General features: G+C 40.1%; 2 protein-coding genes and 1 long non-coding RNA gene across 3 annotated transcripts in view; 2 read left to right on the forward strand and 1 right to left on the reverse strand.

Moving 5' to 3' along the window:
* The first annotated feature begins 6,676 nt into the window (after positions 1–6,676).
* On the forward strand, positions 6,677–38,669 carry DCT (dopachrome tautomerase). The gene is made up of 8 exons (XM_027116002.1): positions 6,677–7,435; positions 15,556–15,855; positions 18,467–18,567; positions 18,701–18,867; positions 20,992–21,171; positions 22,753–22,888; positions 34,650–34,851; positions 38,169–38,669. The coding sequence occupies exons 1-8, from the start codon at positions 7,141–7,143 to the stop codon at positions 38,339–38,341; spliced, it is 1,554 nt and encodes a 517-aa protein (XP_026971803.1). The 5' UTR covers positions 6,677–7,140; the 3' UTR covers positions 38,342–38,669.
* Positions 38,670–51,225: 12,556 nt separating this feature from the next.
* LOC113625442 (uncharacterized) lies at positions 51,226–71,690 on the forward strand. The gene is made up of 3 exons (XR_003434678.1): positions 51,226–51,401; positions 70,584–70,837; positions 71,577–71,690. It is a non-coding gene; the product is annotated as an uncharacterized LOC113625442 (long non-coding RNA).
* The window catches only part of GPC6 (glypican 6), a 1,084,450-nt gene continuing 1,074,951 nt past the window's right edge, over positions 62,591–72,089 (reverse strand). The window contains exons 8-9 of the mRNA XM_027116003.1: positions 71,599–71,774; positions 62,591–67,480 (exon numbers count right to left, since the gene is read on the reverse strand). Of these exons, the coding sequence (XP_026971804.1) occupies positions 67,278–67,480; positions 71,599–71,774 (379 nt within the window). The 3' untranslated portion in view covers positions 62,591–67,277. The remainder of the gene's footprint in view (positions 67,481–71,598; positions 71,775–72,089) is intronic.

Here is a 72,089-nt window from a genome sequence, read left to right on the forward strand (position 1 = left end):
ACTTCTCATCAGCTGAATAATTTATGAGGTAGGATGGCTCAAAGAGATCATGTATAGGACTAACTGTAGAATAATAAGAGTGGTACTGCCTGACAAATGCTAACCTTTAAAGAAGTAAGCTGCCAACACCCAGTTCGGAATTTCCGATGAGATTAAGCAGAATTCTTCTCGTCACTAGAAAGCAGCTAAGGCTTAAAATGGTGTCTCCCCAACATCTCTTCAGTGTCTCTCTCCCACCCACGTGACCCACACCAACCCTCCTTCAAAAGCCAAAATGTGAATGGTTGAGGGTGACCTGGTTGTGAAAAGATATTGAGTTTATGAGTTTTGATGTCCAGTTTCACCATTTACCATCTGCTATGAGTTGAACTGTGCTCCCACTATGTTTCCCCACCAAATTTATATGTTGAAGTCCTAACCCCAGTACCTCAGAATGTGACCCTATTTGGAAATAAGATTGTTGCAGATCTAATCAAATGTAAGATGAGGTCATGCTGGATTAGGGGGGACCTCTGGACTTGTGTGGACTTAGGGTGGACTTGTGTCCTTATAAAATGGGAAATTTGGACACAGAGGCACACACACGGGGAGAACACCATGTGAAAACTGGAGTTAGGCTGCCACAAGCCAAGGAACTACCAGAAGCTGGGATACAGTCTGAAAAACATCCTTGCCTCTTGCTTTCAGAGGGAGCATGGCCCTGCTGACACCCTGATCTCGGACTTCAAGTCTCCAGAACTGTGAGATAATACATTTTTACCATTCAGTTTGTGGTACTTTGTGTTTAAAGTAACCAAACAAGGAGGCCATTGGTCTGAGGTGGCTCTAATGTTTTGGTCGTCAGTGCAAGCAAATCAGAACGTAAGCCAGAGTGAATTCCTGTAAAAGCCTCAAGGTTAAGAACAACCCAATCACAAACAGCCAACTAGGCTTTCCCCCAAAATGCAACCACTTAAGCTATAGCCAATCAAATAATGTCCTTGCTTTGCTGCTGCACCTTCTCTGTAAAAACCTTTGCCCTAGCTCCTGCTGGTGAAGCACTCCTAACAACTTCCGGTTTGGGGCTACCCAATTCAAATCACTGTTTGCTCAAATAAACCCTTAAAAAATTGAATATGCTTTAGCTTATCTTTTCACAGTTCCTTATGACAATGATAGCAAGCTAATATACTATCTGTGTGATCTTGGGCAACTCAGACAAATTCTGTGAGGTCCGATTTCTTCCGTGGAAATTGAAGACATAGAGGGAGGTTTATTTTTTTTTAAGGTAGGTAAGTTTTTTTTTTTTTAACAGAGAGAATTTAATATAGAGAACTGTTAACACGATAGAAACTTGTGAAATAGGTACTTGAAAGGGTAAAAGCACAACCCTAAGATATCATGGAAGCAGTATCGGTAGCAAAAGGAATAAGTTAAGATTATTAAAATGAGGAGCCTAGAGGTGGGCTCTACGGAAATGAAACTCAAAGTTCTGTGGAGGAGGTGCCACTCAGCTGGTGCAAGTATCTGGAGGGCACCTGAAGAGGCTGATCCTGTGACTGTGGGAAAACTGCCAACTGCATTCAGCTGCTGCTTCAGGAAGGCATTTTTAAGTGTATTTTGTTCCTTAATGCTTCACCCTCTGTAGTTCCCAGTCCCCATGTGCACCATGACTTTGCTTCTTCACTTACAGCTTTGTGTTTCCTTGAGTCTTCAGGGAGGAAAAACATGTTTCCACCAAGAAGACTGCTCACCCCTCCATCATTTCTGAGTTCTGACTTGGGCTTCGAATAATCCTGCTAAGATGAAATCCATTTCTGTGGCATAAATGGACAGTTGGTGTTCATAAATTTCAATTGATTTTTATGACTATAAAATATTATGTCATTATAAGCACCTCTTATAATTGAAGTAAACCAAAATCTCCAATAAATTATCTTGTTTTGCACACTTTTCAGTCTGTTCTTCTTATATTAGAACACTTTAAAAAAGAAGAATTCATAACAACAAAATTTAAATTTAGTAGGTTGCTGTGTGCTGTGATTTGTAAGAACGTATTTCTTTTTTGTAGCTTATAAAATGAACTGGAAGTTTAGAGTTATTCTTTTGGGCTATGTATATTTGTGTGTTCGTGTGTGTGTGTGTGTGTGTGCACTTGGCCTATTAAAATTAACTAAATTAATTTAGATGAGATTAAATAAGAAGAAATCTTTTCCAAAGACGGCGTCAGGCACCATGGTTAGATGCTTTTGGACAGCAGTGATAAAATAATGAGCTTGGTATAAAGTATCAGATTCAGGTCAAGTATTTTTTGAAGATTTATTTTATTTTATTTTATTTATTTTTAATGATAGAATTCATCTTTGTCAGCTCTTGAAATTAATGAGTTGCCTCAAATCTGGTTTACCCGGTCTCTGTGGCTTATTTAAGCTTTGTCCACACATATATTTGTTATAATTAATGATGGAGATTCCTAAGTTCTAAGGCTAAGAGAATAGCATACCTGTAAACATAGCACATCATCATTTAATTAATTCAGCAGAATCTAGGAAAGAACAGTTCCCTTCATTTCTGGGTAGTAATATTGCATAAAAGATAAGAATATTTTCCATGTGCTGAAGTTAGAAGTATTGATTTAGTTTCCAGAGGAAACATATTATGAAAAGGACTTCTAATTAGATTCTTGGATTAGATGTGTGTATGTGTGTAAGTGTGATTTATAGATGAGGAAACTGAGGCTGAGAGAGGATAACTACTTTGTGCAAGGCCATTGAATTCATAAGTAGCAGTACCAAGACAGAAAAAACAAATCTGTGATGTGCCAAAGCCATATTGTTTCTACTACTTACAGGAGGTTCCTTTATATAGTGTCATCCTCACAAGTACCCATCATTCTAAATTTTTTAACTTAAATTTTAAAATTTATGATTAAAAAGTAAGTACTACATGTGAGTCGTTCAATATTCAAAATGTACAAAAATATAGAATGAAAACAAATCTCTTTTTCTCTCTGGTTCCCCAGCTCTTTAGGCCCCCTTCCCAGAGAAAGCCACTCCACCAGTTTCTTGTGTATATTCTACATATTTACACACACACACATACACATACACTCCCTCACTGTGTTAGCATAGTGAATTCACAGTTATGTATCTTATGATTTTCTCTTGACATTATATTTTGGTGATCATTGCAGATCCCAAACTGTCTTAATTGTACATTTATAGACTATGGTGGATCTGTTAGTACTAAAATTGTCTAAAAAATTTACATTTTCAGGCCATACAACCTGTTACAAATGTATAGGTGGTATTTGCTGGGTTTGATCAGAAGTGGGCAGAAAGGGGAGTGAATCTCTCCCTTTCACAGATCTGTATTTTGAAGGGGGAGTAGCTATATTACTTACCCAAGTCAGTCATTAAATTATAGAGGTACACATAAAAAAATCCATATTGAATACCCATTACCAGGATGAAGGATAAAAGCCAAAATGATAAAATAAAGATTAGAAGGCACAAGTGTGCATAACAAGGAACTGAGATGGATATAAAGATGAGTGATGCAAAATCTGAAATTAAAAAACCTGTTTGATGTATAAACACAGCCTTAAGAATAGACTATCAAAAAATACATGCAAGAAGGAAAAAACGCATCCAACTGAAATAACCAGAAACCACACAGCCCGTTCCTAACCCTTGATTCCTCTGAAGAACAATTCACACCACGAAGAAAAGCTTTTAGATGTAGAAAGCAAAACCCTTATCAGGACAGATGCCCAGCATTTACGAAACAATTTGGACACAGGGGAAAAAAATAATCTCTTTTCCCCATGATGTAGCTGCAGAAAATAGATCAAAAAGCATCAGACAGAGGAGTCCAGCAGGGCTAAAAACAAGGAGGATTTTCACATTCAGGGGCATGGAAAAGGAGCAGGCAACTCGCTGACAAGCAGAAGAAAGAGGCAGATGATTGATTTCTCTGTATTAATCTTAGCTATGGCTCTAAAATGTTTACCACCCCATTGGATCGCTTACCAGGCTCTGAGCCGTCTCTTCCTCCTTTGAATGTAGCGAAGGCATGGTTTGCATCCTACCTCCAAGGTTTTGCATGTCCACCCTGCATTGTCCACAAATCCTCTAAAGAATCGCGCATTGAGTCCTTTTTATGTGCAAGATGGTACTAGATGCTGAGATGCAAAATCAAAGTGAGCAGAACATCAATTTTCATTCAGATTCTTGCCTCAACTGTAAAGGAAAAGGGTAAAATATATTGCTTTCTGATAAGGCACTTGTCTACTCAGATTATTTCCCTCTGTGATATACAGCTGCCTCTCTTTATTGGCTTTCAGAACATTCCATAGACTAGTCCTTGATTTTATGGCTTCCGGTGACAACAAACCGTCTCAACGCGCCCAGGAGGTATTTCCTCCTGGATTCTGCTCTTCGGTTTCTAGCAAAGACTTTCCTTTTTGTAAATAAGGCAATGTTTAATTACAGCCATACTCACGATCTGAGATCTTCTAGGCTTATGTCCTTAGATGTCTGATTACTTACACCAGCGTCTCAGGAATTCTTTTTGAATTCTTCTCTAAGCCTCGGCTTGTTTACAAACAACTTGGCTGGGAGTTTATTACTGTTGGACTTACACAGAAAGGTATGTGTGCATCTATACATCTCTCCGCCTCCTTTTTCAAGGAACTTGAGATAGACTGGAGAAATACATAAATTTACAAAAGGATAAAATAAGAATTTCCATATCTAGGAACATATGGGAAAGCAAATATCAAACAAAACACTGTGTGAATCAGTTGCTAGACACGGGGCTATGAATTTGGTTCTAAGCGTCATAAATGGTCAAGGCAAAGGAAGAGACACTATCCTAAAATTCATAGGATCTAAAAGTTCAGGACAAGCTAGTTGCTACGGGGAAGCACCGTTTTTCTGGAAACTGAACGCTGAGAGAAATCTCTCCCATGGATCCTCATAAAAATGACACTGTGACGTATATGAGATGATAGAAAAACGCCTTACAAGTTTCACACGGTATTTTGCGATGACATGCCTTAATGTAGGCTTATGGCTTCATACTAAAAGTTAACTCAGTTAATGTAATGGGAGGAGGGACCCCAAATTAGTACTTTAGCTAGGCTCCTGTATCAAGATGAGGATTTCTTAACTCTATTCTGACCTGCTTAGGGCTTCCATCTAGGGTAGCAATATTAAAGCACAGAGAGGAGGAGGTCACGTCCTGTGGCAGAGATTAGAATGATGTGGCCTCAAACCAAGGAAGCTGAGGAACGGCAGCAGCCACTGGAAACTGGAAGAGGCAAAAAGGTTCTCCCCTAGAGCCTTCAGAGGGTGCGCAGTCCTACCGACACGCTGAGTTTGGACTTCTGGTCTTCAAAACTGTGCGAGAACACGTTTCTGCTACTTCAAGCCACTCCGTTAGTAGAAATTTATTAAGGCAGCCCGAGGAAATGAACACACATGGAATATTTCAGTTGACTTGATTCCAACATTTCCTTTGGAGCCTTGCTTTATGCTGACCCAGTGACTCTCACCTCAGACTGCACATTAGAATGGCTTAGAGAACTTAGAAAAAATGCTGACGTCTGGGCCACACGCTCAGAGATTCCACTTCAATGGGCTTGGGCTACAAACTGGCAACGGTCTACAGTCAGAGTTGAGAACATACATTTCTGTGTAAGTCCAACAGTTAATTAGTCACAGCAACTTAATATCATAGGGGTGACACAGAAGTACATGGGGTGGGAACAGCTATATAACAATTTTTTTTAACTTAGGCATTTGCTTTGGGACATAACATTCTGTATCTTCATGCCCAAATAGAAAGCATTCTTAGACACTGTCTGAAGCAGTTTTGCATCAGCTGTCTGCACAGACCCTTATGGCAGTAAGAGAGTCCTGTTTTCTACCATGAGGAGGGAGTATGGATGTTCTCACAGGTGGCCACCGCTGCCCATCTGGACGCTCCCCTCACTGCCTCTGGAAGCACTGCGGAGGCGTTGCCTTCTAGACTGAAGCTGGACAATGCTTAACTTTAACATAAATCAAAAGACATCATTTGTAAGCCCTTGCTCCAAATTGTCCCACTGCCTCTTGACAATTAGACAATGACAATTTTGAATTTCTGGTGGCATGGTACTTTGTGTAATTAAAAAAAAAAATCTGCTGCAGAGACGTGCTGAATAGGAGAATAGTACCTTATTATTTGGAGGGAAGAGGGTCCTTCATTGTGAATTGTGGAACAAAGCAATTCCTTGTTCGTCAGCCCTCAATAAATGTTTCTTTATTTGTGAAGTTGTGTGATGGCCTGTAGTGGTCTTTCGCGCACATCAGGGAGCAGTCAGGAGGGAGCTGCAGTTAGCAGTGGGGCTGGTCTATGAAGGGCCTTTGACGCCGAGCTCACTGCATCTATTGACTCCCCAGGAAGTCTGAGGTCACAAGCTTGCCTGGAGCACATGAGCCCAGATAATGAAGATGGTTTGGCCTTCTTGAAACAAAGCCAGAAACTTTATCTACTTCATTGTGCACTTCGGGTCATGTGCTAACGACGAGGATTTGTCTAATACTAATCCCCCTAATGAAGGCTTCTCCCAGCCCTTACACAAACCCCACAAGGCCCCGTGATTTGGCAAGCCAGGCAGAATAAAGGCGAAACGGCGTTTGGCTTTTGAACTGAGTTCAAGGCAATTAAAGCCATGGACTAAGGAGGAAAGGAGGGGGTTTAGAAATACCAGTATAATAAGTAGTATGACTGGAGCGCTCCGTCAATTAACTCAGTGAGACAAAGCCTGATTTCACGGGGGAAGGCGGTGAGAAGCGCTACCCTCATTAAATCTGGCCATTAGAGGTGCTTCTAATGGAATTAACTTTGTTTTAGTGGTCTGAGTTATATAAAGTAGTCTGTGCATGTGCACGTACACACGTGCACACAGGCAGGTTCTGTAATTTTTGTGGGTCTTTTTTTCAAGAGGAGAGGAATAGAACGCGAAACAAAAATACACCCCCCAAACCGCAAATCCCCAAGGAACAAAAATCAAAAACGGGGTGGATCTCCAGTGCTCAAGAGTGGAAGACAAGAGGAAAGCAGGACAGAGGCGAGGAGTGGAAGGCGCGAGAGAGTCCTCCCGGTTATAAAGCCATGAGCCCCCTTCGATGGGGGCTTCTGCTCGGCTGCCTGGGCTGTGCGCTCCCGCCGCGGGTGCGGGCGCAGTTCCCCCGGGTCTGCATGACGGTGGGCAGCCTGCAGGCCAAGGAGTGCTGCCCGCCGCTGGGCGCCGACACGGCCGACGTCTGCGGCTCTCGGGAGGGCCGGGGCCAGTGCGCGGAGGTGCAGATCGACACCAGGCCCTGGAGCGGTCCTTACGTCCTGCGCAACCAGGACGACCGAGAGCGGTGGCCACGGAAGTTCTTCGACCGGACCTGCAGGTGCACAGGTGAGGAAGGCGGGCAGACGTGCGCATGCGCCCAGCTGGGTGGGGCAGGCCCGCTGGGAAAAGAGCCCCTTCCAAGGAAGAGATGGGACTCTTGAGATGCTTAGACTAGGCTTTGAAAAGCAAACCAAGTTGGTCCATCGTAGGCAGGGAATTGAGTAAGGCTGATGTCTTGGTATACTCTTCACACCCTTTGTATATCTAGCTATGAACACTAAATAAATATTCCGTGGGCCAAGCTTCGTTATATGAACGCGTGCCGACACACCACGGGCTTGTCTGTTGGAGGGGGTAGCTAAAGGGCCCAAGAATCAGCTTTGAAACTCAGAGCAAAAGTCCTTTCAAGATGGATTCAGTGTCCTCTCCTTCTGAAATGGGTTTGCACTTGTTGAAGAGGGTGGTGGGTGAGGCGTGGCATCTGGAAGACAGACGTCGAGGGTAGGTGTTCTGTAGTCCGCGTCTCAGCGTTCCTAATGATTTGAACAGGTCTCAAGCAGGATACGTCTTGCTCGTGAAGGTTATGATTGGGTTGTAATTTTGCCAGCATCAGAGAGATGTGGCATGACAGAGCTTTCTCCGCGAGCTGAAGAAGAGAGGCCGGTTAGGAGATAAAAATGGCTTTTTTCCCTCTTACCTGGGTTTGATGTGAGCGTTTCAAAATTTGCTCAGTGTCTCTCTTTTAGACCTTGGTCTCTCTTATTACCTGTTTCTTTGAAATCTCTGTGCACTTCTTAATCCTCCGTCTCTTCTGAGCCATCTCAAATCCTCTTTCGCGGGCCTCCCCTCCAGTGTTCAGCAAACATGCACAGCAGTGATAAACTCTCAAAGGCTGGCAGGGCATGTGGAATACAAAACACATAAGCCATAACTTTAGCAAAGCCCTTGGAAACTGTTCTACAGTGTCTAGCCACAGAAGAGTTTTTTCCTTTTGAAATTATGCTTTTATTGATGTTCTTATATGATACTGGCACATAGGAAAATACAGATAATTGAGCTACCTAAGGACATAAAAAGGTAAACTAAGGGAATGTACAAAGGGCTGTGATGTTGATGTAGGAATGTTATCCAATGTTTTTAACTTAAACAAATTCTGAAGCTATTTTTTATACAGTGGATAAACAGGATCCTATTGTATAGCACAGGGAACTATATTCAACATTCTGTAGTAAACCATAATGGAGAAGAAAAAAAATTCTGGCTTTATAATCATTTTGTAGTCATATTGTTAATTCTGTGATTCAAAGGAACTGTTTTGTCTTGGGGTATTATTGTGACAAAAAGTTTTTAATAGCATGTTGAATATATGCTGTTCATTTTTTCTAAGCTAGTTGAGCATTTGCTTCTGTAGACATTATCTTGTAGATTCTCATGGTTTTTCAGTCTAATGAGAGGCAGCAGGTTTCATATTACTTGTGGGATTGGAAACCACACTACAGAGTGACTTCTTTGTCTATGACTCAAAAATTCTTCTAGAAAACTTGTTTCCAGGTCAATTAATGATAGAGTACCACAAGTTACAAAGGTTGGGAATCTCCATTTTATAGAATCCTGGGGGCAGAAGACATTAGGAACTCAGATATAACTGTTAACTCTCCTTATCACCATCTACTCTATATTTCTGACCTGACTAGCAAGTTTTTTAAAAAGTGGAGATGGAAGGAATCAAGGATGGCCCAATAGAAGAGATAATTGCAGTCTCCCTGTCCTGAGGGAATGGTTATAAATATTCCTCTAGAAGTGGCAGTAAATTAGGGTCACAGTGACCTAGGTTGTCTCCCTCCTCCAGGATTTGATCTGTCTAGACTCATTCAGGACCATAGCTCTTTCCATCCCAACTTTGGATGGCTCTACTCATGTTGGCTAGACGGTCTTTGTCTTTGAGCCTCAGCGTACCAGGCTAGGTCCTTAGTGACTGAGCTGGACAGCTATTTGGTATACATAATAATCACCGTGATGTGTCATATGCCTCAAAGCAAGACACATGTCTTTCAGTTTATTCTCCCTAAAGAGTGAGTTGCTTGCTTTCTGAGAGTAATTTCTTCATGATTTAGAAGGCAGACTTCAGAAGTTAAACCTGATCTCTGGTAGCCTCAAAATTCTTTTGCAAATAGAATCACTGGGATTCTTCTGGTGTCACCCAAAATTTATTAATGAAGAAATGTATATTAGCAACCAGACTGTTGATGACCTTGAGCTTTGTTAATACAGTGGAAAGATAAACACACCATTCATCTCTTGATGGACATTTAGGTTGTTTCCACATCTTGGCCATTCGGAATAATGCAGCAATGAACATGCGGATGCCAATATCTTTCTGAGATCCTGATTGAAATTCTTTTGGTTAAACACTCAGATATGGGATTGCTGGATTATATGATAGTTTTATTTTTAATTTTTTGAAGAACCTCCATACTGTTTTCCACAGCAGCCGCACTAATAGTGTGCGAGGGTTCCAATTTCTCTGCATCCTCGCCAAGTGGTATGTATTTGCAACTTAATACCGTTCAGCCCTACAAAAGAAGGAAATCTTGTAGTATGCAACAAATGAATGAAACCGGAGGCCATTATACTCAGGAAATAAGTCAGTCACAGAAAGATAAATACTGAATAATCCCACTTATATGGGCATCTAAAATAGTCAAATTCATAGAATCAAAGAATGGAATGGTGGTTACCAGGAGCTGGGAGGAAGAGGAAGTAGAGGGTTACTAATCAATAGGCATAAAGTTTCAGTTAAGCAACATGAGTAGGTCCTAGAGTTCTGTACAACAGAACTGTACAACATTCTACCTAGAGTCAACAATAATGTATTGTACCCTTAAATATGTGTTAAGAGGGTAGATCTCATGTTGGCTATTCTTATCTCAATTAAAAAAAAACACACACAAAAACTCATAGTCTCCTCGATCTTGAAGTTGGTAAAAGATTTTAGCTCAATAAAAAGAAATAAATGCAAACTCTGAGGGGGGGAAAAACCCTAAATTATGTGCTCAAATTCTCTAGAGAGAACATCTCTATTCTCTGTGGGGATAAATTGAACCCCCCAAATTACTGAACTTAATTGTCAAGAAGTGGTAAATTTCAGGAGACTTTGGCATTAGCCATTCACCTTCCAAGTCTCACCTGCCAGTTGGCATTCCTAAGCATAGACCAGCTGCAGCTGGGTCTTTGGATTTTTGAAAAATATGTGCACCAAATGGTTTATGAACAATTATCTGAGAACTTCTTGTTTGTACAAGTGACTAAGTGCCTCCACTTTCCAATCTCTGAAATGGGGATAATGATGAAACCACATTTGTAAAATCCTTTTGAACTCTGTAAATGAAAGGCCTCATGTGAGTATAAAGTATTGTCATCAATATAATAGAATCTCTAATTAAAAGGAATAGGCTATTTAGAGCTCCTTGTAAATTCACTGATTGGTGGTCTTTAAGCTTAATTAATCTAATAGCCCTTGGAGGCTGAGCTGATGCAGTTCATGTAGGAATGTGCATTGTTTGGTTGTTCTCATTCTCTTTCCATTTTCTCCCCAGTCCTAAGTAGGTATAAGACTTTGTCTTTTTAAATTTAATTTTTACTCAAGGACATACTCAGTGATAGACTGGTATCTAGGGATCCTTTCTTTTTTCTCTCTCCATTTCCCAGTGAGATAACGCAATCCTTTCTAAAAGGGCCCTGTTCATTTATATATCTATGTATATCTATATCTATACCTATATATGTCTATGTCTATATCTATATCTATATCTTGGCTGCTGCTATTGGTGGATTAATGGAAAAATTTAACTCATTAAGTTGATGTTAGGAAATACCAGGAAATCTAAATTAAAGAAATAAACACTTTGTGTGCTAGGCTTTTATGTTATTGCACTTTTCAGTTGTCTTCAGCACTTTAACAAATTCTCTAAATCAGGGTTAGAAGCTCAAATATGAAAGGGGTCTGACTGCAGAGCTGTGGGGTATATTTTCTCTGAGACATGCTGGAAAAGGGATTTTTTATCAAATACATTTATGGGTCATAGGTGAGCTCAGATCCACACAAATGCTTTCTTATTAGCATTTCTACGTTGCTTTTCAGGGGCAACTCTGGCTTCATGAGATGTCTTTGTTCAACATAATTGTGAAGCATCTCTGGTCTTCTGAGTCAGAATCAATCATTTTGTCTTTTGTCATTCATGGTGTTTGGTTAATTCTTGTTTTCACTTTTCCCACAGTTAGACTTGCGTTGATATTTTGTTCCGCCCATGTTCCTCGTCCCACTAGATGAAGGCACTGTGCCTTGTTTTTGTATCCTCTAGGGCTTAATGCCTTTTATTTAGTTATTCATGACTCTTTCATCAGCCACCCAACCAATGTTTATTTAGCACCAATTATGTTAGGCCCTTCAGGTACAAAGGGGAAGAAACACCAATATAATTTTTGATGTGTCCACAGCGTAGTGGATGAGTAAGACAGGTACGAAAACAAATACTTAGACCATACGACTTGATAAGTGGTATCTGGTAAAACTAGTAATGGTAACACTTCATACAGAACTTACTATGTACCAATACTACTCTATATTAACATGATTGCTTACCATAAGAACCTGATGAAGTAGAACTCTTATTCCAATAGGACAGGCTTTGAGAGGTCAAGTCCAAAGTTACCACGTGTGGCAATTGCATGAATGTACATAAAGCTGTGGGTGCACAGAGCAGGGCATGATTAGTTTTGACCTCCTTTTAGGTATTAGGCGTTAATAAATTATTTGTTGAATAAATGAATGAGGGAGATAATTAGTGATTGGTAATTTTGTTTCTAGCAACCAAAAGGAATCATGGTAGAGAAAATGCAAAGATCTTAAAACTCATGGCCTAAGTTATGAATTATTCAATTTTAATAATGAGACCCCAAAATTCAAAGTCAAGTTTTATGCCTTTAAATCTAGAAATGTATCGAATTTACTATTTTGAAATTTGTGTGTGCTATTTCTTAGCATTTTGGAGGAAGGAATTGCTCTCCGCTTGTAGAGCTATGACTACACATTCACCTCCAATCACCTGGCTGTAGGTAAACAGCTGGAAGTTTAGGTATTTAGTATTCTTCACATGCATTTTGTTCAATCACTTCTCAAAAAATACTCTATTCCTATAGAAGCTGCCAAATTAGGGGATACATTTTAATCAAAGATGTTTTAAAAATAGATATTATACAATTTTAGTAGGTACCCCAAGGGAAAATAAATAGACTCCAAGCTCCGTGAAGCCTGAAGTGACTTGCATAGCATTTGATACTGTAGTAGCTGTTGAATAAATATTTGTTAAATAATTTATATTTAATAGCTTCACTCCAGTGATCAACATAAATTTTAATGTTTAATGCAGACTATTCAAGAACTTGATTTTCAGTCTTGAGACTAGTAGAATTTTCCCTTTTAAGTATTTTTTTTAAACTTATGTTCTCATTTGGTGTTGAAACAGGAAAATACAAGTAAGCTGTGTAAGAGTAGGTAGAATATTTTGTATGTTACAAAGAGCATAGAACCCAAATTTTTTTAAAAAATTCTTCTTATTTATGATATTTTTAAGGACATTTTCCTTAACCATCAAAAAATCCATTGGGTTAATAGAGGAGGCCTGTGCATTTTCTTCACGTAGGACACGTGCTAATCGTTTTGTTTTCATGTTATTGGAAAATTTTCTTTTCCTTTAGAGATCCAAATAACCCTCTCTTTTCTATGGTCATAATATGTTTTACTTGCATCTATTTTGGTACTTGTAGTTTATCAAAATTATTTGCAGGGCCTGCTTTTCCTTCTAATTCACAAGGGAGAGAAAGGAAGAAGAAAACTAAGGTTTATTGAATCATCTACTACGTGCTTTATACTCCTTTTTTTTAATTAAAAAACTTAAATTTCAGCTTTATTGACATATAACTGACAAATAAAATAGTAAGATATTTAAAGTGTCCATCGTGGTGATTTGGCTTTATGCTTCTTTCATTCATTAAAGAAATATTCATTTGTACAAGGCCAAGCATAGGCCTAGGCAGCAGGATAACTGCCTTCCAGTTGTCTGTAGCTGAGACCAGTAGATGTCTACAGTTGACACGATTAATTCAATGAAAAAGGAAATATGAGGTGTCATAGGAGCACAGCATGAGATCATCACCCTGATGTGTGGGATCAGGGATGACCTTGCAGAGAGCCCATCGTGACGCTTAAAGGTGGAATGGGTAACCCATGCAAAGAGGAATGTAGGGAGACCGTGAGGGAAAAGTGTTCTAGACAGAAGGAAGAGCAAGTAAAAAGATCTGGGAGGGGCTTCCCTGGTGGCGCAGTGGTTGAGAGTCTGCCTGCTGATGCAGGGGACGCAGGTTCGTGCCCCAGTCTGGGAAGATCCCACATGCCGCGGAGCGGCTGGGCCCGTGAACCACGTATCAAAAAAAAAAAAAAAAAAAAGATCTGGGAGGAGGGGTAGGAAGAGAAGGAAGGGAGATTGTCACTCACGTTAAATGCTTTACATAACCCCTCTCATCCCCTAGGAGATAAGAGTTATTATCCCTTTTTGTTTCAACATTTCATGCCAATAATATTTAAATGTTTATTCTAACTTATTACCACCTAAGGAATGAGGTGCTGGTCATACCAAAAGCAATAATCAAGGCTAAAAAGGGAAAAGTCAAGCTAAGATAATTTAAACTTTAGATGCTAATCAGAAAGATGCCTAGAGCTTGGTATGACTAGTCCTCAGTCCCAGGGGTGATAACAAACAAAGCAGAGCCGTTTGTTTGCGCTTCCTGACGCCACGGCAGCTAATTCACCTGCCAGCCTCCACTGATTTTGTCTTAACTCTGTCTCCTTTGTGAAATAAACCAGCTTTTTAAATGTTGGATTCCACCGTAATTCCTGGAAGTCTGCTTAGTTATTTTGGTTCCACCTTTAGCTTGGTGTATATTCTCTTCCTTCTCTAAATCAATGACCTATTTTGCAGCAGCCCTTCCATATGTGCTGCAGGGGAGGGGGGCCCAGCAGTGATGACATCCAAGGCTGCAGCTCAACCCCAGGGAGGGACCCCCCCCCCACCCCACGGCATGACCCGTGAGAGGAAGGGAATGTGGAAGGCAGCAGTGTTTTAGTTTGCTAGCGCTTCCATAACAAAGGACCATGGACTGGGTGACACACAGAAACTTATTTCCTCACAGTTCTGGAGGCCTGAAGTCCCAGAACAAGGTGTCGGCAGCTGGGATTCTTCTGAGGCCTCTCTTGCTGGCTTGTTGATGGTGTCTTCTCCCTGCCTTCACATCATCTTCCCTCGGTAACTGTGTCCAAATTTCCTTTTCTTATGAGGACACCAGTCATGTTGGATTAGCCAATGATCATTCCCCCCAATGACTTCATTTTAACTTACTTTTTTAAAGACCCTATCTCCAAAGATAGTCATATACTGAGGTACTGGGGGTTGGGACTTCAGCATATGAATTTTGTGGGGACTCAGTTCAGCTCATAACAGCCTGGAATTCATTTCCTGTCCTATTTCTTTGCTGGGAATACTTCTAGGAACTCTCCAGTGTTCAGTCCACTTGGAGAGACAAACATTTCAAGAGGAGAGTAAGGAAAAGCAATTGATCTTCTCTTCTGTTCTACCCCAGAAATGTCTTCCAAACTACATAAGCTTCCTCTTCCATCTTTCCCTTAATTTCTATTATTTATTTATTTATTTTTACATATGATACATGTATTTATTATACCTACTAGGTGTGTTCTCTTTGGGAAATACGAATCTCTTTGAGACATAGGTTGTTCATTTTTTTTGTTTTCCCACAAATACTGGGACCTTTTGAGCAGGAAGGTCTATATTTTACTAACATCTAGAACCAGCAGCTAACACGGTGTCTAAGATGTAGTCAATACATATGAAATACATAAATGAACACAATTTTAAGGAAGGGCCAGGACGTGAACGAATAGAAATTTTTCAGTCACAAAGCAAAAACAGACATAAAAATGATACAGACAACAAGTGCTATGGTCATTCAAAGAAGGCATAGAATAGATACAACAAGGATCTCCCCTATGGCACAGGGAACTAGACTCAATATTTCGTAATAACTTGTATCCCTTAATTTTTAAAATGCACTAGGAAACTTCGCCGGCTATAACTGTGGAGACTGCAAGTTTGGCTGGACTGGCCCCAACTGTGAGCAGAAGAAACCCCTGGTTGTCCGGCAGAATATCCACTCCTTGACCCCTCAGGAGCGTGAGCAATTCTTGGGCTCCTTAGACCTCGCAAAGAACACGCCGCATCCCGACTACGTGATCACCACGCAACACTGGCTAGGCCTGCTCGGGACCAACGGGACCCAGCCCCAGATCGCCAACTGCAGCATCTATGATTTCTTTGTGTGGCTCCATTATTATTCCGTTAGAGATACATTATTAGGTGAGTCTTTTTTTTCCCCTGAGTTTAAGGTATTTTATTATAGGTTTGGGATTGGGGGTGGGTTGGTGGGTGGGAAGTACTTTCAGGCAAGTTAATTGACAAGAGAAAAACCTCTCAAGGAATCAAAGAGGAATTAGGTTTATGAAAGTCATTGAATTATCAGATGCTGCCCAGTGTTAGAATGCAATGGTTTCTCCCTGGACGTTGGCTGCGGACATTTGAAAATGTTCTCTCCTATAGTTTGTGTTTTTGGTTCAGGGTCTAAACTCTTCTCTCCGAAGCTATTCATCCTCAAAGGCAAGAGTTGGTGAAGTGGAGGTAAATTCCTTTTGATTCCAGAAGAAAACATGTCTAAATCTGACCATGGAAGGCTTCTCTGACCTATTCTAAAAGCACGTGAAGCTTTTTTGTGCAGAATCAGAGTATTGGTATTGGAAGTGTGTATCGCACTAAACTCACATGTATTAGTTGTGAGACTTTCAGGTCATCGCTCGTGGTGCCCATGCACTGCTGTGATGCCCAGGGCTTTTGGACTTGAATTGTCAAGGAAAAGGATGAGCTGACCCACAGCAGTGTAGCTTGGCTCAGCCCTTTGAACCACAGTTAGGCTGGATGCTTGAGAAAATGGCACCCTGCTCTCCCAGATACTAAAACCTGGGGCCTGGGATGGGAGCTGTCTGTTAGGAACGTCATTCATCTGGTACATCAAATTCTATCCTCTGTTATTTTCAGTCAGGGGAAAGCCATGGCCACCAGTTAGCTCCAGGAGGGCTGGAGTCCAGTCCAGATCCTGCTCCGTGCTGTCCTGAACTTTGGCTCTATTTGCAATTATCCCCTCTTCTGGGGCTTCTCTTTGGGGTCAGGGTGAATGAAGATACAGAGCTCACTTTGAATAGTGAGATTCTCATTTGAAATCATCTGTCCTTGTGTTTATCGCTCACCCCCCCTCGCTTGATGCCCCCTCATCATTTTGTTTTGAGAACTTTAAACTCCGTTTTGCATTAAAACAATTACAAAGGGCTACGTAGCCGACATCAGTGACAGCAGTTTTTTCCCCTCAGTGTCTTTTAAAAACTTGCCTCATAGGTAAGCATCTGTCTTTCTTTATCGGTAGATACGGAGGTTCTTCTGGCTCTAAACCTTTATTGTTTTCCTGTCATCACTCCGAGGAATTTTTGCTTTATGAGAGGGTAGTCTCTCAAGAGGAAAAGAAAACTATAGTTTCTGGTTGCATCTAGGAATTAAATTTATATTCATTTCTGTTCATCTCTCTGAAGTTATCATGGGTACTTTGAAAAAGAACTAAAGTTAGCTAAAGTTTCTACATAACCATCAAAAGCTGTTATGAGAGGGAGAAGAAGGATAGAACAGGCAGTAAGGAGGTCATTAAATCTCCCAAAGCTTTTCACTAAAATTGGCAGTTCCAGAGGCCAGCCAAATTGGTTGGAATGTATTTTTCTCTCTTCTGGGCTCGGCAACCATGCCTGTCAGCTAATAGTTGTAACTGATTGATGGCTGAGGTAGAATCCTTGGAAGTGCCTTTCGGTTACATAAATGCTGAATTTGGACTAAGTGCAGTTGAAGTTGCTTTATTATTCATTAATCCCTCCCTATAAATACATGCTTTTGTGAGGAATAGGTTAGAAAATGTCTTTTAGAAATATATTTCATTTAGGTCTTGATCTCTTTTGGGGGATACTCATTCTATCTTCATGAAACATTGCTTAAAAATTAAATTTATAACAGGAGCTCTTAAGATGACCTGAATTTCTCTGCTGTCAATCAAACTTTCAAGAGATGAAGGAGAACTTATCCTAAAACTGCTAGTTGCTGCTGAGATTGTTTTGTTGTTGTTGCTTTCAGAGAGATAAATGACAAAAACAGTTGTTTTCCCTTATGGTTACCAAAGGGGAAAGGGGGGGATAAATTAGGAATTTGGGATTAACAGATACACACTACTATATATAAAATAGATAAAGGGCTTCCCTGGTGGTGCAGTGGTTAAGAATCCGCCTGCCGATGCAGGGGACACAGGATTGAGCCCTGGTCCGGGAAGATCCCACATGCCACGGAACCACTAAGCCCATGCGCCACAACTACTGAGGCCCACACGCCTAGAGCCAGTGCCCTGCAACAAGAGAAGCCACTGCAATGAAGCCACTGCAAAGCTCACGTACTGCAATGAAGAGCAGCCCCTGCTCGCTGCAACTAGAGAAAGCCTGCGCGCAGCAACGAAGACCCAATGCAGCCAAAAATAAATTAATTAATTAATTTAAAAAAATAGATAAAGAACAAGGGCCTACTGTATAACACAGGCAACTTTATTCAGTATCCTGGAATAAACCATAATGGAAAAGAATCTGAAAAAGAATATATATATATGTATATTTATATATATATACATATATATATAAACTGAATCCCTTTGCTGTACACCTGAAACATTATAAATCAACTATACTTCAATCAAAAAATAATTAATTAATTAAAAAAAGTTGTTTTCCGACTAAAACATCACGGACTTATTGGCTCTGCAGCACCTCCCAGGTAACATTTAACATTTAAAAAAAATCTATTCTGTGACCTCTAACATGTTTCCCAAATGTTTTAGGACCAGGGCGCCCATACAAGGCCATAGATTTCTCACACCAAGGCCCCGCCTTCGTTACCTGGCACCGCTACCATTTGTTGTGGCTGGAAAGAGATCTCCAGGTTGGTCCAAACATTAGTTTCTTTTAATTTTGTTTTGTATTTGGTCAAGACCCATATGAGTCTTTGCTTTACACAGTTTCTTGTTGTATCTGATGACATGAATTAAATGACTCGTCATGCCCTTTGCTTTCAGCGCCTCACTGGCAATGAGTCCTTTGCTTTGCCCTACTGGAACTTTGCCACCGGGAGGAACGAGTGTGACGTGTGTACAGACCAGCTGCTTGGGGCTGCAAGACAAGATGATCCGACTCTGATTAGTCAAAACTCCCGATTCTCCAGCTGGGAAATTGTCTGTGATAGGTAATCGCATGTGTACCTGCAGCAGAAATCCAGAGATTTTATTTTCTTATGTCTGAGAGATGGAGAATAACTTTACAATTCTCTTTCTAATGCATGTTGGATTCTGTTTACATGTTTCTGAACAGTATTTTCCTGGGATTTTAAAAAACCCTGAGCCCTTTAATAAAAAGAAAATAGAGGCATGGAAATCACACTTGTGAATTGAATATGCTTGGCCATCACTTTGAGATCAACTGTCTTAAAATGAGAAGTATTTCCTGTATTCAACCAACATGTCTTAAGCACTGATCATATTCTAAGCAGTTTAATAGTGCTGGGAATACAAGGATGAATAAAATATAGCTTCCCTTTGGAATATCATTTTATACTTACAAAGGTAGAAGGCTGGTAAACAAATTACAATATAACGTGAGAAGTATTTTAATAGGTGTATGTCCAAAGCCAAGAAGAGAATCAGTGAAAGTCTTTAAGAGGTGGAGACACGAGTATCCTGAGACTTCAAGGAGGCACAGATCTCTCAACCAGAGGCGGGGGAGGGTAGTGTGTCCTAGACGGAGGGAACATCATGTATGTAGTTAGGAAAGTCCCTAGAAGCAGTCTGATATGGCTGGGCCATAGGGTGCTGGGGAGTTGATGGGAACAGGAAATGGGGTGGTGAGACGAATCTCTAAAGTACTAAAATCGGGTCATGTGCATCTGGTGTAGAAACTTTTTTCTACCGTAAGTGACACCAGCAAATGTTTGTTATTTGCAAAAAAAAAGAAAGTACCAAAGAACACACAAGCAGCCCATACCCCACAAAGAACTCTGTCCTCAGGGATTCCTTGAATTTGTTTCTCTTTCCTGGCACACATGTCAGGAAAAGATTCCCCAAGAAGCTCTTCCGTCTTCCTGTATTCATTTGTTTCCTCCACGATCCTCCTGTTTTGATCTCCACTATACTAGTGCCCTTGTCCCTTGTCTTTCGACCGCTCCATGGCACAGAGCTTTGCTGTCCACGCCCCAGGCTGGGCATGTGCGTGTTTTCGGGGGTCTAGGTCTAGCTCACTGTGATCCCATCTTCTACATCCTAAGCTTTTCCTACAGCCCTCCAGGCAGTGCTCCTAGGGATGTAGTAAGTGCTTTGTACATGACTTAATGTCGTTCCATAAGGGCACCATTTCTCATAGTGCCTTGGGCTGTTAATAGGTGGTATGTGAAAAGAGACTCCTCTGATCAAATAAATTTAGAGAATGCTGAGTTAAAAGGGTTTTAAAAATTTTAGAACATCTCAGAGCCTTTCATAAGTAACCGTGTTCTTATTTTTCAAGAGGGGCTTAAACTTATCTGACCCTGACACCCTTATTTCACAGGCCATCTCACTGGAACACACTTGGGAAAGGCTGCCTTGGAGGCTGTTTTTTGTCTAGTTTTTAGGTACTGGCGTCTTTCATCCTCATGTGCGCTGATTCTGTTCTCACACACCCAGTATGATCCCCTCACCCATTAAAATGCACACAGAAACATCCTGAAAATTTGATCTCTACCAAATGGAATACTGTTCTGATGGTGGAATTCCAGGCCCCAACAGGCATGTAGGATATAATCTTATGGGCACGGGACCTTGCCAGCATCCACGTTTACCAATTAACCATCCCTTCTGCCTTAGAACATTTTCTAATACAGCGTTTCTCCTAATATTTCTCCTCCATATAGTTTCACGTGTTTTCACTCTGACCACCTTCATTTGCCTTCAGTTTGCCTGAAATGCTTTCCTAGCTTTACTTCTGCCCAAACTGGCTTAGCTCAATATTAATACAGTCTAGCCTGGTCTCTCCTCAGTTACTCAAGATTCAGATGCACGTAACAGGAGTCACCGTCTTGCCTAGTAAACCCTCTTACTGTCTTTCCAACGGAATGGTAATTTTCCTTCATTATTTATGTGTTGGTTCATATTTCACGCATCTATGTTTTTGAAAATCCTTAATCCATAATTGCTTTTGGAAGCAGTCCTTTTACCACATATTTTTGACCCTTGTAAGGTAACTGTAGTAAAATTTTACCACGACTATAACCTTGATTGGTTTGCTGGGCTCCAAGTTATGATACTATCCGTATTATTTCTAATCTCCTTACGCATCTTAGCTTGGACGACTACAACCGCCGGGTCACCCTGTGTAATGGAACCTATGAAGGTTTGCTGAGAAGAAATCAAGTGGGAAGAAACAGTGAGAAATTGCCAACTTTAAAAGACATACAAGATTGCCTGTCTCTCAAGAAGTTTGACAACCCTCCTTTCTTCCAGAACTCTACCTTTAGCTTCAGGTTGGTGCTCTGAGCTCTGCGACCCTGGCATTTTACAATACTTCTAGATTTTCACGCCTGTGGTTGTAATGAACTGGAAGGAAATCCAGGTGTTGGGAGACATCAAAGCTCAGTAATAGGGAAGCACTTGGTAAAAGAGGGTAACAAGGCATCAGTGTCAAGGAAGTCATCATCCACCTACTATCGTTAATAGCGTAGTTCGAATATCTTCTAACTCAGCCGTTCAAAACCACCTTTTGTATTTGTAATTTCTGTACACATATAAGTACCAAGGCACCTCACTAAATAGAGTATTTTTGAAATATTTGCTCATGATTTTTCTTTTCTCCCTTAAAAAAATGTCAACCATAGACCTTAATATTGGGGTCTGAGATCTCAGAGGAGTATTACAGATTAAATGCAACTCAGATTAGAGCACAGCAATGACATTACAATACTTGAAATTTAAAGGCCAACTAATAATTTTCTCCCTCTAAAAAGACAGTAAGCATGATGAGAAATACGTATGGCTATAAATAAGATTTTAAACAAACATCTTTGAAGCTCCAAAAAAGAATGGCAGATAGACTCATGGTCTTCTCCCAAACTGAATTCTCTCTCTCAACCATGTGTAAATTATACAATTGGTGTGTTAATTGGGCCCAGGGGCAGGGTAGGCTGAACTTACTGCAGAGGTCGTGCGGAGTGTAGCAGAGCCCAGAGTCTGTGCTGGGGTTGGACACATCCCTCAGAATAGTGTCAAAGGTGAGATGAAGGATGACCTTTACCTTGAAAAGGAGCATGCATTAGTTTTTCATTGTGATACAAGTGCAGTCGACACAGATTGCATTCCATATAGATTTTGGTTAAGCGAGTGGTTTTCAAAGTGTGGCGCCCAGACCATCATAATTGACATCACCTGGGAGTTAGGTAGAAAGAACCACAGATTGTTAGGACCCAGCCTGTACCTACTGAATCAGAAACTCTGAAAGTGGGGCATGAAATATGTATTTTTATTTTCCAGTGATTCTGATGTATGCTTAAATTTGAAGATCACTGAGTTAGGGTATGGACAATTAAAATTTCCTAAAAATGAGGAGGGGAAAAAAGAGAAAGGTAAGGGGAATTTGGGGATATGTTTAGAATGCTGAACGTATTACAGTCAAACAGCAGATCTATTTAGTGGAGAAATAGGAATATAAGATTATATGTGAATTCAAAAGAATATTTATTGATCTCAGACCATGTGCTGGGCATCGTACTGAGACTTGGAAATACAAATTTGAAGAAACCACAGTCTCTGTCCTCTAGAAGTTCATATCTAGCACGGGAGACAGATATGACAGTAAATAACTGTCATACAGTACACAAAAGATATAGACTCCAACCAAGCAGGTGTGGAAGTAGCATGGATTAGGAGTTCCCTTCTCTTTAGAAGATCTCATTAAAGGCTGTCGCTAATTCTTAGCTATTTAGCTACAACAGAGCTTCCCATTTCCCGACACAATCTCACAATAGAAGACCATTATCTAGGCTGGAAACAATACAAAGGGACCTTTATCAATTCATGACTCTTGTCACTGACATACTGATTTCTCTCAGGAATGCCCTGGAAGGATTTGATAAAGCAGACGGGACCCTGGACTCTCAAGTGATGAACCTTCATAATTTGGTTCATTCCTTCCTGAACGGGACAAACGCTTTGCCACATTCTGCTGCCAATGATCCTGTTTTTGTGGTATGTTCAAAGACTCAGAAGAGATGAAAACTTTTCTAGATAACGTGTTGGATTTATGTGCTTTACAACAAGATTAAGGTTTGGTGTGTGTTTTATTCTCTGTGTGAATGGGATGTATGCATATGTAAGTTAACTTAAATCTACAGCATAGGGGTGGTTAGATAGCATTTGAAGTTCCCTAATCAGAAACCTATACTTTAGAGGTGGTTAGCTTTGGAATGACCCTAGATGGGAGTTTACAGTCCAGAGGTGGATTCAAAAATTAGCATAATAATATTATAAATTATACCATAATTTAGCATAACATATCGTACATTAGCATAATGATGAGTGATTTTTCATTGGTGGAATGAGTGGTGTTGAAGGTAAGTGATGGGCTGGAAGTACCGTGCAGGTACTGTGACCCTTGCATGATGCCCAGGTACCTGAGGTCCAAAGCTCTGTTCGGTGTTTGGTCCTGGCTTCCCTCACTTCACAAAGGATTCTGGCTAAAAATGAGCTGCTTTTGCCATCAGAATATCAGAAATGTGGACTACTGGTCCCAACTTCTTACAAGGTGGGGGCTTGTCTGTGAGTCCTCCATTGCCATCTTTGTTCTTCTGTAGGATGGTCCTTGTTCCCTGGCTCTAACTTGATGTCTCACATCACTTTTCAGGCTATCATTTCAGCCATCAGATTATGCCAAGCATTTTGATGTCTACCTTCTCTGCTATCTATCTACACATCTATTGACACCATATGTCTCTAAATAAGTTTTTATTAAAACACACATTTTAAATTATAAAATTTGTACATACAACTCATATTCATAAGAAAACATGTCACTCCTACCCAGTACTCCAAAATGTTGAGTAGAACAGCGGAATCCTCTGACAAATTGAGGATTAAACCAAGACCTTTCACTCCTACCAAAGGTGGTAATGGCGATGCTAGTAATTTTTTTTGTTTTAAACACCTTTATTGGGGTAGAATTGCTTTACAAGGGTGTGTTAGTTTCTGCTTTATAACAAAGTGAATCAGCTATGCATATACATATATCCCTGTATCTCCTCCCTCTTGCGTCTCCCTCCCACCCTCCCTATCCCACCCCTCTAGGTGGTCACAAAGCACCGAGCTGATCTCCCTGTGCTATGCGGCTGCTTCCCACTAGCTATCTATTTTACATTTGGTAGTGTACATATGTCCATGCCACACTCTCACTTCATCCCAGCTTACCCTTCCCCCTCCCCATGTCCTCAAGTCCATTCTCTACGTCTGCATCTTTATTCCTGTCCTGCCCCTAGGTTCTTCAGAACCACTTTTTTTTTTTTTTTTTTAGATTCCATATATATGTGTTAGCATACGGTATTTGTTCTTCTCTTTCTGACTTACTTCACTCTGTATGACAGACTCTAGGTCCATCCACCTCACTACAAATAACTCAATTTCGTTTCTTTTTATGGCTGAGCAGTATTCCAGTGTATATATGTGCCACATCTTCTTTATCCATTCATCTGTCGATGGACACTTAGGTTGCTTCCATGTCCTGGCTATTGTAAATAGTGCTGCAATGAACACTGTGGTCCATGACTCTTTTTGAATTATGCCTTTCTCTGGGTATATGCCCAGTTGTGGGATTGCTGGGTCGTATGGTAGTTCTATTTGTGGTTTTTTAAGGAACCTCCATACTGTCCTCCATAGTGGCTGTATCAATTTACATCCCCACCAACAGTGCAGGAGGGTTCCCTTTTCTCCACACCCTCTCCAGCATTTATTGTTTGTGATTTTTTTGATGATGGCCATTCTGACTGGTGTGAGGTGATACCTCATTGTAGTTTTGATTTGCATTTCTGTAGTTGCTAGTAATTTGATTTTCAATCCTAAGTCTCAAGGATTGCCAAATCTTATGTCCTTATTTTGAGGAAACCCGCTAAGTGTGCAGGGCTTGACAACATTTTTCTGTCGATGGCCAGATAGCACGTGTTTTAGGCTTTGCAGCCCAGATGATCTCTGTTGTAGCTATGCAACCCTGCCACTGTAACATGAAAGCAGCCATAGGCAATACATGAACAAGTGAGTGCATTACCCGAAGACTGGGTTCAGTCTCTTGGCAGACATTGAGCCAAAAGACACAACCAAGCCAAAGATTGATCCGAAGAAGGAAGGATTTATTGCTTGCAGCAAGTAAGGAGAACACTGGGGATATTTCCCAAAGCAGTGTCTCTGGGAAGACACTGCAAAATTGGGGAAGTTTTAAGCTAAGGGTATATGAATATTCATGAAGGGGCTCACGCAGAGGAGATTCAGCATAGAACTGGGGCAAAGGTCGACAGAGTCCAATCTTTAGTTGATTGAAGTCACAAGTCAGAAAAGGTTAACATCATCATCTCCTAGGTTCCACTGATCAGGTGGTTGATCGCTAGAGGGGGGTTTAGATTCTTCAGAACAGCTCAAGAAACTGCTTCAGGCCAATCTTTACCATTGAAACGGAACTGAGAGTTCCGTTTCAAAGACAGCTAACTTGTTGTCTTTGCTATAGTTACTTCTCTTGCCTGATAACAGTTTGTTCCTTTGTTTCCTTAAAATTGTTATTACTGAGGCCTGTTCAAGGGCAAGCATTGAGGACAGGCTTAGATCACAAAACGGCTTAGGCTTAAAATGGCTTCTCTTATGTCGAAAAGCTGTAACTGGTTCTTTCCCACCAGGGATTCCCCCTCCCCTATCTGCCTACAAGTGTGGTGTTCTAATAAAACTTTATTGACAAGAACAGGCTGCGAGCCCTATTTACCCAGCAGGCTTTAGTTTGCCAACCCCAGCTTGAAGGGATCAGTGTCTTCTCTGCCGTACGGATGTCTCTTTAGTCATCTTTCTCTTCCTGCTCTAGTTAGAAGCCCACATTATGACTTTATGGACGAGGAATTCCGTGACTTACACGTAGTTCAAAGACACTAGATGTTTAATCGTCCTTGTCTTCATTACTTTTAATACCTTTAATATTTAAAATTTTGTTTTCTTTGGTATAAGTTATGTATATATAAATAGACAAAAAGCCACAGCCCTTCTCTGAAGGTACAGAAGGAGTAATGTTTTGGCACCAGCTCCAGAACTCACAGTTAATTTAGGCTGTTTACAAAGAGTTTCATGTTGAAGCCAATTCAGCTTCAACAGTATTGAAAGCCAGGTTAAAGCACTTAAGTTAACAGAGCTATAGCTTCCGGAATTTCAAATTCATGAGTCAATTTATGCAAAAACATTGCATATAACATTTATTAAATTTATTTTTCTGAAATCTCTTCAAGCAAGAGAAATACAAAGTTGTATATGATCGCAATACTGAGTATAAGACGGCATAATGCTAAAATGCAGGAAAAACTCTGAACTGATCTCTGAAATTCTAATTTTAAGGTAATTGAAGGAAATGCACACATTTATCATGGAAAATAATATTAGGTCACAGGAATGCTAAGTAGTTCTGTTTTCAATATTAAATGTAGGTATAACCTAGAAAAGAAAAAAAAGAGGGAAACCAATAGACTAAAAAGTTAAATAGTTAACTGCCACAAAAGAAACTATGTTAGAGACTAGTAACTTTCTTCCCAATTCCTAAAGATAATATTCTTAAAGTGAATTTGGATATTATCCTCCTAGAAAGTTACATTCGGCAAGTTGTAATTCTTTCAATTCCACAGTAGCTAGGAGACTCATAGGTTGCATGGTTAGTACTCACTGAATAGCTCATGTGTCTGTTCCTCACCTTATATGCTGAAATTCTAAATGGAATTAAGACATACAAGCAGCCTTATTACCATTTGTATTTCTTTCTTTTTTTATTGAGTTATAGTCAAGTCATTTACATATAATATTGTATATATTATATATGTAACTGAATCACTTTACTTCACACCTGAAACTAACACAATATTGTATGTATTCTTTCTCAGATTCTTTTCCGTTATAGTTATTATAGGTTATTAGATTATTACAACATGTTGAATATAGTTCCCTGTGGTATACAGTAAAACCTTGTTGTTTATTTGTATTTCTTAACAATGACAATCATTTGGATAAGAAAGGAATTTAAGAACATAAACCAAGAAAAGAGAAAATGAGTTTCTAAAAACAAAGATCTAATGGATTACACTAAGTTAAGCCTGTAAGACCTTATCAGACTCTACCTTTCTAGGCTGCAATAAAATGACTAAAATTAATAGGTCATAGTAGCAAATATAAAATACTTCTGAGTTAGTATGAGTTTAGTTGAAATTTTACAAAAGAAGTATATAGGACATTGCTTTTCTCCCATCAAGAGCAAAGCACTTACATTGCTTTTCTCCCATCAAGAGCAAAACACTTAAAAATGGGTCTATTATATTTATCTTTCTTAAAAAGTCATAGAGTAATATCCTGAGTAATTAAAATAACATTGTTTTATGTCAATTTTAAATGTATTAATGGTTTAATGATTTATAATTGCAGAAATATTGGCAAAAAAGTTTTTAGATGTCCATAATTTCATTTCAATATTTCTGCTTATTTTGTTTCATATTCTTATATGTTTATACAGTTGCCAATATAATGCACATATTTTTAGGTTGTTACATAGTTTCCTAAATTTTTTAATTAAAAAAAATTATAACATTATAAGAGGTTCAAATGTAAAAGGCACAAAATGAAGTCCCTGTATCAATACCACCTCCCAGCTATCCATTCCCATTTTTCCCTATTCTTCCAGATATATCTTATAGATATACAAGCACATATATTTATGTATAATATTTCTCTTTTTTATACAAATGGCAGCATACTATAGAGACTTTGTTTTACTCTTTAGTTTTTGTTTTTTTACCTATTCTAAACACTTTTTTTTTAAAAGCCCTCATGGTATCCTGTAGCATGAATTTTTCCTGAAATTGGTCTCCTACTGATGGATGTTTAGGTGGTTTCTAATCTTTTGTTTTACAAACAATACAGCAATAAAGGAACATGTAAGATAAGTCAAGAGGATAGAATCACGGGCTCAGAAGTTAAATAAACGCATTTGAAATTTTGATAGATGTTGCCAAATTGCCCTCTGGGAGGTTGAATGATTTTTTTCTCCAACCAGCTATGTAGCAGAGGGACAGTTCCCCGAATCTTTCTCATTAATATGGTATGTTATTACACTTTTTCATCTTTGCCAATGTGATAAGTGAAAATATTTCAGTGAATTTAATTTTCATTTCTTTTCTTCTAAGTGAAGTTCAGCATCTTTTCACATATTTGAAGAACCATTTGCATTTCCTTCTCTGTGATCTGCATGTTCATGTAAGATAATGACTTCTGGGAGAGCAAAAAAACCTAAAGGTTCTTAAGAGAATTAGTTAAATGATTTATTCTCTATGCAAGCTAGTAACAAATACAACATCCTCTTTTGATATTTTATTTTTCTTGGAAACCTAATACTCTGTTCATATAAAGATGTATTTTCTAAATTTCACTAGCTTAAGGGAAGTTAATGTGATCATTGATACAATATCCAATCTCCGGAACAGTGGTTAGGTTCTTTAGTGGTTAGTACTTAGTTGATGTGCAATAAATTATTGAGCATCTATTAATGTGTCCCTACACTAGATGCCATGCAAACATAGTCCTTTAAGTTCACAAACTGTGTCTGGTAAACAACTCTCCTCATTTTAAATATGGGGAAAGTAAAGTTCAGAGAGGCTAAGAGTTGAGTACAACATCAGATGAACTAGTAAGTGGCTGAGCAGAGATTATAAGAAAAGTTTTCTCCTCAAAAATTTCCCCACGTGGAGTCTTCCAGCTACAATTTTGCCTTTTGTCAGTTTAGACAATTCTAATTTGATCACTTCACAGTTGCTTTCATTATAGCTGAGGACACATTGTCCTGTTAGATCATGTTGATAGGAATTAACACTAGTTGGTGAGGCAGGTCTGAATAATTTCCCTTGACTTTTGAAAAGATAGGGCATTGGTTTTGTCATGAGTAAGGATTCATGACTTTAAAATGCCACATTTACTTATTTAATATATGTATTTTTAAATAACTGAGATAGACAGCCACTGATTCCTAAGTAGCATAACATCTTGGTGAATTTTACAAGAGCTGAGGTGCCAGAAAGGGTGGCTGGCCACCTGCTTGGGCAGGAGCTCCCAGGGTGGCAGGGTTTCTATAGGTTCAGTCCGGGTGGTTTTATTTTATTTCGTTTTATTTTTAATAATTGAAAAGCTCTAATAATATTTAATTAGGTACAAGAAATACTCTTGACTGAAATGTGTACCACATTCTATTGTGATATACTCTTATTTACTCTTTTTTTATTGAGGTATAGTTGATGTACAATATTACATAAGTTACAGGTGTACAATATAGTGATTCACAATTTTTAAAGGTTATATTTCGCTTATAGTTATTTTAAAACATTGGCTATATTCCCTGTGCTGTACAATATATCCTTGTGGCTGATTTTATACACAATAATTTGTAGGGATGGTTTGATTTTTAACTTGTACATGCTAAATGGCTAAATGGAGCTGAAGGGGTTCTTTTCAACTCTAGACTTTATAAGGATAAACACATACTGTACTGAGAAGAACTAAACCTGTAACTAAGAGATGAACTATATACACTTCATTATTGATGAATTAAGTAGTATAACAGCAAACCATAATTTATATACAAATCTAAGATGGGTCTAGCATTCGTTTGAGTTCCTCTCTCCTAGAGCTTTGGTGGTCCCTTAGTCTTGAATGGCCTGGGAGTATCTCAGTTCTTCTCTAGAATCTCTTCTAACATCACCCTGGTCCTCTCTTTTCAACCTGTATTGTCTGCCTATGATGTATGCAGTTCAGCATACATCACATCTTTTAAATTGACATACTAATAGCAGGACTCTCCTGTGTTCTCTGTTTGCATCTGTTCAAAATTTAATGCTTAAACTACAAGCTTTCTTCCTCAAGGGTATAGCAACTGAGTTCCTAATGCTCTTGATATTTCTTCTTATATGCATGCTTTCATATCTTATATACAGTGTATACTGTATAATTTTATGTATACATATGTATATTTTGTATCCAATGCTATTATACAAATCTTTTGTGCAGAAAGGGTGCTTTCCCTATGTAACTCCTCCAAAATGCCTGAAAAGTACCTTCTATTCTGTCTGCTCAGGATGCAGTGAGAGAGTGGGTAGAAAAGGATAGGGAGAGAAAATTATAGCAAAACGGGAAACACGCACCATCCGGGCTGAGCACTGCCCGGGAGACTATTATTATTCAAATGCCCATTTTCTCTGGTTGTTTCTTCTCTCTCACTGAATGTGCCGTCTATGGAGTACTCATGTCCCTGTAGGAGAGCTTAGTCAGCTAAGTAGAAGTTGGGTGTTGTGTAACTATTTCATGCCTATTGCATATGGCTTATTTAGGTATGTAAAACCAACATCTTGACTATACACTGCTTCAAATCCTTGACAGAACAAGGCAAGAATAAATAAATATTATTGATACCATAAAATAACAAGCATGGTTAGCTATGCTTTTTAGGAGTTACCATTAGGAATTCTCTCATTTAGAAATTCGGACCCAACTTTTTACTTGTGACTTCTAACTTAAGTTTTAAATTAGAGCTTCTCATATGGAACTGTGTGTCTATCATGTGACTTTTAAATGCTCAAATATGAATTCTTAGAGGACCAGAGCATCATCATGTTACCACAATAAGATCCACTCTGATTATGAATGACATCTTCTGGATAGTAATACGTGAACTCAAGTGGTGAAAACCACAGTGAGCTGGTCTTTGATAAAGTACAGATGTGTTTTCAGTCAGCCTCAGGTTTCGATAGTAATGTTCCTCCAGGCACAGATACTCTTCTCTTGTCATCACGAGATTCCATGTGGCCGCAATCTGAATTTGCAGCCATTTAAATGAAGGTTAAGTTTGGTAGTAACTTTATCCTCCAATGATCTTGAGAAAGGCATGCATGCTTTCCCTGTACTTTATTAAGTTTCTTTATGCCTGTAAGCACAACATTTGTTGATCAGTTGCTTTTTCTGCAAGGGTTACATTTAAAAATTTTTACCTCGAAAGCCCATGTAATCACATTTTCTTCAATACTGCCTCGCAAGTTGAAATTTAGTGGGGTTTTTTTTTCTTCCTGTACCTATCCACACTTTGTTGGAACAAGATAGAATAAGTTTTATACCGAAATTTGTAACCTCATTTCTGAAGCACTCAATTATTAATGCCAAAATGTAACTATGAATCTCTATAGCAGATATAAGTCAACAACAGTTTACTTTTACTTTGTTCTGTTTTTATTTATTATCATCAAATTACATTTGGCCTTTATAGAGATATTAACTTAGCTTATTTTCAACCTGTGTCCAACAAACATATCATTAGTTTCTCAAGAGCAATTCAGGGTATTTCGTTGAGGAACAATGTTCACAACTTCATCAAAAATACCTAGTCTCCAGGTTGCACTACTTCTCTTTCTAGCCTCTGGATATATTGTTGCTCACAGCATTTTGTCTGTTGCCTTTTTTGCATCTTCTTGGCACACACTGGCCTTTTTTTTTTTTTTACTACATTCTATAAATTGGGTACTCTGTGTGTAGTTCCTACTAGAGCTTTTATTGTATAATGTTTAACAACCCTTCTGAGACCTATAATCTCTCCTTCTTACTCTTCCCCTGTTATTTCTCCAAATTATGAATTGTTTTAGAGTGTTGTCCCCTCCTTAATTATTTACACTTTGTGCTGGGTTAATTCTAGTGCTTTCACCCAGTTATTTACCTCTTACAGCATTAAATCTGCATCTTTCTATGCCCTGAGAGTCTCTTATTTCTTTTCGTAAATCACAATTTGATCTCTCACTTGAACTCAGACAGTATCTAAAAGTTCAAGAGATTCTGTATGGCCTTGCTTGGAAAATACATTCTGGTACACCCCTTTTTCTGTGTATCACTTAGAATTTGGTTCAGCTGCTTAAAACAGAAAACCAAAATTACAGAAGCCTAAACAAAAAAGAGGTTTATTTTTCTCTTTGTGTAAAAGACCTCTAGTGGCAGGCGGTCCAGGGCTGGTATAGTAGCCCCATAGTCATCATGAACACCTTCTGTCTTTCTGTTTTACCGTCCTTGGTGAGTGGCTTCTTTTCTTAACTTTGCTTGCTAGCTGCTAAGATGGCTGCTGCGGCTTCAGCCATCACATCCACGTACCAGGAAGCAGCAAGCAGAGATGGAAAATGAAAAGGGGACACTTTTAAGCGAGACAACCACCTTTAACGAGATGTCCTAGAAGTCCTATCCAATGACTTGCAGTTAAATCTCATGGATAACTTGACACATTGTTTCACCCCAAACACAAAGGAAGTTACTGTGGAAGAAGCAGAGAAAGGCTATTGGGTAAGCAACCCACAGTGCTTGCTACACTTAGACACTGTACATCTATTGCTTGGTCTCCACGCTTGAGGCAAAACTTCTGTTTGAGGCTGGCAGGCTCCAGAGGCTACACCTGGAGAAGGAAGCACAATTGCCCTCTCTGGGAACCTCTTAACCTTATGTGGAGTTTCCAGGATTTAGGGCATGTGATATTGTTTTCAGGGACCCACACCAACAACTAACACTTAGCTCCTTTTCCAGGGCTGAGGCCCCTTCTCAAAGATGAACTGTTTCTGAACTCTTCTTGTGGGAAACATTGGTCACTAGCATTATCATGTGTTCTTCTCAAGTTGTTGCTCATGCGATAAACTCTATGCCTTTATTCCTCCGGGGTTTAAATTTTGTTACTCAAAGCCAAGATTTCAGAACTCAGAAAATCCTTTCTCTCTGTGAAAGCCCAGGTCTTACAATTTGATGTTTTGGTTTTTAACATGATTGTCTCTGCCATGAACTTTAAAAGTCCATTCAGGAAAAAAATCCCCTCAGTAAATCACTTGATTCTTTTTACTATCCTGAATGTAGAAAGCTCTCACTGTTGCCTGAATGGGTGGACTAACTACAAGAAACTTTGGGTAAGATTTGAAACTATTATCTACTAAATAAACAACAGTAATACAAGCCAGAAGGGCAAGGCAATTAAAAGGGTTAAGAAGTGCAAAGGACTGAGAAGTCAGACTGGGCTTCCCTGGTGGCTCAGTGATTGAGAGTCCGCCTGCCGATGCAGGGGATGCGGGTTCGTGCCCCGGTCCGGGAGAATCCCACATGCCGCTGAGCGGCTGGGCCCGTGAGCCATGGCCGCTGAGCCTGCGCATCCGGAGCCTGTGCTCCGCAACGGGAGAGGCCACAGCAGTGAGAGGCCCGCGTACCGCAAAAAAAAAAAAAAAAAAAAAAGAGGGCAGTCAGGGAAGATGTCTCAGTACAGGGACCACTGAGCTTGTCTTGAAAGACTCTGATGCCAGAAAACAGAAGGAGCAGGATTGCAGACAGAGGGAAATAGCACTTGCTAGAAAGAGGCCTGTTTGGCTGAATTGTACAAAATATAAAACTAATTTGCATGGCACTGTTATCAGCTAACAGAAACTTATTAAGCATCTACTCTGTCCAAGTTGTATGCTAAGTCTAACACTTCAAAGATGAAAAGACCTTATCTCTGGCTTTTAGGAGTTAGGGGTCTTGTTAGGGGAAATTGATAAACAAATAACAAGTTATAGTATAATTTGACGAGCTCTATAATTGGTAAATTGGTAAACGAATTCATTTAACAAGTATTTATTGAATTAAATGTCCCCCTTCCCCCTTGCAGCAAACCCTGGGTTGACAGGCCCTAGGGACACAGCAGGGAAGGAAAAGCAGACAGGGCCCCTGGGCTCCCTGAACGACAGTCTAGGAGTGAAAGAGAGCCTCTAACCACGGGGCTGATTTCTCACATTTACGTCCTGCTGCAAAATCAGGACTATAAATGTGAAATTTTGCTGTTAATATTTTAAAACATGTAATAATTGCTGTATTTGAAAAGGACTTAGCTTCCTTGAGAAAATAAAACAGCACTATGTGCATTACAATGTTTTTAGACTTTTGCTGGCATAACACTGAGAATTCAGATGATAGGGTTATAAAATGAGCACATAGAAGGGTATTCCTGGTGAGAAAAATTTGAACACCCATTTTGGATGTTTTCTTTCTTTCTTTTCTTTTCTTTCTGTCTTTTTTTTTTTTTTTAACTATCCGTTTGTATTATAATACTGGTAAACACGTTTCCTTTCTCTCTTGTTAAAACCAAATCATCTGAATATTGACTACACTATATATCTCATCACACTTGCCTTTTTTCCTGAACCTAATAATTAACATGCATTTGTTGAAGGCCTCAAATATTCCTAAACCAATGTTAAATCTGCAACATGAACTTTCATTTGTCTTAACAAAGGGGTTTATAATCCTGTTTGGAGAGATATGCCATACAGCCTTGGAAACGTCACTAAATATGCCAGTGGGTATGTCACCAAGAAGTTCCTGATGTCAAGAAGAACCAACCCCGGGCTTCCCTGGTGGTGCAGTGGTTGAGAGTCCGCCTGCTGATGCAGGGGACACGGGTTCGCGCCCGGGTCCGGGAAGATCCCACATGCCGCGGAGCGGCTGGGCCCGTGAGCCATGGCCGCTGAGCCTGCGCGTCCGGAGCCTGTGCTCCGCAACGCGAGAGGCCACAACAGTGAGAGGCCCGCGTACTGCAAAAAAAAAAGAAGAACCAACCCTATTTCATTTTAGAGAAAGTTCCAATCAGATTGGTCTGATTGGAACAGACCTATCAATGTTAACACCGTGTTCAACTGTCTTGCAGGTCCTTCATTCCTTTACTGATGCCGTTTTTGACGAGTGGATGAAAAGATTCAATCCCCCTGTGGATGCCTGGCCTCAGGAACTGGCACCCATTGGTCACAATCGGATGTATAACATGGTTCCTTTCTTCCCTCCGGTGACTAATGAGGAACTCTTTTTAACTGCAGACCAGCTTGGCTATAGCTATGCCATTGATCTGCCAGGTAACTAATGCAACTTCTAAATGCGTGATTCATTCATCTTCTAAAGAAGCTTTCTCTCCTTCTTCCTTTCTTTTTAGTGTAAACCACGACCTTAAATTGAAGTACTCAGGTCTAGTTAAGTTTATTGGCAATTTTATAGAGTATCTATATTTACCAAAATGAGCCTTTAAACTACCAATTAAACATCAGAAAAGGGACTGGTTGGATGACTCTTGTTTTAGAAAACTGAAAGTTGTTAAGAGAACTTATTTCACAGGGAAAGTATCTACACCCGATTTGACAATTCTACTTGCATTAATTGAAAACTGGCCGTGGTTTGAAATGCCTAAGCAATAAAATCAAAATACACTAGCCACCTACGGATGGGTACTAGCAGGACCTGAAGGTAAGGCTGGGCTTATGGTGAGGCAGACGCAGCACGTGACTCAGGCACAAAGTTCAAGGGCAGGCCAAAAACTCAGTAATTGAGCTAAGGAGTAATATTCTCAAATACCCAAATTCATGCAAAAAAATCTATGATGAATACACTACCAAAAATTTAAAGACAGCTGTCGTTGTTTGTTTGTTTTATACCCCTGCATCAGTTTGTAAGTAGACCAATTTTTTTTTTCCCCCAGTTAGCCAGTACCAACCTGCTGAATGGGTTTGTGAAGATGACAATGGCCTGCCAATAGATTGGGCTGCACGGGGCTTCATGTGTACATTTTTTTTTTTTAATGAAATTTTTGAAGTCATGTTTTTAAGTTGTAGGTTTTTTGTTAGCTTTTCCACCTGGTTCAAAATATGGGAGGATGTTTTGATAAGTGTAGGTAGGGGCATTATATTTTTTTATTTGCCCAGGCCCCAGTATAGCGCCATGTGTCATTTAAAGAATCTTAGGACAGGTTGAGAAAGGAAGGTAAAACAATTTTAAAAATCTCTAAATTTTTCAAGAAGCTGCAAAACATACGGCCTATCTGCTGGTGGCATTTCCCCATTGGTGCAAAGTAATCAAGATGATTTCTGAGGTCACGTGTCTCTCTCTCTCTCTCTCTCTGTCTCTCTAACTTTCAAAGCCTTTCAGACCCTGGACCCTGTCCTTTCTTTTTCCTTCCAGTTCTACATCTACTGCAGCTTACTGATTTGAAGTTTCCGTTCTTTGCTCAGCTAAGGATATCTCTTTGAAACCTTTCTCTTTTCTCTGGGATAGAACATAATAATAATCAGAAAGTTTGGAATGTGCATTTTGACCATGCTTCCATGTCTTCTGGCATCAGCCAATTAACAGGTACAGACCAAGAGTCTAAACATGCCCAGAATGCACTAACTCAATAGAAGATACAAATTACATTCATTTATTGGTTTAACAAAGAAATTTACAATCCTGCCTGGGGAGACATAACTACAACAAAAGGTTGGAGAAGGGAGAGAGGGATTTGGGAAAGGAGCTGGGTCTTGAACTAGATTAAAGAGATGGTAGGTCTTAGGTAGGTGAGGGGGAAAGAAGGGAGCATGTTAGATTGAAGAAGGGCAGGGAACAGGGCTGTGAAAGACACATGTAGTCTATATAGAGGACCATGAGACGAAGGTCTGGTTGTAGTGGAGGGCTTGGGTAGATAACTGTGAATTAAAGTTGGATTTGAGAGAAGGACCTGGTTACTGAGCGCTTTAAAAGCTGGGCAAAAACCACGAGATGCCACTCTACATCCAGAAAGCAGAAAGTAACAAGTGTTGATGAGTGTGGAGAAAATGGAATCCTCGTGCACCGCTGGTGGGAATGTTAGGGTAGTCTCTGTGGAAAACAATATGGCAGCTCCTCAAAAAATTAAATGTAGAATTACCATACGATCCAGCAATTCTGCTTCTGAGCATATATATACCCTCAAAGAATTGAAGGCAAGTAATGAGATATTTGTACACCTCTGGTCATAGCAGTGTTATTCACAACAGACAAAGGTGGAAGCCACCCAAGTGTCCAATGACAGATGAATGGATAAAAAAATGTGGGCGATACATACAATGGGATATTATTCAGTCTTAAAAAGGAAGGAAATCCCATCACATGCTGTAACATGGGTGAACCTTGAAGACCTTATGCTAAGTTAAATAAACCAGTCACAAAAGGGCAAAAACGAGGATTCCACTTCTATGAGGCACCTAGAGTAGTCAAATTCATAGAGACAGAAAGTAGGATGGTTGTTACCAGGGGCTGGGAGGGAATGGAGAACTGGGGAATTACTATTTCAGTTTTGCGAGAGAAAAAATTTCTGTGGATTGATGGTGGTGATGACTGCACAAAAATGAATGTATTTAATGTCACGGAACTTAATTTAAAAATGGTTAAGGTGGTAAAACGTATGTAATGTGTGTTTTCCCACAATTAAAAAATAATAAGTAACTAAAGAAAAGCTAAGCAGTGGAGTTTGGACGATAACAAAGGCAATCGTTTTTGGCTCCTGAACCAAGAAATGACAGAATAAAAATCTGTGTTTTAAGAAGATGAAGATGGCAATAGATCCTGCCAGATTGCTGCAGGAGGAGACAAGTAAAAATCCTCTTGGAGAAACACCATTGTGATGAGTCAGGGTCCTCTGTGGGATTGGAGGGAAACAACTAGAAGGACAATCTTACATTTAGAGAAGTGTAGAGTATAGAACAAGAACCCAGTTCAGAGAAACTGAATTTAAGAACAGCTGGCCAAAGATATGATAATTTTTAAGGAAACAACAAAAAATGAAATCCATTAATTTTGTGGAAAAGTGCTTATAAAATATATTTGAATAGAGGATTGGATTTATCATGTGATGATTCAGATTTTATTCACAACTATTTAAATGGGTCCAAATTCCTTCTGCTCTTGCTATTGATTCTCTCCTGTTATAATAGCCAATCTCATTTGTCTTACTCACTTATCACCCCATAAAAAAGGTAGAGACAATAGAAGAATTTCTAGACCTGAAGGTTGTATATTTTGCAGTTCCCCAGATACCATTTTAGCATGCATTTTTTTACAGATGAGTTTCTAACTCACAAAAGTAGTTATATACTTCCTTGGAGGGTTTATTCTGTGTAAGTATTTATCGTAAGAAATTTTTAAAATGCAATAATCTACATTCAAATAATGGAATGCCATTTCCCACTTCCTCCAGAAAAACAATTGTGGATATGATAAATAGTCGGTAAGGAAGGAGAAGATAAATTTTATTCCGGCCAGTGTAGTTTTGCTTTATCAACAAAAGTGCATGTGAAAGGCTAATAGGTTTATTCTTCCCTTGTCTAAGAGTATTCAGCCGATGAAAATCCCAATCATAGACCCTTCTCTTCTGCTTTAATTTCAGTTGAAGAAACTTCAGATTGGACCACAACCCTCTCAGTGCTTATGGGGATGCTGGTGGTTTTGGTTGGTCTTTTTGCACTGCTGCTTCTCCTTCAATATAGAAGAGTCCGAAAAGGATATACACCCTTAATGGAGACACAATTAAGCAAGAAGAGATACACAGAAGAAGCCTAGATGCTCACGCCTTACCCTAGAGAAGAGGCTGGCCAAGGCTTAGTTCTGACACTGACAGTGAGCAAATGAATCCTCACTGTTTTTCCTTTTGTTGAAGATCTTTGGCGTAGCTCCTCCTGTTGTGGTGATCCCAAATACGGAAGACGCTTAGCTGTAGTTTCTGGTTTGCTTTCTTTATCTCACAAACAAGCTAAAGTGCTTGAGGGTGTCTCTACCATCAAACAAAGGTAGAGCTGATGATGATTGGTGGTATTTGTTAATAATTCCTCATTTTGATTAAGCCTCTTCGTGTTCTGAGAGCACCCCCAAAAATCGATAGAGTGGATTCATTGAAATTTGCAGGTCAGTGTAATTTGAGAGCTGGACAAGATCATGGTTAAATCTTCCTCAGCCCACATGTCTTCATTTGTAAAGGGATGGGGGCAGGAAGGTGCAGGTGCTACATGAGTCTCCAAGGTCTCTTTTAGGTGTAAACATCGTGATTTTAGGTGGCTTCCTGGTCATCTTTCTGCGGCTTCTTTTTCTTCTTTTCTCTCGTTCTCTCCAGCCTTTAAAATGGTCTTGAAGATGAAAATAGGCCTTATTTTCCATACAGGATGGAGAACGAATGAATGAATGATCAATTCGGTTCTCTTTTATAAATTCGACTTCACAGAGTTTATAAAGAGTCTGCAGTTCTTAACAGCAGAGCTATCACCAGAGTCCATATTCCTTTGCTAGGGAGCCTCAGATGAAAACTTATTCATGCATTTGGCTTATTTTTAAGAGTTGACTTTACATTCATGAATGCTGCCCTGTACTGACGTTACTTACAAATGCTAATTGCGTCTTATCATTTAAAAGCAAACCATCCATACAAAATATGACAATTCAGAATGAAATGGCTAGGATCCACTAAGTAATCATCAGATTATGAGAGATGAGAATGAGGCAGTCTTTACGAAAATGTTTAGGCTTATCAAGATGATCCCTACTTCTGACGAGTTAACGTTTTTTGAGCTCTTAAGACAGTTTCATCTGTTCACGTCTGGTATCCATGCAGTAGGAGTGAAGCCACCGAGGTGGCCCTTCTGTCCACTCACTTCAGCTCCTCTCTACTGGAATGGATGTGTGTGAAGAATCGGGCTTAAGAGCACCCTGGAGCCTTCTCCATATGGGGGGGGGCTACAGGGTGCAAGATTTACCAATACCCAGTGTTATTCCCCGGAATAAGACTGCAGAAGCCAGAGAAATGGACAGAGCTCAATCTGAACTGAATTTGAGTGAGTCTCATAAAGTATATCTGAGAGTAGGCTCAGCAGAGGAGAATCAAGACAGCCCAGAGTCCTTCATGGGGTGAAGCCCTGCTTGGACCTCTAACCAGCGCCACATGCATAGATCTCAATGCCTGCCTTTAATAGAATTCATGGAAAATTCAGCAATGTGTTATGAACATGGTCCACTCTGGCAGGTTTATTTTCTGAACTCAAGGTTGTTGGGGAACACATTTTTACATCTTGTTTTTAAACCAAAAGAAAAATATCTTAAGATGAAGATATAAGTGCGCGTGGTAGGTATGTTCCTGAAAAGTTGTGTATAGATCAATTATACATTAAAAGCACCAGGGGAAATTACTTTTTATGGACAAACTATTATGAATAATTCTATAAAGCACATAACCACCTCTAGCTTATCCTTCGAGTATATCAGAATTTTCATACATCATATTCTCATAAGATTTGTTTAAAAGCAAGATCTATCTGCGGCAGAAATAAAGACTAACCATTTACACTTAGCTCCTTTTAACTATAGTGTGTGCAACTTTTCATAAGTATTATGTTTTATGATGCCTTCCTAAGAGAAATAGTTTCCTAATTTTGTAGTTCATATTAGAGTAATAAAATTTTCTAGCATTTTGTAACATTACAATAAATCAATGACGACAGCCTTTCAGCAAATCTAAAGGTAGAATAAACCTGTAGAGTAAAAAGTTGGTATTTACTTACAGTGAATACTATGCAGATAAACTCAGAAAATATCCCCGAGCATTGTACAGCCATACGTCTCAATGATGGGGGGAAATATTCAACCTTGAAGAAAATGAACAGATTGCTTTATATGCTTCTATCTGTAGTATTAGAAAAATTGTGTGTATATGAAGTATGATTTTAAAAGAAACGCTTCTTAAAAGCTAACATTCAAAAGTGAAATGAAATCCAATAACATCTTTCCTTTGTGAATTAAATTCTCTTCTAATTCTAAAATTCTTTGACATAAATTTGTGTCTTGCTTAGGATTTAACATTGTTAATTATAATAATCCTAATGAATAATTCTAATCTCACATGAACAAGAAGTAGAAAACTTACTCAAGAGGAAAATAAAAATTGTTTTGCAGATTATTGTTCGTCTGTTGGGGGCTATTGTCTCTTAATTTGTGAACATCAATTCCCATCTTTTTGGCACTCGATATATACATGAAATTTTATGTATATACATAAAATACATAATAACTACTTCACTTTTGAAAATAAGTCCTTAAACTTGGACGGCATTATGCTAAGTGAAATAAGTCAGACAGAGAAAGACAGATACTGTATGATATCACTTATACTTTGAATATAAAACATACAATAAAGTAGTGAATGAAACAAAAAAGAAGCAGACTCACAGATATAGAGAACAAACTAGTGGTTACCAATGGGGAGAGGGAAGGGAGGAAGGGCAAGACAGAAGTAGGGGATTAAGAGGTACAAATTGTCAGGTATGAAATAATACAGCCAATATTTTATAATAACTCTAAATAGAGTATAACCTTGAAAAATTCTGAATCACTATATTGTACACCTGTAAATTGTGTAATATTTTATATCAATTATACTTCAATTAAATAAAAAAGAAGTCCTTAAATATGCTGGTGTTTCTAATTTCTATTGAGTTTCTAAGCAACTGCTACTTCCTAGCTCTCTATGATATAGGCAGGAAAAGGAGATACTACCCCTTTTCCCAGGTAAAGAGTCACCTCTGATGTCCCTACAGTCTAAAGTCTAAAGACTGAAATTGGAGTGGGGGCGGGGGTAGGGAAGCCACTTGAAGTCACTGTCTAGGGAGGCAGCCTCCTCCTAGAGGAGCCTTTCAGCTCAGTCAGCTTGTTGGAGACGCCCCGAAGAAGGAAATTAGAGCCAATAGAGGTAATGGTTACATGGCGTTCGCTTCCACTTCTAGATTTGAAGCTCCTAGAGGTCAGGTTGTACAGCTCTCTGTACAGCTCCAATGCCATTGTATCAAAGCACTTTAAATAAATAGCTAGAAAACGGTGGTGGTTAATTGATACAGGCACATAAAAGAGCGAATTCACCTCCCCTACCCTACCCCCTGCCCCCTCAGTGGGAGATAGCTACTCTCTTCAATGCAGTGGCAAAACCCAACTCTTCCTATTTCTCCAGGGCCTTGTTCATCCTGATTACTCTGTAAATATTTTTTGAATGCATAAACTAATCTCAAAGTAGAACTTTTTTTTTTTAATTTTGTTTTTTCAAAGTAGAACTTTTCATTCAGGGCTTCTGGCATGTGTTTTGACATGTACTGGATAAAACATAAGATAATGGGGTCTTGTATCGCTGCCATGAAATGAATAGCAGCCTATCTTTCAGATTTTGAGTTGTGCCTATGCTAGATAGAATTTTACTCCATACAACCTAATATGAGGGACTACTTCTCAGCCATATTTTCTTCTTGGGTGTATCTTTTCCCCACCACTGGTAGGCCCTAATTCTACCATTCATACAGACAAGAGTAGAAAGTTAAGACCTCACAGTATCATTATAGGGCCTTCCACCATCTGATGTCTTAAAAGCCTGGTTTCCGTGGAAGGAGTTAGTGGGCAAATGATATAGCCAGGCAAAATCAGTGCCTTTCTTACATGGATGGACCCATTGGTGAAACTAAAGAAATTCTCAAAGATAACATGATACTTTACTTATAATGGCAGTTCAAGATGAAAATAATTCCTGTGAATTTAATTATACTTGGGTAGGTAGTTTAATGAAATCTTGAAAGCAACACACAAGAAAATTGTGAGCAATAGGATAAAAATTTTGAAAGCTAAACAAAACAAACAAACACACAAGCTTCCTATTCAAGGCCTGGATGCTCTGTATATTATCACCAACAGTATTTCTATTTGGAAGAAACCATTAACCCACTTATGTTATTTGCCACGTTGATGATTCAACATCAATTCTTGGATGTAACATGACGGAATTTGGTCCTTTCTTCTAGCCATTCTCTGCTCCTTTGCTGGTTTATAACAAAGCTAAAACTATCACAGTGTCTCCCAAACATAACTGAGAGAAGCTTAAACTTGTCCCTTTTTATTAAAATACTAGAGATTTCACTGCCAGAGTAGACACTCTGATTACTCACTCACTTTGTATGTTATTGGGTGTTCCTGAATTTGTAATGAGCACAAATGACCATTTTGATTGAGAGGAATTAGGCTCACAGTAAAGCAAAACCTGCCCTCTTGTGTTGTATTAGAAAATTGCACAATTTTGGTAAAGTTCTTAGAGCTGTTTTCCTCTACTGTGGTTAATTGCCTGGGGTCAGAGAAAAAAACAAATGCCAGAAGGTTTGCCATCAATTCAAAAATCAGAACAGATAAAGCACAATATTTAGAAGGAAATGATTTCCTGTGCAGGCAAGGTAATCATATAATTAAAGCTCTTAGACTTTCCTTTCCAATGTACTTTGAAATGTTAAATGTTCCCCTGCAAGCCATAAAACTCTGGGTGAACATTTCAGGCCACTGGGCAAAACTCTTTTATGCTTGTCAGATACACAGAGGGTATAATTTAGTCAAATATTATTTATATGATCATACTGCAGCTGGAGATAGGGACTACTTCTTTTTCAACTAAAACCAGTTATTGAGGGTTTCCCTGGTGGCACAGTGGTTAAGAATCCACCTGCCAATGCAAGGGACACAGGTTCGAGCCCTGGTCCGGGAAGATCCCACGTGCCGCAGACAACCAAGCCCACGAGCCACAACTACTGATCCCACATGCAGCAACTACTAAAGTCCGCGTGCCTAGAGCCCGTGCTCCGCAACAAGAGAAGCCACAGCAATAGCCCCCACTAGCCACAACTAGAGAAAGCCTGTGTGCAACAGTGAAGACCCAACGCAGCCAAAAATAATAAATAAATAAATAAATTAAATTAAATTAAAAAAACCTGTTACTGAGAAGGTGGTAAATTTCAGTAAAGTTTTTAGAAAAATACTGGATCAGTGAATTGAAACCAGATATAAATATCTGAATTGGGGTGTAGGTGTGAGCAGTGTCAGAAAATGTCCTTTACTGTGGAAAATTCACTTTTCAAGACTGGACTATTGGCATGGTGGTACCAAGAGCAAATGTTTACTTGGGTGCCCACAGTGGCTTATCTCATATTAGGTGATTGCAAAGATAAAGAATCTCAAATAATAAAGAAAACATGGTCTCTATCTAGGTTTTGTGAAGCTCTTTCTTCTAGTACGTACACCCAGGTAAAGATTAGAGGGGGGAAACAGGCAGGGCATTTGTTTGCGTATTCTGAGAAGTTTTGTTTAAGTGAAAAAATTGGGGCTGAAATTTTCCAGCTGGCTCTATCTGTTATTCTCTTTCTCTGGTGGTTCTCTCTGAATGGGGATTCCAGACACGGTGACAGTAGCTGTTTTTATGGTGAGTAGGGGAAAGCAAAAAAAAAAAAAATCCTCAAAGCAGCAATGGGGAAGTCAGATTCAAGACACTTAGAATGTCATTCATTTACTCCCTATTGATAAATATGTTATTATGTGGCACACTTTGCTGAAAACTTAATTTCCAAAGCAGCAAGTTTATTATTTATATTTCTACTTAAAGTCTCATTTCTAATACTTCTGCTTCTTTAAAAAAGCAAGTTTTGGAGACTTGCATGGGGTTCCCCATAGTTGTACGTCCCAAATCACGATTCTTTGCTACTTGAGTAAACCTTGTTTTCCTGGTTTAAAAAAAAGGGGGGGGGGAGTTTTGTCTTGACTATTGCTACTAATCAGCTTTTTCCTTCTTAAAAGAATATCCGTATTTCAAAAATCTTGCATTCCACACCAAGGAGTGATGCTCAGCTAAGCCACACGTGTCGCTGCTTTGTCTCACGAGTAACTCAAGCGACGGATCAGCCTTGAAAACAGAAATGTGATCTCAGTCATAATCCGAGCAGTCCTGTACCACGCTCTCCTCTTTAGTTGTGGCCAACACATAACTTCCAACCTTTTCAGCTCTGAAACTCTGACGTGAGCTGCACCTTTTCTTTTCCTTTCAGGCATTTTACAATTCTGAGGCTTGTTAACATTTGATAGACTCAAGGTCGTTGTTCTTCCTTTCTGTGCATTTCTCTTTCCAGCCAGGTGCTCTTATCAAGATGCGGGCGTCTTTGTGTTTTTAACACTTTTCCTTGAGACAGTCCCAACTCTTTGATCCTGTGCTGACTCGGAATCGTTTGCTGTCAGCCGTGCCCAGCGGAGATCTGGTGCCTCCTGGTGCTCCTGTCTGCCAGCGCCTGACAGCCTCGTCGGGCCTCTCCGACAGTCAAGGAGCTCTTCCAACCCAGTGACATGCAAATTTGCTCCTTTTCTGCTGTAGTTTGTCACAGCCCACATTTTCCACCTTAGCTGCACAAAGGCAGGCAGGATAAAATCGTTCTGGGGTTGATGCTGGCCGCAATGTACGTGAATTCATTGTTTTTAAACAACAGCTACTCGGAACATCAAATTACTGGGAGCTCACCTTGCAGCTAGGTGGCAGGAAAACTGCCTGCTTTTCTGTTTGCTGGAGAGAGGATGCCACCGAGTGCCTTTTATCACAGGGCAACCTGCTCACCTGTGTTGTAGCTGTCAGAGGATAAGAACTCCGTGCCTCTGGAAGTTTTGCTGAGACTTCTGGGTATGTACCTAACTCCACAGAGTCACAGGAGAACAGAAAGACTCTGCAGCTCATTTCCTGTTTACATCTGTCAGCTTAGCCCCACTAGAACTCATTCCCTTCCTCTGTACACTAAAAAGGTCATGAAAAAAAATATGTTACCTAAAAAGCCCACTATTTTTTCCCCTATTCAAACCACCAGTAAGTGATTTGACCTTAATTACCTCCCTGTGTGAAACCTCTGACAGTTGAAGATAAGGGTTCTCAGCTCCCGTGAATAGCACCGTGTTTCCTGAGCCCGGTCACAAGTCCGCGTTCTGTACAATCCGAACATAATTCTCTGTTGACACTTGGCAGGTACCTTTTCTTGCCCTTGGCACTGGTTCAGTGGTTAGGGAGGGCTCCCAAGGGCTATTTTCAATGGCAAAAGGGCACTTTGGGGATGAAACACGAACTGGCCTTGGCTGGCACGGAAGTGAAACATATGAAGAAAGCTATTTTTTTTTAATTAATTTTTGTGACAAAACATATATAACATAAAATTTTCCATTTTAACCATTTTTAAGTGTACAATACAGTGGCATTAAGTACACTCACGATGTTGTACTACCATCACCCCCATCTGTTTCCAGAATTTTTCATCATCCCGAACAACCACTCTGTACCCACTAAGCAATAACTCCCCAATCCTTCCTTTCCCTCACCCCTGGAAAATTTAACAAGGCTTTGGGAAGTCTCCACCGTCTCTCTCCTGGTACTCTCAGCTCTGTGATTTTGGTGGAAACCTAATGGTCTTAAACCAATTACTCTTTTCCATAACATTGGCTGCAGCGTTTCAGCCGTGAATACAAAACTGATAGCCGAAACATCAGAAAGGGATTTTTACTGAGAATTCTAGGAAATAAGGCCAAAAGTCATGGTCTCGTCCCTGAGTGATATGGTGGGAAGATGTGAGGTCTGTAATCACAGCAGCCATTTTGTCTCCTTGAGGGAGTGTTTGAAGCAGTCAGGGAGTACCCCACTTTTTTCTTAATTTAGGCCAGTTTAAATTCGTTTGTCTCTTACAATATGAAAAATCCTGACTGATAAACTCATCTTCAGGGAATTTAAAATTAAAGTGAGGACATAGAGGAGTTCATTTATTTAGTATTTATTTCCAGATACCATAATCCATGCCTTCAGTTGAGTAAAAAGAAATTCTGCTTTGTTCTTTCAAGATTGCAAGAGAAACATATCAACGCCTAAGGAAGGGCTCCTCTGAGTGTAAAGGGACAGTAGAGTGCAGTCATTCAGCATGGGGCAGTTAAATTCCAGCTCAGTCACTTATTCGCCACCTAACCTTTTCTGACTTTTTAATTTTTAACTGCTCTGGGCTTTAGTTTCCTTGTCTGCGAAAGGATATTAATAATGTTCCTCCTGTTCTGTACACACATAGCTTGTTTTAAGAATGAACTGAGTTCATATATTTATTCTTGAGAATACTGCCTGTGTATTAGACTAGGGGCTCAAACAACAGAAATTTATTTTTTCACACCTCTGGAGGCTAGAAGTTCAAGATCAAGGTGCTGGCGGGGGTGCAGACAACCACCATCTTGCTGTCTCTTCACGTGGTCTTTCCTCTGTGTACCTGTACCCCTGGTGTCCCTTTGTGTGTCCAAATTTCCTCTTCTTATAAGAACACCAATCAGATTAGATTGGGGCCCACCCTACTGGCCTCATTTGAACTTACCCCTTTAAAGACCTTATCTCCAAATATGATTACATTCTGAGGTTCTGGCCGTTGAAATTTCAACATATGAATTTGGGGGGATATAATTCAGCCCATAACAGCCTGGAATGAAGAAGTCACTCAATAAATGTTGATATTTTTGGTCAAATCCCTTTGGAATGCCTGGCGTGTGGAAGCAACGCCGCAGGTTTCAATTTCATCGATCATGGCTCCAAACTCAAAAGAAGGCTCTGCAGGGTAGGCAAAGATAGCTGAAACCTAAGCAACGCTCTGCAGAAGGATCACTGCCCTTTTATTCATGATGCAAGGAGCTGTGCGATTTCCTGGTGCTCAGGTGAGGGGTGGGAGGGTCACTGAGCCACAGATGGTTTCCATTAGCATGAAGACCTCTCACCCCTGGAGAGGAAGAAAGGGAAGGAGGGAGAGACACAGAGAGAGGGGCGCTTCAAGCAGAGCTGGCCATCCTGTTAAGCCCCAGAGGACACACTACCTTTTTCACTTGGTGGAGAAAGAACCGGACTGTAAATGGGGTGTGAAACGTTAAACGTGAGTGAACTTTAAGCAATTGACATGATGTTTCTGCTTCATTACCGATTTCATTTTTTCTGCTCCTGAAGCCATAGAAAATGTTCCCAGCTACCAGTTCTTTCTAAGAGATAAAGAACTTTAAGAATGGACTCAGGTTAGATTTCCCACAGATATTCTTTGGACGCTGCGCTTTCCTTGGTTTTCATCCCTTGGTTTGGCTTTGAAGTGAGAGTGAATCAGAGTCAGGAGGGAAAGGGCTGACTCCCCGCCTTAGGCTGGAGGGTGAGCTGTTTCCTGCCTCCCAGGCAGGAGAAATGAACAGATTCCCCGCCTGCTCAGCCCCATGAGCCCCACCCCCTTGCTTAGCGCTTGCCTGGATCCTTGAAGGTTTCAATTTGTCATTTTAATCTTTCCAGAGGTCACTTTTTCGTCTTTGCGTATTTTGTTTTTCACATATTTGGCCATTGTAGAACATATTCTTCCCAAAATTATGCGTGGATACTCTTAGCCTGCCTTACAAATTGCACTTTGGATTTGCACAGATCAGCGAACCGATGAAGATTGTGAGCTGTTCCACTCTGGGGGTTCCCTGCCAGGCGACGGCTCAGTTCAAGAATTGTTCGCTTTTTCTCCCTGCAGTACTGGTGCGCCTTTCTGAGTATTTAATTTCATGTTTACTCCTTACTATTTTAGAAAAGTGTGTTAAAAAAATGAAGCAAAAGAAAGATTAATGATAAGTTTCACAAGTTTAGTACATTGGGGGTCAAGATGGAGATCTAGTGAGGGTTGATGTAGCCTCGAAGGAATGTAAGCTGGTCATCTATGGGTTTAATTGTGCAGGAAAAGAAAGGAAAGAAAAATAAGAATTCTGAAAAATACATCATTAAGATTGTGTGGAAACGGTGAGGTGTAATTAAAAATCTGAGAATGTTTTTTCACTCTCTGGGAATCTATATCTGTTGTTGGATTTTCAACTTCAACGTCTTTGGATATTGACTATACTTGGAATTAGAATCAGCTGTTGTCAGGTAAATAGCACTTGGCTGACGGTAATTTTAATTTACAACCCCAGTCAGACTATTCTTTTTCATTAGACCATTAACAAGGTCAAAATAATGTCTATTTATGTAAAATGTTAAACCTAAGCGAGATGAACTCTACATCCACCCCCCCCCCCATGACCCCCAACGCTGGAGATTGTATATTTACTGAACAAAATTTAAGGGAACAAAGGCAAATATACTTTGGCCCTTTTATCACTCATCACTGTTCCCAATTCAACTAATAAATAGAAATTTGTATTCTTAATCCTAATTAAAAAGTCCTTTCCCCAAAGTAAGAGGCACGACTGAGGTCACAACCTTGGGGTCCAGATATGACCATGTCTCTTTTGTTTCAGGTGAAATGACATCTGACCCACTAGCAAGAAATGTGGGATTCCCATCTCTGGGCTTCCCCCTTCTTGAATGACTCAGCAGTGCTGGGGCTTATGCAGTCTTCAGTCTGACTTAATTATTCTTGTGGTAACTTCTCATGATTCCCCTGGTATGCATTTTGAAAACTGTAAACAGTCCCCTCCTAGCTAAAGGATCCGTGCACTGTTGTCCACTGCTGTCCCTTTCCCTTTAAGACGGGGCCCCCTCAGGCTGCTGAGGTGAGCGCAGCTCTTCTGGTGCCATCTCCCAGGGTACCGGTTGCCCCAGGAACATGGGGTTTGGCATCCGACCAGTCTTGTTTCTGAACTCACTGTCCCCTTTCTTTGCAGAGGGAAGGGAATATCTCCCCTCCAAACCTGGCAGCTTTTCCTTTGCAAACCTTGGAACTCTGCAATATGACTCTAGAGGTCAGGAAGATGGGAGGGTTAAACTGCAGGAGGGCGGTAAAGAAAGAGCATGGGGAGATCCGCAGTTGTGGGCCGGGAGACAGGAGACTGAGATCTAGCCCCAAGTTTTCCATTTACTGGCAGAGGGATTTTGGGTAACCAACCTGACCTCTCCGAGGTTCCTTTTGCCATTTTATAAAGTTGGTGGGGGGCGAGGGGGTGTGGATTAAAGGATCTTTAAGACTCTGCTAAACTAAAGAGGAGAAATTATAGGATATAACAGAAGGAACACTGAACTGAGAAACAGAAAGCTGGCTCTAAATTCTCTTTCTAACATTTGCTGGTTCTAGATGTTGGACAAACTATACATGTTCTCTGACCCTCAAGTTTCTTTCACAGAAGGATGATACTGCCTCCTTCATAGGTTGGTTGCAAGGACTGTTAGGTAACACAGGTGAAGACACTAAAAGTGGTGCTCGCACATAGATATTCAGCAATCATGCATAGAATCTCAACTAATGAATCTGAAGTTCATGCTTTGTGATTATAAAAAGGACTGGAGGACCGTTTCATTGCCGTGGGATTTTTGCCTTACTTATCTTCAGAAACTTTGGCTGACAAAGGCAAATAAAATGTAAAACGGAGGAAAATTAAAAAGATCAAAAGGATAAAATGAAGCAAAAGGAGAGAGGAACTGATAACATCTTTCTGGACATAATTTAATTACAGCGTGGGATACCAAATTTAGCGCGGACTTTGTTAGCTAAGTAAAATCTAGGAATACATTGGCTTTTATAATTAGCAGTCGAACCTTCAAGGAAACATGCACACTCACGTGTAGTGTTTGGTTTGTAACATATATTGATTATGCCAGTCCTTACATCATTACAGAGGGAGCACAGATAACCTTGGGCAGTGTCTTCATCTATGGTTTGGTAATTTATTGTGAACTAAAAAACTCAAAGATGGAGTGAAGATTTTTGTTCCTTTGTTTTCTTTTGTTTTGGGGTTCAGAGAGTGGGAAAATAAGATTGGTTTCAAAATAGAATGATAATAAACTGGCATTGGTGTCAGGAATTTGGATAAAAGAATGGACATGGATTGTGTAATGTCAGTGATTTCTGCCAGAGTCAGATACACTTATATTTTCATTTAAAAGTGTCAGTGCACAATATAAAAATGACCAGTACAAGGTATGCTGTAGTTTCATTGTTTACAACATTAAATAGTAAATTGAAAAACACCATGACAAGCTGGGAGAGCGATCATGGAAGAAAGGGAAAAGGTTTCTATTTTATACGTGTAACTGCACTTTTCTCCTGCACAAGGCACCCGACATTTTCATTTTGTGATGGGTCTGGTAGATTATGTAGCTCTTTCTGCTGGAGGTACTGACTGAGGTGAAAGAGGGATTCCCTCTACCCTATAAATGCATATGGGCATCAGTGGAGTCCCCAGCCCAGCAAAAGTCTGGAAGAAGCCTTCCAAACATTCCTTACGATAGCTCATCTTAGCCTCTCTTATACTTGGGAGCAGAGTCAGAGGCAGGCCACCATATTGATTTTCTCTGCTCTCTGGTTGTGGGAGGGGCCAAAGCTGGCCAGGGCTCTTCTGGGCTCAAGTAGCTACATCTGTTGACATCAGAATAACACACACATGGAGGGGAAGGTTGGGAAACATGGCCTTAATGAGATCCAGCTGTGGCTGAAATCAAACGACTTCGGCCTCTCACTGTTGTGGCCCCTCCCGTTGCGAAGCACAGGCTCCGGACGCGCAGGCTCCGGACGCGCAGGCTCAGCGGCCATGACTCACGGGCCCAGCCGCTCCGCGGCATGTGGGATCTTTCCGGACCGGGGCACGAACCCACGTCCCCTGCATCGGCAGGCGGACTCTCAACCACTGCGCCACCAGGGAAGCCCCAAAAGACTTTAAAAATCTGTACTCAAGATGCTGAAAGTAGAGACCAAAAACAACACCTCCTTGAAAATGGATTTGATTTACCCTCAAGACCACTGCAAATATTACCAGTTTGGTTAGAGCCAGCTGAGTCGGGAAGAACATAAAGGTAAACAATTTTGATTATACAGTTGATTCTCGTTATTCACGGTAGTTATGTCCCATAAAGTCACAGCAAACCCTGAATTAGCGAATAGTGAATCATTGCTTCTGGGGGAAATACCGGGTTAGGTTCCTATGACCCTCTGACATTTTCATCAACCCATCTACACAGAACTTTGTTTTATGTATGTTTTTGTTTAAAGGCTTCTTATTTAATGTAAATTGTCAATTCATTAACATTGAACTCACGGCCCAGAACATTACATGCCTGAACGAAGCTTACCTAACACATGCATTTTGTCTGTAAGACACATCACAGACTCCTTGAGTTTAGGAATGCTAGACAGTGGGGGCCATTAAACAGCAAAATCACCAACGAAAAGCACAAAAATGCGAACAGCATGGCACTAACGAGACTGCAGCAAGGACGGTCATTTGTAGTCGGAGAGCTGAAATGAGAGAGCAGAGCCTCATCCTGTTCGACCTCAGCTGGGATGTGTGCATCAAGGGACTCACAGTGTTCACTTCTCTGTGCATATGCATGTCTGTGGACAACTGTAGAAATGCCTGAGTATTGATTTGGGGCTTTCAAATAAATTTTAGCAAGTAGACAAATTTGCAAATATGGAATCTTTGAATCATGAGGATTGATCGTGCTGAGGAGGGAGTACAAAAACACCAGTTAGGTACTTAACTCTAGTATTTAATGTAAAGTTTCAAACCAAAAGATTTTGGTCTCTTCCGGGAATAAAACATCAAATGAAAGTGAAAAGAAAAACAATACGAAGTGTGTTGGTGGCATGGTGGACTTATTCCATCCAATTCTTATGAGAATGAAAATCACAGTTATAATGGCAGAGCAGATAGAGGGTTTTTGGTTTGTGTTGCTATTGTAGCTATTGTTAACAAGTCATTCCGTAAAATTAGGTCACCTGAGGCATGAGTAAATTTTTCACGGAGGTGAGAAGTGTAAAAGACTGTTCCAGAGTGAATTACTAGTGTTAATCTCAGAGTTGAATAAACATAGCAGGAACAACTACTGGGTCATGGCCTGAAGAGATAGCAAGGTTGCGTTGCAGCGCTTCTCTGGGGAGCTCCAGATTTGCTGGTAAGGAGTGTGTGTAAGGGGTTCTGAGTCCTAGTTTCAAAATAGGGACTAGAAAGTAGGTTTAAGGATTTGGGTGCTCACCTTTTTGAAGATTTTAAAGAGGGGCGTTGCAAACTGGTTTTGAAACCGCACAACTCAGATTGGGAATTGAATCCACGGTCCTTTAACTGAGTTCACACACCTGGTCTCAGGACTTAATGAAGCTCAGGTTCTTTATGTCTCATCAAAGAAAGATTTCAGTGAGAGATATAGTGATAGGTTAGAAGTGGATTTATTTAGAGAGACGCAGATCCCGTAGACAGAATGCAGTCGTCTCAAAAGGTGAGAACAGCCTTGGGAAAAAAACACACTCCACAGACAGAGCGTGGGCCATCTCAGAAGGTAAGAGGCCCCGAAATATGGGGTGGTTAGTTTTTATGGGCTGGGTAATTTCATAGGCTAATGAGGGAAGGATTATTCTGACTATTTCAGGGAATGGGTGGAGATTTCCAGGAATTGGGAAGAAAAGATTTCTTCATAATAGCAATAAGGCACATTCAGAGGGAAATTAGATGCCTAAGGATCTAGAGGTACTTAACACTTTTCCTTTTTTTATGCTTTACAACTGTGATTAACTCAGCACAGACCACCCTCCACCATTTCTTATTGCTTAATTAAGAAACATCTTAGAATTTTCTCCCTATTAGTTTCAGGCAGATTAGAAGGAAAAAAAATATTTTAACAGATGCTAAAGTGTCTTTCCAACGATTTGAAGATTAGGAGAATGCCTTTTATAGAGCTTCCAAAGTGTTCCCTGGCTGCTGCTTCCAGAGTCGAAAAGAATTTAGTGGCTGAGTACTTAATGGAAAGCCAAGAACACTCTGACAAAGAACTCCTGGGCAACTATTACTCTGGCTCCAAAGAGTTATTGCCAATTAAATTGTATCCTTGTCCTGTATGATCTATATCAGGCAGTAGGTGTAACAACACGACTGAAATATTCTTGTCTTACACTGTTAATAAAAGCACACGTCCACTAATATATGTGTACCGGCAGGAAATATGAAATGGTGCGCTCCAGTTGGAAAGCTGAATAGTGTATTGGCAACTTGGTAGGCAAAAGACAGGGTAAATACACTTCGAGTTTGGGAACAGGGTAATTACTGTTACCATCTGGTAACACATTCTTTATCTGAACTCAAACCTCTTATGTATTTTAAACACTCATGAGGCATCTTGCTAGGCAACCAAATAGAGGATTACTTTTTAAGTGTTACCTTGAAACCTTTTCAAGATTGCTTTTGTCTGAAAACACAGTGTCACATCTGGCACGATTGCCATCACCATATAGCAGAGTTTTTTTTAATAGTATTTATTAAGCACTTTCCAAAGATGCATAATCACCAGCATGAGTTGAGGTTCACAGAGAGTCATTAGTCAGCTCCAGCTTCAATATTTGTGGAAAAGTCAGACTCAGCAAGAAACACATAATGAATGGAAAGCAAATACCAAACACAACATCCCTGCAGCCTACTCGTTCCCCTGATGGATGGGAACACTGTATTTCACAGTGGAGCTGCCTGGCGACTTCTGAGCACTGTCTCTCAAATACTTGGCATGAAATATCATGAGCTAAATAAGCACGAGGAACACAGCAGCTAACGGGAGCCTTATGGGGAGAAATGGCATTTACTGTAATGACCGCAGCTTAGGAAATTGCCACATTCCACACTGGGTTAATAAAGGCTTAGGGCGAAGCGGAGAGTGACTGGGAGCGTGGAAGAAATGTCAAGCACCTTCTTCTAGCTGTCAGTGGACATCAGAACTCTCCTCTCCCCTCTTCTCCTGATTCTCTCCCCATGGCCAGAACAGGGCTGGGGTAGAAAAGAACTGTGATTAGGCTAATTCAGCCGCTGGGATGGGATTTTCTGCACTCTGGAGGATGGGATGCTGCACACAGAGTAATAAATAGGAAAGTATGATGAGAAAGCTGTAATTCAGTCAAGAGGTTAGATGGTCTCTTAAGTAGCACAAAGCCACCGCGGCTTATCTCGATGTCATCAAGACCCCATAAGCTTGAACAGGAACTTTGCTGGTCAATATTTTGCCTCATTTGTTTCTTTGGAGTATGTGGAGTTGGGAAGAAAAAAAACATCCAGGTCTCCTTTTGATCAATTATTCTAGCCCGTATATATTTATGTGCCTATACCTATGGCTTAATGTATATCCTTCCAGAACTATGCATTCTCCCCATACCCCAGGGTATGTACAGGAAACACAATCTGAAAAATCCTGACAGAGTAAAAGCATATATGGAAATGAGATGATCACTGACTGTTTTTCATGTACTTTGCCTGCAGTGGAGTCCCCACTAGATCATTTCCACAGGTAGACTCTCTCCTTCCTTCATGCTACACAGCAGGCAGAACTTGACCTCTGTTCTGTCGGAGCTGTGTACCTCTTCAAGTCACCACACTGTGTTTCCAGCTCTGGGGATTTCAGCATTTTTCTTTTTCTCCACCCTTTACTGAGATATAATTGACATATAACATTGTGTAAGTTTAGGTGTACAAGGTGTTGATGTGATACACTTAATATATTGCAAAGTGATTACCACCATAGCCTTAGTTAACGCCTCCATTGTCACATAATAACCAATTTTTTGTATGTTGAGAATATTTAAGATCTACTCTCTTTGCAACTTTCTAGTATAAATACATTATTTTTTAAATATTTATTTAAAAAAATTTTAAATTTATTTTTAATTTTTAAAAATATCTTTATTAAATACATTATTATAAACTATAATCACCATGCTGTACACTAGATGCCCAGAAATTATTCATCTTATAACTGAAGTCTGACCAACATCTCCCCATTTGCCGTGTCCCTAGGCCCCGCTAACCACCATTCTACTCTCTGAGTTCAGCTTTTTTAGATTCCACATATGTGATCTCATACGTTGTTTGTCTTTTTCCATCTGACATTTCACTTAGCATAATGACCTCAGAGTCCATTCATGTTATTGCAAATGGCAGGATTTCCTTCTTTCTCAAGGATGAATAACATTTCATTGTGTATATATACCACATTTTCTTTATCTACTCATCCACTGATGGACACTTACGTTATTTCCAAATATTGGCTATTGTGAATAATGATTTCAGCATTTTTCTATATCTTCTAAATTCTAGCTATGTGTGACATTGGGAGAGTCATTTAGCTTGTCAGTGCCTCAGTTTCCTCATCTGTCTAATTAGGACAATAAGAGTACTATTTTAAAAAAATATTTTATTTTTAGAGTAAGATGAATTACTGTATGGGAAGGGCTTAGAGGAAATTTAGGCATTGTCTTTATTGGTGTTTCTGCTGTTGTTCTTTTTTAGTAGATGTGGTTGGTTGGTCCTTGAGGAGAGGGAATATGTATTGATCAATTATATATCTTCCCAAACATATATTATAGTACAAATATATGAATTGAATTTAGGTCACTGGCTAGATCTTGCAAGTCTTATATAATATTATTTGTATCATATTTTTAATTCTACTAGGAGCCTTCATATTTATTCTATAGACAATGCAAATCTACACATTTATGTCCAACTGATCCTTAAAGCCTGAATTAGCTTTTGAAGTGCTGACTGATTTAATCAAAAGTAAGTTCCTTTCTGCCAGGGACCTTCAATCCAAGGGGTATCTTTTTATATGTTGGGTGTCAGCAGGTGGCACCTTTTATACCACACTTTGTTCTCTTTGGAACACATCCTCCCAGATGTTAAGGGAACAGTGCACAGTTTTATAAATCCAAGGTAGGAATCAATTGGAGAGTGCTGCAAGTAGTTAGAAATAATAATTGAATGAGCAAAATTTGTGAGTTAGGGTGAATTCCTCATTAACTCTGATAACTTCATACCCGTTGCTTCCTTGCATTCTGATATGCTCATCTGAGCGGGAGAGAAAGGTGGGGGGTACGTTTCATGCATAGGAAGTTATTGGTGCCACTTGATGTGAACATCATGTGTCATGTGTGCTGGGGCAGGAGGTAGATTGAGAGCTATAGGTTGAGAGTTATTCATCAAAATATTGGTCGTGCATGTGACTCAAGAAACAGAAGGAAATGATTGTACTTGTTTTGGGACTGCTAAGATCGCAAATGGAGAAAGCATGCTTCCAACTGCCTCCTTCCAGCAGCAGCAAATGGAACCAGAATACAACTTCTGGGGCTGCACCAACTGTCAGAGGTTTCGTTCACTGACATACCCAGCAAAATGACTGAAAAGCAGGAGGGGTCATTCACCTGGGATCAAGTGCCAAGTATGGCCCATTTTGAGATGTTTAGAGGTGGGCATTTGTGAGCTGGGATTATACAGTGTACTTGATGATGTCAGAGTTATTTTTGGATTCTTGATTCTAATTCCAGATGTTTTTCAATGGAAGTAGGCAGGGTGAATTTACATAGGAAGCTTAGCTGTCAGTAATATTACCCGGTACGTCTTCAGCTGGGTGGCTATTCTGGAAAACTCTAAGGTGTCATGCACACTTGAGTGCAAATTGATCTTGTGAATAGCCATTATTCATACCGAGGGTGACCATGTAATTTATCATTCAAACAAGGGATACTCTCCAGAGAGTGAAAGGGTGCTATTAATAATTATATTGGGACAACAGATGTAACTGGGACTGTCTCAGACAATTTGGGACATAGAGACTTCTTATTTATACCTTGTGAGTGGAGAAGAGTATTTAATCATTCAATGTACCACAGTTCCTCTGAGGTTTCTTGTGTTGTCTTTTTTTGTTTTTGGCGGTACGCGGGCCTCTCACTGTTGTGGCCCCTCCCGTTGCGGAGCACAGGCTCTGGATGCACAGGCTCAGCGGCCATGGCTCAAGGGCCCAGCTGCTCCGCGGCATGTGGGATCTTCCCGGACCGGGGGACGAACCCGTGTCCCCTGCATCGGCAGGCGGACTCTCAACCACTGCGCCACCAGGGAAGCCCTTGTGTTGTCTTTTTTAAACCAGTTTTCTTTCCACAGCACCCCTTTGCCTTTCTCTTAACTCCATAGTGCATGGTGAAAGCCTGTATTTATTGCAGCAATTATACAGTCAGCTGTTCATGAGTTTGCTCTCTATTCCCACACTTACATTAGACCCTGGACTTCTTGGAAACAGGGCACATGCATTCTTATCTATCTGTCTATCTGTCTATCTATCTATCATCTACCTATCTATCTATCATCTATCTAACTATCTAATCATCTATCTATTTATTTATTTATTTATATTGTGGTGAAACCCACATAACATAAAATTTACCATCTTAATAATTTCTAAGTGTATAGTACAGTCTATGTGTCTCCTTGTGCAATAGATCTCTAGAAATTTTTCATCTTGTAAAACTTAACTCATTGACCAGCAACTCCCCTTCCCCTTGGCATCTCCACCCCCACCACCCCTTAGCAACCACCATTCGTAAGGTCCTCCCATTTCATCCATCTGTAGCATATGAAAGGATTTCCTTCTTTCTTAAGGCTGACTAGTATTCCATCGCATGCATCCACCACGTTTTCTTCATCCATTCATGCACTGATGGACGTGTAGGTTGTGTCTGCCTCTTGGCTATTGTGAATAGTACTGCAGTGAACATGCGAGTGCTAATCTCCCTTCACGATCCTGTTTTCAATTTCCGTGGGTATATACCTGAAAGGGTGGTATTGCTGAATATGTTTAGTTTTTTTTTTTTCCTATGTTTAGTTTCTAAAGGAAGCTTCATACCGTTTTCCACAGTGGTTGCACCATTTTATATTCCCAGCAATAGTGCACAAGGGTTCCAATTTCTCTGCATCCTCACCAGCACGTGTGACTTTCTATTTATTTATTTATTTGATGGTGGCCATCCTACCTGGCGTACGGTGTTAGCTCACTGTCATTTGATTTGCATTTCCCTGATGATTAGCGACGTTGAGCACCTTTTCATATGCTTGTTGGCATTTCTCTGTGATTTCTTTTTAAGTTTTTCATTAACTGCCATTATTATACTGTCTGTAGGGAGTCTTCCCCTTGAGAGGAGACTTTCACAGTGAAGGTTCAGAATTGATCAAAATAACATAGACAACATCACGTGTTTCATTGTGTGTGTGTGTGTGTTTTGTTTTGTTTTGGGCCACACCTCGTGGCATGCGGAACTCCCCTGACCAGGGATTGAACCCACACCCCTTGCAGGGGAAGCGCGTAGTCTTAACCGCTGGACCACCAGGGAAATCCTCGTGTGTTTCAAATGGCACTGGATTTCTATTCTGTTCTCTTGCTTCATTTTACCTCCTTCGTGCCATCCTACGTCACTCTCCCTGCTCGTGAGGCCCCATGAGGGGAAAGGTCATAGGATTTCTCCAGTGGAAGAAAGATTGTGGATGTAGGGGAAGTCTTTTTTATTTCTTTCCTGGAGAAATTCATTTTGCCTTCACGTTTCTCATGGCTCATGCTGTATGTCTACTAATACGCTGCTCAATTTAACTTTTCTCTTTTCAATTAAACATAAAAGGCCCTCAAGCTTAAAAACAAACACGTGCACAGAATCTGGGCTTATCTTTGGCTGTAGGAATATAGCCTTAACATGCTAATTCATATGCAACGGTCCAAACAAACAAGTAGTGAAATCATTATGGTGTTATCAACAAGCTTTTTGATAAAGCCGTTTGGGTGAAATTTCTTTGGCTTGATATAATTTGGGGACATCTAATTTTTCACACACAAGAATTCAGTATAGGCTGATTCACAGTATGTGATTCAGGACCAGAGATGAATTAGAAGACTCTTTGGGGTATCGTTCCACTAAGACTCAGCTTGGAGGATTTGTTACTGGGTTTCTGTGGCAGAGCTACTGGGGGCTGGTTCTATAAATTAGTGAGAGGTCGATAGGAGCCAGAATGATTCACATTAAAGTCCTTAAGATTTGGGTAGATTAGGGGTGAGGGAGAGAAAAAGAAGCAGAAAGGGAGAGAATGAACAGACTGAGAAGACCGTGGCTCCACCAGGAAGTGTCTCTGATCTGGAAAATAAGGATGACAATTCCTGCCTACTTCATGGAGGTGTGGTGAAGATTATCAAAGAAGATGAATTCGAAAGCTCCCTTGGGTGAAATGCTTTATGTAAATACAAGGCATTTGATATCATGAAAGAGTAGGAAATAGAGTTTTGCGAACCAACCTTCCTCTAACTTGATATTCACCTACCTTTATGAAATGTCCAAAGAGTACCTTTTAAAGTGAGATAAAACCTGTAATCAGTAACCTCAATTCTCTCAGGTAAGGAGGGCAACGACATGAGGTGGAATCCAACAATAAAAGGAGCTCTAACTCCATGAAGAAGAAAGACACATGGTACTCCACGATCTGGTCCTTATTTTAACTGAGAAAGCCGTCGCAAGGACTTCGATTCAGCTGGGTCTCAATGTCATACTTTCAAGATGCAGTCAAGTTAGTCAACAAAGCAGCCAGATCAGTTGTCTGTTTGCATTGACTAACAGCTGCATAGTTTTTTTAATTTTTTAAATTTTTATTTTGATTCTTTACTCTTTTTAAAAATTAATTAATTAATTTTTGGCTGCTTTGGGTCTTCGTTGCTGCGAGTGGGCTTTCTCTAGTTGCAGAGAGCGGGGGCTATTCTTCGTTGTGGCGCGCGGGCTTCTCATTGTGGTGGCTTCTCTTGTTGCGGAGCACCGGTTCTAGACGTGCGGGCTTCAGTAGTTGTGGCACGTGGGCTCTAGAGCGCAGGCTCAGTAGTTGTGGCGCACGGGCTTAGTTGCTCCGCGGCATGTGGGATCTTCCCGGAACAGGGCTCAAACCCGTGTCCTCTGCAATGGCAGGTAGATTCTTAACCACTGCGCCACCAGGGAAGCCCTTCGTTGGATAGTTTTGATTTATATTTTAGGTCCACTTGACTGTCTGAACGGACAATAAATTATAGACAAGGTTAATGTATAGGAAGAACCCCTGAGAGTCGGGCTAAGCCTGACTGATTTGCTTTCTGTGAATATGATGTTTAAGCCAACTTGACAAACAAGAGGAAAGCAGATTTGGTACGTATGTTTCTGTCCTAGGCATCAAACTTTGGTTCACAATGGCTTTAAGTTCAATGCTATGCAAAAATCCCAGAATCAGTCGTATGTCTGCTTAGGATTTTAATTTTGAAAAAAACTGAAAACAGAGAGCAACTAAATGGCACTACATCTTGGACTAAAGTTTTAATATATATCCTCTGTGCAAGTAAACATCTGTGAACGCCTGTTCATATACTTGTTGCCAATTCTCAGAACACCCTCGGAAAATTCAATTGTGTGTGGAATAAAAAACCAAAACTATCCTTATATACTGCCGCTTTTCTGCCTACTTGTTACAGATCTCAGTTCCTATCATGGCCTCGCCTGTGTGGCTCAGCAAGTTCATTAATCTCACTGTGTTTGATTTTATTCAGTATAAAACGAGCATTATTATTCCTACATCATAGAGATCCTATAAAGATTAAGTATATACATAAAGACCTTAGCATACTTCTTTGCTAAAATGTGCTTTAAAATACTAATAAGCGCCCCCAGCAGGGCTGCTGTGTAGGGATGGGTCCTTCTAGGGCTCTGGCTTCACCACGTGGTAAAAGACCAGGGTTTTTAAGCATGCCTTCCCCTGTTTAACTTTCCATCCATCTCCCACTATCCAACATCTCACTTACTAGTCCTCATTTCCATACATCCTTACATTGGCTTTTACTCTGCCTGGAAATCTCTGTCCCCATGTCTGCACGTGGCATCTTCTTCCCATGATTAGGTCACAGCCTGAGTATCACCCAGGCAGCCTCTTCTGGACCACTGGTCTCAAGGGGCATCTCCTCCTTAGTCACTACCCCATTTTGACTCAGTTCTTCATGGCGTCTTGCTCTGGTACCCAGAACTGTGTCTGGCACGTGATATAGAGCTCATCACATTCTTTTTTAAAAGAATAGATGACCGTTACTGCCTAAGCCAATTTTTTCTTTTATTGAAGAACTCTACAGACATTAGTTCCTATGGAAGGGCAGATGGCTTTATTCAAGGTAAATACTCTTCTGCTTCCCTTGAATCCAGTTTGTGTGTCTTCTTTCTGCTTCTCTCCAAACTTGAACACTCACTGGGTAAAATTTCTGTTTTCTTGCTCTGCTTTCTATTTCAACATGTGCAAGAACATGAGCTCCTTAAGTGAGCTACAAAGGCAGGCAGCTAATTCCTCCTGGCTTCACTGTGTGCTCCATTCATGAGCCGACCAAATATGTTTGGCCACAAGTTTATATCAGCAAATGAATGTGTCTGTGGAATGGAGATGTATTGGCACTAAATTGGGAATGTCTGTTTGAACAGACAGAATTGTGGCTACATCTTTCTAGCTATTTCATAAGTTAGTATTTGAAAAATCAATGTCATTTTTCATATTTGTGTGTATATTTTGACTGTAGTCTGTTTATCCAAAGAGCAAATTAAAATTAATATTGTTGATAAGAGTGGCGGTGGTTTTATTATTTTTTTCTCAAAACCCATTTGGAAGTTTTTCTTTTCGATGAAATTGGTTCCAGTTTATTTCCAAATAGCATTTGTTAGATTCTGCTTTTTACGTGGAATTATCCTAAAGTTCTTTAACTGTTTTGTAGAAATCACTTTGCTTAATAGAAATCAACATAGTAGTAGTGTGAGCTAAATTATAATGTTGCTTACAGTTAAATGTTATATTTGTGATAACTCTATTTACATAGGTTCCTTTATTTAAAAGAGCATTTTTGAAATGATGTAATAATCATGGTTAACTGTAGTAAAGAATGAATACTTTCGGGCTTCCCTGGTGGTGCAGTGGTTGAGAGTCCGCCTGCCGATGCAGGGGACACGGGTTCGTGCCCCGGTCCGGGAAGATCCCACATGCCGTGGAGCGGTTGGGCCTGTGAGCCATAGCCGCTAAGCCTGCGCGTCCGGAGCCTGTGCTCCGCAACGGGAGAGGCCACAGCAGTGAGAGGCCTGCGTACCGCAAAAAAAAAAAAAAAAAAAAAAAAAGAATGAATACTTCCCAGCTAGTGATTTTGACAACCCCAGACTGGCACCTAGACAAGGTTTAGCATTGAGCAGGTGTTTAATAAATATCTGCTAAGTGAATCTTTAGCAAGCTATACAGTATTTAGCATGGCTGAGAGCATGGAAATTTCAGAAATAAAAAAGCAGTGCAATTTGCTAAATTTGGAAATTGTTAGTCCTTTTACACATTATCTTAGTTTTTGACCTCATTTATAAAGTACTGACATCAGTCAAGCTACTAATTTATTTTAGAGAAGAAACCAACACAAAAGAAGAGAGGTATAGTATCTTCCATACATGTTTGGAAAGCTCTAAATGTTCTAAAGTTCTAAAAGTTCTTGATTTCAAAGGCCAAGTGTACTTAGGTGAGTGGTGCTGATTTAAATCTATGGTTCTTTTTCTTCTCTTTTTTTAAAAAAATATTGCAGCTTCTAAAAAGTTCTCAAACAAAAAAAATTCAAAAGCTCTGAAATTTAGACTATGACAATAATTAAGAAAATGCAGAAAGGGCACTGGTAGATTTTTAAAAACTATTTTAATACAAGATTAATAGCAATTTTCTATCCAAATCAGAAATGAAAAAAATCTTAACCCAAATAATATTCATTTGACAGTCACATAAAATTTTAGGTTTGATCGGTGCACACATTTGTCCTGCATATATGTTATGCATATGCACACAGAGACCTCACTACTACCGCCATCTTGAGGTGTCTTTTCACAGAAGTACCTCATTACAAGGCAATGTCAAAGATTCCAGTACTTTTCAACTTTCACGGAGGCTCAAACAGCCCCATGCTAGGCTGGGTCCTGTGCCTTAGCAAACTGTGTTATAGCAAGGCTCCAGAATGCATACAGATCAATACTCTCTTTGTAGAACTTGGCCTAAAACTAAACACTGGCTAATGTCTCCACCGAGGAGGAACACATTGCAAATTTGTAAGTTATGGTCTCCTTACTCTTCTGTTGGCAAAGCTAAAGTGCCCCTCCCCTCCCTTTTTTTTTTAAAGTTAGAAGTCAGATTTGTTAGTGACTGTAAGTAAATGAAAATGAGTTTGAATTTCTGCAAGTGTTGGATAAGTCAAAACTTGCATTTGCTAACCCTTCCACCTTTAATCAAACCACCTGATAATTAGCCTTGCGAAGAGAAGTAGTAAAAGAATCACAACTCAGGAGTTGCTCAGGTTTTATTCCTCCTTGGGGACTTTAGTTGGTGTTCAGTGTGTAGCCAGAACATATATGTAATGGCTAAAGAATTAAAGTAGGCTAATGTCTGCAGCAGGGAATATAAATTAAATATCAGGCTTCTGCGTCCAATAATCTTTTCAGTGTGTCTGATTTATAGAACGCTACTTTTATAATTCCTACTGCTTATCAATGAATGGTCGTGTTTTTCAGTGTAGACAAAGTAGTGTTATCTATCCCTTACCACTAAAGCAGGGAACACAACATATCGATCTGGGTAAGTCACTGTAAGGGAGTCAGATTGCTAGTGCTAATGTTCTATGATGGCTCTAATCAAAGTCCCGACTTGACCTTCATTCAAACGAGAGAAGGCTGTCGTGGCTGTCGCTCGATACAGAACCATAAGTGGAGCTCAAACTCGTGAATTTGCAATCTATTCTTCTCTGCTAAAGACTTTAGCCTCTGTTTAGCTTTCGTTATAACGTATACAAAGTATAATATACACCAATTACAGACGTGTATTTCTGTTAGAAAAATACATATTATAACTAAAGAACATGTAAATAGAGGCACTTCAATAAGCTAAGTGTTTGCAGTTATAAGCACCACCCAACAATTCCTAGCATCCAATTTCAGTGAGCCCATCCCTCTCTGCTCATAACAGAGGTTGTGATGTGATTACAGAAATTTAGGGGACATCAAAGCAAACGAGGACAGGTCAGGAAAAATAATGGAGCACCACTGCATCCCCTATCACTATGCTAAAACGAGAGAAATTAACTTGGTGAGGGGAGGGGGAGATTCCAAAATACTTACTGAAATGGGTTAACTAGATTAAACTAATTCCCTTAGGGCACAAAAAATTCCTATGTGAAATTAGTCTGAAAATCATATGACATAGTAGGATGATGATAAAAACCAGGAAGTACAATTTCAATAATATTTTGACCACATCCATGCAGGTGACTAATACTGTGGCATCATTAACTGACCGTGGTTTCAGTTCTCTGCCTGGCTCATATAGATCACTATAGCTCACCAATATGAATAGTATTGATAACGAAGGTGTTGAAACAAATGAAACAGGCATTTATATATTGTCTGTGTGGTTAGTGTTTATAGAACACGGGTTCACATTCATTAATATAATGTGTATTCACATACATGCACAAAACCCTTTGGGGGTGAAAGTACAGGGAAAACAAGGCATTCTGATCTATTTCACAGAAAACAATGCAGATATATTTTTAAAAGGAAAGACTTGGAGCTTAAAGCTATGAAAACAAGTTATGACTCAAATATTTTGGAAAATCAAGATTGATTTAATTTGTATTGCACCTTAATTACTGGAGAAAGACAATACTGATTTCTGAACATACAACACAATGAGCAACATAAATGACTGGTCCTTCATAGAGATGTTTTATGTGTCATTGGTGATAGGAAGCCAAAGTCTGGCGGTGAAATGAATGGTTTACTAGAAGTATGTAATGCTGAATTAGACTGTATCAATTTCATAAAGATTTAAGTGAAAAGATGCCACAAAATCTCTCAGAATCCTACCTTCCGTATTTCGTTAGGCAAACAATAGCAATAGATGCTTCTAAATACTTTGTGTTGCAAAAGTGCTCAAGTACACTTAATACTATTGTGCCGCGTGTGTTCTACCTAAATGTGACGCCTAAGTCAATAACTAATCATAATTTTGATGAGTACGGAGATCGAAAAATACCATTGATGTGTCATGACTGCCAATGGGTTAATTAACATGTGACTGGCATACTGTGGTGTCTTGAAACATTACTTTTCCCAACCCCAGATACATCATAAAAACCAAAAAACACATGGATAGCCAATGGTATTCATAAAGCCCCAGGTTAGTTTGTTCTGCTTCTCTCTGTCGGGAGGAGCGTAACGCCTGGCTTTGGCACACCTGGCGGGTCAGTTAGGCTCCGAATCAGCCTCTGGAATTAGAATATTTCTCCAAGTGCCAAGCAGGAATCCTAGGCTGAAGGCGTTGTACCGAAAGCAATGGTTTTGTGTGAATCACATTCCTTGCGCATACGGTTTCCATGACCAGTGAAGTTCTGCACACCCACGGCTCTGCCCATGCGTTCGATACAGTCTGGAGCACCCAGGACAAAACACGCTCGTGTGAGAAGGGTGTGCCCTGGCAAACTTTTAATAAATGGACGGTTAGATACGTAAAAAGTTCTCTTTCTTGATTCTTGGTGCTCACAGATCATTGAGGAATCCCTTCTCTGAGCAGCACAAAACAAGAAGAGCTGGTTGACAAAACATTTTCGTTACAAAGGTGTGTCAACCCTGAGCTTGGAATTAAGAAGTTAAAATCTGTGATTTATATATATATATAGATATAAAAATAGATGATCATACTAAGACTAAAAAAGTGAAAGAAATCTCCATGTCAATACTATATATATATCTTTTTGTCTTGACTTTGTTGTTGTTGTTGTGAGTTATTTTGTAAGAGAATGCCCTTGTGATGCGGAAACCAACTGACACAAAGCAAATAGTTAAAAGTGAAAACTCACTTACGGATCTAATTGTTTATCGGTTCATTAAAGGAACTCTTCTTTTGGGAGGGTAATGAGCACGGGGCAGAAACATCTAATTCACGTCAAGCCTGCGGCTAAAGTTAAGCGATTGTATGGTTGAAGATTATTTTCATTTCAGACCCTTGAGGAAGATGAAGTCATGAGGGTGTCCACTAGTAACTGGGGATGAAGGGAAAAATCCGTGCCAATTGGATACAGTGGTCAGACGTTAAGAGAATTAAGGAAAATGGTACCATTACTGAAATTGAAATCGGGGTGAGCTAGAGGTGCTGAGCTGCAGCCCATTTTACTCTCCGATTAAAGATGGAATTCTAAATTTCCTATCAGTACCTCTGAATCAGCTTGGCATTGTATGGTTGGCGCGCAAGACCTCCAAGACAACAGTGTATTTTCACTACATTAAAAAAAATTTCAAACCTCCGCATAAGCATTTTGTAAACCTGATTTTGTCACAGAAAAGCTTACACTGGGAGTTGGCTGGCAATGCCGAACTTACAGCGTTACAGCTCTTTTATTTTTCTCGTTTGCTTCTTTGTTGAAAATGCAGTTGTCTTGGGGTTTGGCCTGATTTTGCAAGGAAAATTATTTTCTTCCTATCTTTTTTTTAAATGGGGAAAAAAATAAAAAACTCACAACGTGAGATTCCTTCACTTCCGCAGCATAAAAGCAAATGAAGGTAAGAAAATCTCCTGGTATGAAAGATTTGAGTAAGAATTCTGTAGAATAAACAAGTTTCCCACAGAGGATAGCTGAAGGAAAGAGGAAGCAGTCCAGTCTGGCACCCAGTACTCTTTGGGAAAACAAAAAGGGAGGCATAGTGCAGTACTGCTCTCTTCTCATAGAAAACGGTAAGCTTTTGTGGCATGGTCCATTGTCCAAGAGTGTAAGAAAAGAAGTGAGTTGGCCGTTCAGATAGCTAAAATGCAGTTTCATCTGACCAAAATCCCAGGATTATCTGCACAGTCTCTGCCACGCCAGGGCGATGCAGACGAGAGATCCTGAGAGGAGCGAGTGTCCCAGCTGGGCTGCAGAAGAGTCTACTTCTCTCCTGTCAGGATCCACTGCCGGGGCCTCTGTGGTGACAAACTCAAACTCCGTAGGACATACCTCATCCATGCACCCACTGCCACTCCCTGAGCCGCTGGATTCATCACCTGGTGCGGACAGATCGAAAAGGAGAGTTAGACCCAGTCTAGCAAAGAGTGGGGCACACGTGAGATTTGGGCACGGAGGTGGCAGGGGACATCTCCCCACCCAAGGGTCCTCCACTCCACTCCATCCCCATGGGTTTGTTTATAATGGGCAGGTTTGTGATGTGTGGGTGGACTGTATCTAAATAGACATCTGAAACACAGTGCTTCATTTTTATTTTTTTATTTTTGGCCGCACTGCGAGGCATGTGGGATCTTGGTTCCCCAACCAGGGATGGAACCCGTGCCCTGTGCAGTGGAAGTGCAGAGTCTTAACCACTGGACCGCCAGGGAAGTCCCTGAAACACAGTGTTAATAGAGACGTCTGTGTCTGTATTTCTGACCAAGCTGAACATATTTGATACGTAGCTCTTTACAGAAGAAGTTTGCCATTCCGCGCTTGAAACCAATGCCCAGGTGTCCACTTAGTATTCTGTCTTAGCCTGGCAGCGTCCCTGCCTGCCTCATATGCCTTCTGAGCCTTCTCTATTCCCACTTCTGACTGACTGCTTGGTTCCTTCATGTTTCTTAAACGCTTTGTCTCAGATCTGGGTCCAGTTAAGTCTCCATCCATTACTAGCTACGTAAAAGTACTTATCACCATTTGCAACTCTATTATTTACTTTCTTGTTCCCTCCATGAGAATGGATACTTTTTGAGGGAGAGCAGACACGTTGTGCATACTGTTCATTTCTGTATCCCCGTTGGCTTTAATGGCCCCTGGCATATAGCAGGTTTACAATAAATACTTATTGAATTATTAAATATGCCTTGGGCAGTTTCTTCAACTTCTTTCAGTTTCCCCAACTCCATAGCTACTGACAATAACACTCACCTTGTTGAGGATACGTGAAAACCCCTGATAAAATGTGTGAGGGCACCAAAGCCAGTGTGCGCAATGATGCCTGATGGAAGAAATGTGGTTCCTACGGCAAAGACGACCTAGATTTTAACCTGCTGTCTTTTATTTAAATGAATTAGGGCAAGCCAGTTAGTCTCACTGGGCTCTGCGTGCTCACCTGTAAAAATGAGAATAATCCTATCTATTTCACTGAATTGTTATAGGGTACAAGTGAGATAATGTTCCTAGCAGGGCTTAGGAAACTGTACACCTGGAAAGGACGTTTGCTACTTCCCCTCCTTGCTCAATGAGTCCATTCAATAGCCCTAAATGCCTCCCTGCTGGCCTGAAACGGTGATGTGCATGTTGAGCTGCTCCGAAAGACTGGCACCATCTTGGCCGCTAGACGCTACTTCAGCAAAGCCAGGTAATGCAGGGACCTTCCAATGTCCCCCCAATAAGCACGGCTCAACTCAGTGCAATTTATTTTTAAAATGTGACATCTAAATACCACGTAAGCTCACTTGAATACACTATACCAGGTTCTTAACATTTTCTCTAATTTATCTTTAGTGGCCTTGCAAGGGGGAAAATGCCCATTAATTAAATTCAGAGATATCACAATTGCTGAGGGAATTATATTAAACACTGGTATTATGAACAAGAAGTAATATAACCTTTACAAAGATATTACTAAGGTGATTTAGAATATTAAAAATGTGGTATGCAAATAATGACAAGAGAATCTAGTTGAGAAAAATAACGGCCCCATCTCTTTCTGAAAGGAATCACAAGTGCAGGTATTTAAGGGGCGATTTTTTTAAATGTCGAAAGCGGTAAGGGTGATGATGACTATAAGATGTGATAGTGGTTTATATGACAGACACTATCCTAATGTAGGAGGCCAAGTTCGGTGCTGGGGTTAGAGCAAAGTGATGGTCTTAAGTGTTGCTGATTTTTATTTTCTTTTTAGGGGAAATGGAGCAAGATATCTCCTCGAGGACATTCCCTAAGCTTTGCAGATTGACATGCATACAATCTCTTTAGGTCAGAGAGGAGACAGAACCAAGGCCAATATCAACTAATTCTTATGTATCTTGAATTATTTATTCCAATAGTCATTCTCTAGGTAATAAAGCATTTTATTATATTAGATAGATAAGACAGAAAAGATAAATTGAGAGGAGTGAAGCTAAGGAATGAGCAGGGGAGAAGCAGCAAAGGCTAAAACCTCGTGTAATTTACTCTTCTGAAGAGGGGAGGAGAGGTTTAGTAAAGAGAAAGAAATAATGGGAGGACTTGAGAAAGTTTAAAGCAACTCTATCAGGTTGGCAATTATCCTGCACTTAGAAAGTTAATTTTTGAGTTATTTAAAAGGGAATTAAGCATGAAAAATTTTCTGCAGGGGACAACTCAGTGGAATGATGGTTAAGACTCAGATGACTTCATGTCTTCCATCTGTAACTTGTTTCTTTCTATCTCATTAATTCAAGCACACAAGCGTCATCTTTTGCTTCAGCGACCAAATTACAGAATCACTGGCAACTCCACATCTTAAGTTCAAGAAATCTTTTCCAACCTAAGGATAAAACAGGAATAAAGACACAGACCTACTAGAGAATGGACTTGAGGATATGGGGAGGGGGAAGGGTAAGCTGTGACGAAGCGAGAGAGTGGCATGGACATATATACACTACCAAACATAAAATAGATAGCTAGTGGGAAGTGGCCGCATAGCACAGGGAGATCAGCTCGGTGCTTTGTGACCACCTAGAGGGGTGGGATAGGGAGGGTGGGAGGGAGGGAGACACAGGAGGGAAGAGATATGGGAACATGTGTGTATATATAGCTGATTCGTTTTGTTGTAGGGCGGAGGCTGGCACACCATTGTGAAGGAGTTATACTCCAATAAAGATGTTAAAAAAAATCTTTTCCCGAGAACTCTCTCTAGAAGAATATATATATATATATATATATATATATATATATATAAAATACATAAGAATATATATATTCTTCTAGAGAATATATTCTTTTATAATATATAAAACAACAACAACAAAAATCTTGCCTTTATGCATCTAGAAACCACTTAGACAAACCCAAATATAGTTAGTTTCATCTGATGTACATTCGGTAGTCTTTCAAACCACTTCTGATATTCTGTGACCTTGAATAAAATAGTCACGTGTAATATTACTTCAGCATTTTACTATTTTTCTCAAGATTTCAGATACAAATGTCAGTGGGTCGTGTATGTGCATGATTGGAGAAGGAGAAAGAACTGATGCAGTTGATTCCACGGCACATGAGATATCATCTTAGCTCCTTTACACACAGCCTCAAATGAACCTCCCAACGATCCTTATTCAGGAATGCTTCCCATCCTATAGCAGAAGAACCTGAGACTCAAGAGATAATTTGTTCAAGACCTCAGTTCTGAAGTGATACAACAGGGATTCCTTCCCAGCCTTGTCTGAGTGAGCAATCTTGAGAATATTCTTCCCTTGGTGGTTGGGAGGAAGGATGGGAGTTTGAGGCAGAGACATAAATGCTGATGGGGAAAGGAGAAAGGGAAAGCATTACTTTGCTACCTTATCATTAATGGATCAACTGGCAGACAAAACTCAGTTTTAGCTTTAGTATAGCTGAATGTCAGCCACTGAAACCATTCCTTAAGAGCAGTTATGATTTTAGTAGTATCCTAAGTTCTGCAGAGCAGAGCTCTCTACCCCAAGAACTATAAATAGCTTTGCAGATGGGGTAAGAATGACACAGAAGAGCCGAGGTGCACACTGCTCTTAAGGAAAAATCACAATAAACTTATTTACAAAACAGAAACAGACTCACAGACTTAGAGAATGAACTTATGGTTATGGGGGGTTGGGCTGGGAAGCGGTGGCGGGGGAGGGATAGTTAGGGAGTTTGGGATTGACATGTACACACTGCTATATTTAAAATGGATAACCAACAAGGACCTACTGTATAGCGCAGGAAACTCTGCCCAATACTCTAATGACCTATATGGGAAAAGAATTTGAAAAAGAATAGATACATGTATATGTATAACTGAATCACTTTGCTGTACACCTGAAACTAACAGCACTGTTAATCAACTATGCTCCAATATAAAATAAAAATTAAAAAAAATTCTTTCTTTAAACAAAAGACAAATTATGGTATAATCATCTATAATGGTTTTCACTCTGGAGGTTACAGGTGCTGGTAAAGGCTTTCTTACTCGTGTCCTGGAAGTTGACGTCATTGCCGTTATACGCGTTCTTCAGTTTGTTGGTCATCACACGGAGAGCCATGATCTGCTGCCTGATGAACGTATCGGGCCGCGTGATGTCCACGTCCACCTCGGGGTTGTTGATCTGGTTGGTCAGCCCATCGTTCATGATCTCAGGCAAGTATCTGCCGGGCAGAGAGGGAGGACAGGGGAGGGTGAAGCAGGAGCGACCTCGAAACCAGATTCTGCCACGTTGTTTCTAAAAGTGAGCCCAAACGTTGGCAAAACTCGGGCTCGGTTCCTGGAAAAAGGGCCAAACGGTGAAAACAAGGCATACATCTTCCCAGAGGGAGATGCGGCTGTCCTCTTACTCTTCTCACAAGGCTCTCGCGCCTTTGGCTTCTTTCCCGTTTCTGGTGCCCCTTACTGGAGTGTTGGGGCGCACACTGCCACAGCAGCCTCAAAGGGACTTCCTCGCTCTCATCTTTCCATTCTAGCAC

The sequence above is a fragment of the Aethalodelphis obliquidens genome, unplaced genomic scaffold (assembly GCF_003676395.1).
Source record: "Aethalodelphis obliquidens isolate GAN/ISIS:26980383/991018 unplaced genomic scaffold, ASM367639v1 scaffold15, whole genome shotgun sequence".
Lineage (NCBI taxonomy): Eukaryota > Metazoa > Chordata > Mammalia > Artiodactyla > Delphinidae > Aethalodelphis > Aethalodelphis obliquidens.

Bases quoted from the DNA above. Each gene is read 5' to 3' on its own strand.
- DCT (XM_027116002.1), top strand. From the start codon at position 7,141: ATGAGCCCCCTTCGATGGGGGCTTCTGCTCGGCTGCCTGGGCTGTGCG. The intron at 15,856-18,466 runs GTGAGTCTTTTT...CAAATGTTTTAG, and splicing joins CGTTAGAGATACATTATTAG to GACCAGGGCGCCCATACAAG. The intron at 18,868-20,991 runs GTAATCGCATGT...TACGCATCTTAG, and splicing joins TGGGAAATTGTCTGTGATAG to CTTGGACGACTACAACCGCC.